The 62,534-nt window shown below is 39.3% G+C and overlaps 1 protein-coding gene and 4 long non-coding RNA genes across 5 annotated transcripts; all 5 read right to left on the bottom strand.

Annotated features, from left to right (window-relative positions):
• Positions 1–2,145: 2,145 nt before the first annotated feature.
• LOC127533744 (uncharacterized) lies at positions 2,146–8,567 on the bottom strand. Its single transcript, XR_007941489.1, has 3 exons — positions 7,942–8,567; positions 2,552–2,665; positions 2,146–2,252 (listed from the first exon to the last, which is right to left on the bottom strand). It is a non-coding gene; the product is annotated as an uncharacterized LOC127533744 (long non-coding RNA).
• Positions 8,568–11,768: 3,201 nt separating this feature from the next.
• On the bottom strand, positions 11,769–24,983 carry LOC110945597 (uncharacterized). Its single transcript, XM_051947612.1, has 10 exons — positions 24,803–24,983; positions 21,844–21,957; positions 21,408–21,545; positions 21,141–21,293; positions 20,454–20,609; positions 18,933–19,207; positions 18,773–18,833; positions 13,054–13,168; positions 12,911–12,948; positions 11,769–12,712 (listed from the first exon to the last, which is right to left on the bottom strand). Exons 1-10 carry the CDS (start codon positions 24,870–24,872, stop codon positions 12,663–12,665), a joined length of 1,170 nt encoding a protein of 389 aa, XP_051803572.1. The 5' UTR covers positions 24,873–24,983; the 3' UTR covers positions 11,769–12,662.
• Positions 24,984–34,995: 10,012 nt separating this feature from the next.
• LOC127533741 (uncharacterized) lies at positions 34,996–35,900 on the bottom strand. Its single transcript, XR_007941484.1, has 3 exons — positions 35,674–35,900; positions 35,531–35,568; positions 34,996–35,332 (listed from the first exon to the last, which is right to left on the bottom strand). It is a non-coding gene; the product is annotated as an uncharacterized LOC127533741 (long non-coding RNA).
• A 9,002-nt stretch (positions 35,901–44,902) lies between these two features.
• On the bottom strand, positions 44,903–45,806 carry LOC127533746 (uncharacterized). Its single transcript, XR_007941491.1, has 3 exons — positions 45,618–45,806; positions 45,475–45,512; positions 44,903–45,276 (listed from the first exon to the last, which is right to left on the bottom strand). It is a non-coding gene; the product is annotated as an uncharacterized LOC127533746 (long non-coding RNA).
• A 12,460-nt stretch (positions 45,807–58,266) lies between these two features.
• Positions 58,267–59,030, bottom strand: LOC127533749 (uncharacterized). Its single transcript, XR_007941494.1, has 3 exons — positions 58,922–59,030; positions 58,773–58,807; positions 58,267–58,582 (listed from the first exon to the last, which is right to left on the bottom strand). It is a non-coding gene; the product is annotated as an uncharacterized LOC127533749 (long non-coding RNA).
• Between the last annotated feature and the right edge of the window lie 3,504 nt (positions 59,031–62,534).

The following is a 62,534-nucleotide window of genomic DNA, read 5'->3' as shown; positions in this document are numbered from 1 at the left end:
ATACTTATTGCACAAGTTCACGTTCAGATTTGCACATATTCAAATTCTCACTTCAGTTTCACTTCGTACAATACAGGTGCACCAAATATGTTTTGCACTTAGTGTGCTGCAACAATAGGTGCAAAATGTGAGCGTGTCAGTGTTGAAATATGTGACTTGTAGAAAAGGATTTGTGCACCTGTGAATATGATTTGTGCACCTGTAATTACGATTTGTGAATGTGTATTTTTGTGTTGTATTTGTGGGAAGAAAAAAAATCGACACATACAAGAAATTATTTTACAAGTACACAACTCATAGAGTGTGGGAATTCAGATTTGCTGATACACATACAAATTCAATGTACACAAATACAAATTCAATGTTACAGGTGCTCAAACATTTTGCACCTGAAATACCTCCATTGGAAACTATCACCAGTTAAACTGGAACACCGGCACCAATAGATAACAACCCGTCATAAACTTTCGTCCATACGTCGGACCTGTCTATAAAACATACAAAAGTGAAACATAACATTCTACAGTTAATAAAGTATGGCACTGAAAATATCATATCTGGTTAACAGAACAAATTACAGCTCTCTCCAAATCAGCATTAGACACGACTGCGTGTTCTTAAATTGTTCTCCATGCAGAACCTCCTGACTCTCATTATGCACTCTTTAATATAATATAATATAATATAATATAATATAATATAAAGCAATGTGGAGCTCCATGATTTCTGCGTGGGTTTTGTCACTCTCAAAGAGAATGATATTGGAAAAGCGGTCCAGTACAGCCATTCTGGATGTGTTCACAAGCCAGACCAGCTCTAAAAAGTTTTTCCTCAGCGACTTCCGGTGTTGCAGCAAATTAAAACAACAGCCGTATTTTGTATTTCGGGTTAAAAAGCAAGAGCAAAATCCAACACTGTGTTTTTTTATTAGCAAAATAATACATTTCTACATTTAGGTTTTAAAACTGAAAAACAAAAAACGTGGTGTATTGGTTTTTTAGATTTTATTTTGAAATGGAAAAACGAATGAACGAACCATATACAGATTTTTTTCACACTGAAAAAATTGCGCGCCTTCTTTTTCTTCTTCTTCTTCTTCTCTCCTTCTTTCTTCTTCTTCTTCTTCTTCTTCTTCTTTTCTTCTTCGTGTCTGGTGCACTTCCGTTGTAGCCTAGCCATGCTACACCCATGTTTCTGACGGCACAAGGGTCAAGGGAAACTCGACAGGGAGGGAGGCGGGCTAAAAGGTTGTCTATCAAATCCCTCTGCAGCAATTGGGTAGGTATACAACCAATCAACGCAACGAATAGGCTGACGTAGTTCCGAGAGCACCGGCGGATTGTGGCTAAGTCCCATTAGCTTCCCAACCAGCGGAGCCAACTGGTATATTAAGGATTTGCCATATCCCGTCGGCATACGTCCAAATACGTCTTTCTTCTCAATGAAACACTTCAGTGCCGTCCTTTGTTTATCTTTCAAGTTGAATTTTAGCTTCAAATCTTTAAGGGCTGTGGCCAAAGCCCAGTCGAAAGATAACTGTTTATTGTGCGCCGGTTGTTTCTGTCAGAATCGTCACGCCTCTGTCGTCACTTAGTTACGCCCGCCTTCTGACTCTACACTTCATGGTGATTCGTCCGGCCAGTTTTAGGAGAATCCAGCCTCTGGCCTTATGGAGGGTAACGAGACCCACCCTGGCAGAGAATTAAATTCGTTGCCGTGGGTTGTCTAGCGCGGCTAGGCTACTTCCGTTGTGGACTGAATTTGCAGCGTTTTTCTCTTGCGGTTGTTCTGGGGTTTTATGTGTGTTTTTATATATTTGCAGCATTTTTCGTTTGCATTTGTTTAGTGATTTTGCAAGTCTGCTTCTGCGTCGTTTCTGTGATTGCAGCATGTTTCTCTTGCAGCATATTTTTCTTGCATGTGTTTGATGTGTTTGTGAGTTTTTGGTTTTGGATCATTCCTGTGTTTGCAGCGCTTTTGCCGTTTGCAGCGCGTTTGCACCTTTCGGCCACCATAGATGTCAGCAACGATAAATCTTCTACCTGTTACTGTGATTTACTCCTCTGAGAATACAAATGTTCACTCCACTGAGTTAAAGTAAATATCAAACTTACGACAGTCGATCCTGACGGGGATCGGTGGAGTTCTCTTATCTAAGGGGACGTTGTTGTCTTTAATCAGACCAGTACAGGTGTAGTCTGTGAAAGGCTCCAGCTCAGACAGTTTCTTGGAGTCATTGACTTTTCCATTTTCTGAGGAGACACAAGTATGACAGGATTTCTACAATAACTGGTGTTTGTATCTCAGTGTGGATGAGCAGTTATCTTCTAGGTTCAGATTCATCTTTGGACACTTTCGGAGAAACAATATTCAGAACAGATTGACAAAGAGCACAAAGCAGCAGCTCAGTCTTCTCTCACCAGAACACCTAAACTGATTTTCATAATCGTTTATTTTTTTAATGCTGTGTTAGTGTTTAAACTGCATCTATTTCCATGTAAATGTTCTGATAATGTTGCTGAAAGTCTCCACTTCTGGTCTTTCCACTTACCTGAACAGGTGTAATCAACAGAGAGACTTCTGCATTCTGAAGGGAACGTTGGTTCGATCGTTGCAGGAAGTCCAGTGGAAACAGTCTGTTTTATTTCACTTGGATCAAAGTCATCTGAGGATTTAGAAAGATCAGTTAAATATGCATCAATGCTGTTATATTTCCCTAAGATCTCATTTTAGTTGTCGCTGTAGTGGAGAGATGTTGTCGGGTTTTCAGTTCAGTTTGTCTGAGAGTCAGATTGCATGCTGGGAAAGTGGTTGTGGTTCATTTGAGGAGGAAAAGTAGCTGCAGTCTGGAAAGTGTGCTGCCCACATTTTCATCTGATATGATGCTAAACTAACATTTCATGCTACCTACATCTTTACAGACGCTCCATCGAGCTTTTATTCTGCATGATAAAAACAATTCATGGTAGTTTTGATATAAACAGGATGTTTCTATGTTTCTAAACCCGCCCTCATGAATGTTGATCTGATTAAAAAAAAAAAAAAAAAAGCTAGAATTTGTTTTTGAATTTGCTGTCTTGCAAAACTTGCTCTGGATAATCAGATACCAACCATGGACAGATGAAAAGATGCACAGTTGTTACAAATGTACCCTGTTTTTCAGGAGCTACTTATACATAATTTTAAAAAAAACTAATTTAAAATCATCTTCTTCATTATTATTTTAGGTTCTAAAACCCCCAGAAGTATGTTTTATAAAGTAAATGTTACACTGTAAGTAAAGGAATTAGAAAATGTACTTACATTTTTTGGAGATTTAAAAATAAACCTCAGAATTTGTAAAACCCCTGACAAATACGGCACATATTTCCCATATTACAGTAGTTTCAGTTGTTCTTTTTCTTCAGCCACTAACTGTTGAACAAAACATTACAATATCCAGAGAAGTGCGGCTGTTTACTGCACAAAGCGATGCATTAATGAAAAACCACTTTCTGAAACACAAATAGCTTCACACACTTATATGGTAGCATTTGGTGTTTTCTGAGGTTTTAGTTTCAGAGAAGGCGTTGTGGGTTTCATATCTTTTTCTAACTCAGGTCAAAATAAAAGTGTTGCTTTGAAGAGCATAAAATGTACATCTAGAGGAGGTGAGACATGGCAAGAAATCAATTTTACTGTTTGACTTTTTAGTTGTTTAATTTGCATTACCTTATCCTATTAATTGCAGCAAAGTTTGTTTTTCTTTCTTTTATCTTACTGTTAAAAACACTTTACTTGCACTAGGACATTTTTTTTCCAAAACACGTTATATAATTGACTTATATGAGTTAAAGTTAAAGTAGTAGTTACATTTTAAAGTAAAATACAGTTCCTCACAAGTAGTCATACAGTATTTTCATTTTATTTGTTTGAATATTAAGGTTTTAAAATGTTAAAATTGCACTATATACATACAGGGTGTCCCACAAAATGTATACACACTTTAAATAATTGTAAACTAGGTGTTTATTATGATTTGTTTAATTTTCAACGTGTAAAAGAATTTACAAACATCATTCTATTGTTTTGTCACCGCCTGTTCTCAAACTGATGTCCGTTCTGGTCCAGACACTGCCGACAACACAAAGCGATGGAATAGCACACATCATGAAACAGTTCCCTTGGTACACACGTGGACAAAATTGTTGGTACCCCTCAGTTGAAGAAGGAAAAACCCACAATTCTCACTGAAATCACTTGAAACTCACAAAAGTAACAATAAATAAAAATTTATTGAAAATTAAGTAATCAAAATCAGCCATCACTTTTGAATTGTTGATTAACATAATTATTTAAAAAAACAAACTAATGAAATAGGGCTGGACAAAAATGATGGTACCCATAACTTAATATTTTGTTGCACAACCTTTTGAGGCAATCACTGCAATTAAACGATTTCTGTATTTGTCAATGAGCGTTCTGCAGCTGTCAACAGGTATTTTGGCCCACTCCTCATGAGCAAACAGCTCCAGTTGTCTCAGGTTTGATGGGTGTCTTCTCCAAATGGCATGTTTCAGCTCCTTCCACATATGTTCAATGGGATTCAGATCTGGGCTCATAGAAGGCCACTTTAGAATAGTCCAGCGCTTTTCTCTCAGCCATTCTTGGGTGTTTTTGGCTGTGTGTTTTGGATGGTTGTCCTGTTGGAAGACCCATGACCTGCGACTGAGACCAAGCTTTCTGACACTAGGCAGCACATTTCTCTCCAGAATGCCTTGATAGTCTTCAGATTTCATCGTACCTTGCACACTTTCAAGACACCCTGTGCCAGATGCAGCAAAGCAGCCCCAAAACATTACTGAGCCTCCTCCATGTTTCACCGTAGGGACAGTGTTCTTTTCTTCGTATGCTTGGTTTTTGAGTCTATGAACATAGAGTTGATGTGCCTTACCAAAAAGCTCCAGTTTGGTCTCATCTGTCCAAAGGACATTCTCCCAGAAGCTTTGTGGCTTGTCAACATGCATTTTTGCAAATTCCAGTCTGGCTTTTTTATGAGTTTTTTTCAGCAGTGGTGTCCTCCTTGGTCGTCTCCCATGAAGTCCACTTTGGCTCAAACAACGACGAATGGTGCGATCTGACACTGATGTACCTTGGCCTTGGAGTTCACCTTTAATTTCTTTGGAGATTGCTCTGGGCTCTTTGGATACAATTCCAACGATCTGTCTCTTCAATTTGTCATCAATTTTCCTCTTGCGGCCACGTCCAGGGAGGTTGGCTACTGTCCCGTGGGTCTTGAACTTCTGAATAATATGAGCCACTGTTGTCACAGGAACTTCAAGCTGTTTAGAGATGGTCTTATAGCCTTTACCTTTAAGATGTTTGTCTATAATTTTTTTCGGATGTCCTGGGACAATTCTCTCCTTCGCTTTCTGTTGTCCATGTTCAGTGTGGTACACACCTTTTCACCAAACAGCAGGGTGACTACTTGTCTCCCTTTAAATAGGCAGACTGACTGATTATGAGTTTGGAAACACCTGTGATGTCAATTAAATGACACACCTGAGTTAATCATGTCACTCTGGTCAAATAGTTTTCAATCTTTTATAGAGGTACCATCATTTTTGTCCAGGCCTGTTTCATTAGTTTGTTTTTTTTAATAATTATGTTAATCAACAATTCAAAAGTAATGGCTGTTTTTGATTATTTAATTTTCAATAAATTTTTATTTATTGTTACTTTTGTGAGTTTCAAGTGATTTCAGTGTGAATTGTGGGTTTTTCCTTCTTTAACTGAGGGGTACCAACAATTTTGTCCACGTGTGTATTTGCGTGCATTCACGTTCAATGGTTGCTCTCAGTTCAGTGACTGTTGCAGGTCTCATTGTGTAGACTTTGTCTTTTAGGTATCCCCGTAAAAAGAAGTCTGGTGGTGTGAAGTCGAGACTGACATTTTTTCGGGATTCCCGCGGGATGGTAGTCAGCTTTACTATTGATCACGTGATTGGGATGCTGCAGGATAAAAAGTTAACGGGAGCAGACGGGAGCGGGAACCAATCAATAAGACAAAATATAATTTATGACATGCGCCGCCATTTTGTAGTTTTTTTTTTGCCAATAAGCCGACACTGTAATGGAAGTGAAAAGAACTACACGGCCCAGAAGCCAACAGTGCTTCCAGCCGCTGCTCTCCGCCGTAATTCAAAGAAGAAGAACAGCAATGGAGGGAGTTAACACTGGTGTAGAATCTGATGTGCTAAAAACTGATTTGCAACTCAAAGTAAGAAGTAAGGACCTATCTATTAAGCTGACAGAAATGGCAGGGAAGTCGGAAATATTGCTCAGCTTCGCGAGAGTCGAGTGTGACGGCGTTAACACGTCGTATGCCGCTTGCAAAACGTGTACCGCTCTTTCAAAACTTCTGTACCGCTCCGCGGTACCGCTGGTACTCCCACTTCTGTACCGCAAGTGGGAGTAATTCTGAACGGGAGTGGGAGCCATTTTACCAGGAGTGGGATGGGACAGGATTTTTTTTTTTTTTACTCTGGCCTGGGATTGGGACGGGACGAGATTTTTTTCTGTGGGAGTGGGATGGGACGGGAGTGAAAATCCACTCCTGTGTCACTCTCTAGTGTGACGTTAGTTATCAGCTGCTAAAAGGTGGATACATTTTTTGGGTAACCCTGTATATATATGCTTTTTTTTTTTGTAATGTGATGCTTATTAACACAAGTGTGGAGTTTTGAATTTGTCCTCTCAGCACACAACTTGGTCCTGACAGAGGCTCAGTTTTAGTTCTGTGTTAAATTAATTGTTGACTGTATATTTAGGTTTTTAAAAATTCTCCTTTTTCAAATGACTGAAAGTAGACCTCAGTACAGATGTTCCTGTAAGAATGGATAAAGTAACTTTTCATACAGACTGAGGTGTTCTATCAGTAATCTTGTGCTGACATGAAAATCCTGAATTATCAAAGTCTTAATCAAAATCCACATCTATGTGTTATTCTTTGTAATGAATGAGAATTTATTTTTTTTAAATGAGCAACTTCAAAGTTGTAACATAAAATTTCAGGAAAGGTGTTTTTTTGTGTGTTTTTACTTTTCAGATATAATCTCACTCATTTCACAGGTTTCATCGTCAAGGCGTGGTGGTTTCGGAAAAGCGATTTTAACCAGCAGTAAACAAGCAATATTCACCTGAAAAACAAACTGAATTTCATGATAATAAAATATAACAGTGACATTAATTTGAAAGTTTTCACACATTATTAAGTGCGTGGTAAAGTGCTTCTTTCAAAAACAGTGATTTAAATACATTATAAAAATCAGACGTTGAAGCCTTAAGCTGGCTATTATTTTATTGTTTCAGTTTTTTCTTCATATGTAAAACATAAAAAAATTTTTTACTCTTGACCCTCATCAGTACACGTGGCAAACCCTATTAATCCGTACACTTGGGGTGCAGCTGTACCCAGTAGTATTTCATTTGTTTCATATTTCTGTACCTGTCCATATCCTCTCAATGTATATTTTCCTAAAACGTGTGTCGTCTACAGATACAAATATGAAAGAAAAAATGAAATTATTATTGATGATTACTGAAGTGTATTGCTTACAATATTAGTGTAAGAACTCCTGAATTGAAATGAAACACAATGCAACTGAAGCAGTCATCACAAGAGCAACAAAACACAAACATAGATAAATAAAAGATGCACAGTCTGACTGGGGTCCACATGGAACCCAAATGATTTTTCAATCAAACAAGCTTTGGTGTACATGATGACAACTATGTAGATAACAATTACCTAAAAACAAAAAAATCCAACTTCCAAATAAAAAATTCTGGCAAGTTATATACCAATATATAGTATATAACTTGTTATATCCCAGGTGCACTGATGAGGGTTAAAGATGAGAAAAACAACGACCCAACTTCAAAAAACACTTTGGTTACTTACAACAAAATTCAGCCAAACCGATGAACGGAGCAAAGAGCAGCAGGACGGTGAGACCCCAGAGAGCTGCCATATCCAGGAGTCAGTTTGTGTCCAACCACATACATACAGTACATACAGTCCAACTGGAAAATACTGACACAAGAAGCTGTTTTAAAAGTTCTTTCTTCACTGCTCTGAGAAGGAGGACCGCTATCTTCTAGTTGGAGGAGGAAGCTTCATTTCTGTTTTGCTGCTGCTAACAGGAAACCACACATCTTTCTTTTAATATTTCTTTTAGTCAGTCTGTTAATATGTATGAACACGCAATGGTTTTGGATCCAGATTTCAGAACTTTGTTTGTGTACATGAACAAATGTGTGGTTTGACACACAGTCAGCTTTGCATTTACTGTCCTTGTCCTGTCATCCTCACACGCCTTGCATGAACTGACAGGCAGATAAACTTCATCTCCAATCACTAGACTTGGGGAAAAGGCTCCAAGTTGAATTTGTTTAATGTAGCTACTAGCAGTAAAACTGAAACACAAAAGCAGATAAGCATTATTATTATTGCTACAATGTATAAATATCGTTTCAGCAGGCCGGATCATGTGACTGACATGAATTTACCAGATATAAACAAAATATTTAGCATTTGCCAAAAATATACACATACAATAACAATGATAATTTAAACCTTGAGGCGCCACAGTTTTTCAATTAAATACTCAGTTTTGATATCACTTTTTCAAAAGGTTGTAATTGAAATGAGAAAAAACATCAGTATGACCCAAAGTTTGTGATGGGAGTAAATTTCTCATCTAATTTGCATATCATGATGTCACCAGGCAGCGGACGTATGGATTACATAACTTTCACAGATGTTTATCAATCAAGATGGGATTGCTTGGCTCAGAATTTGTCAGATCCCTGTCTCCACGACACCCAACAGGCTCATTAAAATGTCCGATCCACTTGTGATGCTCTTCCTCATCTCTCAAGCAAACCCAGCCATCATTATCGTCATTGCCATTGGTCAAATCTGTTCCGAGTGTCACAGCTCCCTTCTCCTCTGCCCTGTCTGTCTTGCCTGTCTCCCATCCACTCCTCTGCCCTGTGTCTTCCCCTGCAGCTCGGTGCCTGAGTGGAGTCTGGCTTCTCAGCTGACTCCACTCAGGCAATCAACCACCTCCACGGCTCCCGGACAGCTGATGATCATCTCACTAATGACTCACCTCAACAATAAGTACCGGCTCAGCCTTCCACTCCCTGTCAGAGTGTTAAACCAGAACCACACAGTTCAGTTTGCTCTCTCGCCTCTAGTACTACCAGTTTCAGTTCCTGCCTTGTTTCTCTTACTTTGTTTTCTCCTGCTTCCCCTCAGATTCAGCTGTCTGGGATCTCCGCCATCCTCCTTCCCCTCCGGCTCTCCCCAGACCTCTTATCACCGGTTCTTCCCTGCCTGGACTTCCCCCGTGCCTGGCCCAAACCCCCCGGTTCTGCCTGGACCCCCACTCCTGCCGGGACCCCCACTCCTGCCGGGACCCCCACTCCTGCCTGGAACCCCCCGCTCCTGTACCCTGGTTTTCCCCCACCTAGCCACCATTTCACCCCTAACAATTAAACACTTACATTTCAACCAGCCTTGGTAGTGTGGCTCTCTGCTCGGGTCCACCAGCTCAGTTCGTGACAGAACACTCTGGCCAAACAACGGACCCGGAGAGCCCACTACCAGGGTTTGGACCAACCCTCTCCCCTCACAGTCTTGCCTCCCCGATTCCCCCCCAGCCACCATGTCGGTTTATGACTCATCCTCTCCCTTCTGGGGAACCCGACTAGCCCTGAAGCCGCCATCTAAGAAGCAGCATGCCCCCCAGAAAAGAAACACCCAGTCCCCATCTTTTTCCATCACTTCCCATGCCTTGTGCGACCTATTGTTACAGAAAACCCTGGGTCTGGACCCCCCTAGTTTCCTGCCTGAACCGGTCCTCCCGCCAATCGTGGAGCCGGCCGTTGAGCGACCTGGCCGCCGAGGACGCCACACCAGGAGGCGCCGTGGCTCCCAGGATCCTGCCCCATCAAAGCCCCTCTTCGACCCTCCATCTGTTGTCCACTTGTCGTCCATTCTCCTGTCCCCTGTTCCCCAGGATCAGACCCACGACCAGAACCCTGCCCAGCCCTCCGGCCTCCAGAATCAGCCCACTGACCCTCAGAACTGAGCCCTGAACCAGACCTCTGTTCCCCAGAACCTGACCCCGATTCCACCAACAGAGGACCCGGGTGACACCCTGCCCTGGACCCAGGGCTCCTCCCTTGTAGTTCTCTTCTCCTGTTTGGAGAACAGCATATACTTTTATGCATTACGCGATCTACATGACGAGTGGAGGAGAGACCCCAGGGAGGAGACTGTGGTCCGGGGCCTTCGATTAGCGATTCAGCGACCTGGACTGATCAACTGTCTACCCGACTACATTCAGCAGTTCCTGGACACCCCCCTGATTGACTTGGACAGCCCTGTCACACTTTTCCCTAGTAGCCATCCGCCTCCAGTTTCCGCGGTGGTCGACGACGCCCCGCCTCCAGTTTCCGCGGTGGTCGACGACGCCCCGCCTCCAGTCCCCGGGACCTCAGCGGCCTTAGAAGGGCATAAGGCCTTCTCCGAGCCCCTGAGGAGGCTCTGCGCCTTCCCTCCAGCTCCGCCCCCGAGGGGCCCCTGGATCAGTGTTCTGTGCCGCCCCAGGAGGACCCACCGGACCCGGCTCCGCCCCCAGTCCAGCCTCCAACCCAGATGTCTGTCCGGCCCCCGGGCCGTCCGCCGGAGCGGCCCATCTGCCCTGTCCGGCCCCCGGGCCGTCCGCCGGAGCGGCCCCTCTGCCCTGTCCGGCCCCCGGGTCATTTTTGCATCAAATGAGCTGAAACTTTTAGGGGTGATTCAGGTGACCTTGGAGAACAACTGATTCGAAGCACAAGTCTCTAGGTTGTTCCTGGAGCTACTTCCGGTTTGGGAGGGGCTAGCAAAACATTTCCAGTGGATTTAGATTTTAGATGTTTCAGCTCTCTGAGTGTAACAGAAGTGAAATGAGAGCAAAAGAGAGACATTTATGAAAAAACATGTTTTTTTTGGCCCTCATTCCTTCTTCAGGAATGTTAGAGAAGCAGATAATGGCAGTAAAGTCAATTATTTTAATAATTTGAAGAGACAATATATGATTACGCTATATACACATATATAAACGAAATACTGACTAATGAACACATATTTTTATAGAAAACAATAGATAGAAGTGATATAAATCATAGATGGAGTATCAACATCATTCACATATATATATATAATAGATAAGTTGTATATCAGAGAAAATTATTATATAAATCACATATAGACTATCAATAAAATTCATACATATATATTAAAAAAGATATATGTCAGAAAATTATATCTATCTATCTATCCTATCTATTCTATCTATTCTATCTGCTGTTTGCATGTTGGACATTGTTTTACACAGACACCACCGAAGAAGAAAGGTGCCGAAGTGCTGCACGTTTTGTTAAACTGAAACAGGAGTCTGTCCGCATGAATGTCCAGTGGGTTAGGGCAGGGGTCGGCAAGTCGATGTGGCTTCGGTTTTTTCATATGTTTCAGTGATGAGAAGAATAGAGACATTTCTTTATGAAACATATTAAAATAGGTTTACATTTTAGAAATCTGCATTTGTGTATGAAAAATTTCCCTAATATTATAATAAAGCAGACAGGAATCGAACCCGCATCCGAGACCAGCTCCTGTACATGAGTCACCTGCTTAACTTGCTGAGCTATATCAGGATCAGGTATTAACTTAACAAAATTATTTAATAAATACCAGCGCACCGGTCCTTCGGTCAAACGGCCGAATAATGTTTACACAAATTTTGGCCCGAAACCACATCTAATTGCTGACCCCTGCGTTACATTATAAATATGGGACGATGTAATGCAAAATATAGCGTTGGATTCGCAACGCTTTTACATTAAAAATATTCGTTTGAAATACATTCTGAGTGGCATGAAAAGTCCTCCGCTTGAAATACATTGGTGTGAATTTAGTTGTGAGCAACACGAAAAACATTGGTTTGAATGTCGTTGTGAGCAACACGAAAAACATGAGAAACCGTGTTGGTGCGCACGAAACCATAGATTAATTTACGTGACAGTTTCACAAATCCTTGTGAGACCGGGTTGCACTGTGTCTCACACTGTACTTGATACTGTCACATGTTTCTCAACTTTACATGTTGATGAAGCTTTCCTGAGTCCACCATTGAACAATTCATTGCTGTAGCTATTCTATTCCACAGATTTTCAGCAAAGCTACACTGTTCTGACTTCTGGAGGTTTGTCTAATAATCAGCAACACGTCTGTACATCATTGTGATTAAGTTGATTTTATTTATTTAACCAGACTTGGTTCAAACATCAGCAAGAAAAGTGACACTTTCTAACATGGTAAAATATGCACACCAAAGCATCAAAATCATTTAAATTCCAAAATACAACAAATGGATGAAGATACCACAGAATTTACTTTGTTAAACAATATTTCAATAGAGTACAATATTGGAGCTCTTGGCTAATAACAGTAACACAAATTTAACAATAGCCTCTAAAATGTGATAAAAGATCTTCTGCAAGCTGAATAACTTGAAAACTTATAGAGAGTAAATGGTGATTTGATGTGAAGCTCCATCAGGCCTTCCTTCATCAGCGAGCTGCTTTATGACGCCGTCCAGGAGGTCGTGTATTCATGTAGACTATGACAACAAAGAGGAAACATGACACAAAGTACAACTGCAGCACAACATCACGCCTCAGTATGCTTCTAAAACTTCTCTTGACTCAGCTCTTTTACACATTTACAGCTACAAATTATTATAATATTCCACAGTTTTTGGAGAATAACATATCAGGTCAATACAGTGTTCAAATAATGATGTTAATATTTTACTCACTTGCTGTTGATTCAAGCATCATGTCGTCATTCACACCACTGTGGAGAAAATAATAGGGTGAATCAAAATGTGGCTTTGTATGTAAACTGAAACAAATCAGTGACAGTCAGACTTATTCAGGAGGTTTGATACGTGGTCTTTACCTTCTGGACTCTCTGCGCTTCTTCATGTAGTTCTCATAGATCACCATAAACACCACAACCAATATGTTGGCAATGGGGAGGCACAGAAAATTAATAATGGCAGCTTTGTAGTTGACTGTAAATGAGGATTACAACAGAAGAATATCAAAATGGTTACATTCAAGATACAATGAGGAGAAACTGAGTTAAACATCACAGGAAAATTATGTTTTGTGATTTCAATGAAAACAGCACATACACCCGGTGTAAATATATCTCGTCTCGGGTCTGCTCTCCAGCACTCCATTGAAAACAGTCACCTATAAAGACAGAACATCATTAAGAATTACAGCATTCAGCAATAAATGAGCAGTAAAATAGGAATATTCTGAAGAATTAAAAAACAGGATTATACATACCACCACTTCGTATTCCGTATCATAGCTCAGATCTCTGAATTCAAAGTCACACTTGTTGCTCTCACGTTGTTTCTCATCATAAAGACTTGTTCTGTCATCATCAACATTAAGATTTCTTCTGTAAGCATAAAAAATAATATGTGCTCTGTATATCGTCTCTGGTCCAAACGAACGACCGCGATAGTCACAGCTGACTTTATACACAGTATTCTCGAGATGAGTCCTGTGCAGATATTCAATATCTTCTGGTGCTGCAAGAGATTGAAAAAAGAGGAAATATTTTACTTTAGATACAACGCTTACACCTAAAGAGATGTTGTGGTATCTGTACTTTAGCATTACTGGTGCGTTTGTGTGTTGGTGTATTTGTTGCAAAAAATATCCATCCATCCTCTATACACCGCTTTGTCCTCATTAGGGTCACGGGGGGTGCTGGAGCCTATCCCAGCTGACTCGGGCGAAGGCAGGGGACACCCTGGACAGGTCGCCAGTCTGTCACAGGGCTACATACACAGACAAACACTCACACTCGCATTCACACCTACGGACAATTTAGAATACTCAATTAACCTCAGCATATTTTTGGACTGTGGGAGGAAGCCGGAGTACCCGGAGAAAACCCACACATGCTCAGGGAGAACATGCAAACTCCATGCAGAAAGATCCCAGGCCCACCCCGGGAGTCGAACCAGGGATCTTCTTGCTGCAAGGCGAAAGTGCTAACCACTACGCCACTGAGCAGCCCTTGCAAAAAATATTATTTTATTTATTTATTTTATTTATTGTTTGTATAATTTTTTTTTAAATCTTATGTTTCTTTGAATGATGAATTATGAGGCTTTTAAATTGTGGTTTTGTTTTCCTTTTACTGCTTTGTAGTTTGGACTTGATTTAAATATATTTCAATAAAATTAAAAACCATCAATAAAAAATTGTGAGATGAAAAATGACATGCAGACACATTTGAACTGAACTGACTGAAGCTGGTAAATTTCTACACGTTCACAGATCACAGAGAAAAACACTGAGAGTAAGAACTTCAATGAGAAAATATATGATTCTGGTACGTGTTGAACACTGATCTGTTTACTAATGATTAGAGAATATTTTAAATGTTGATTATAATGTTTTGTCACTATTGGTGTTAGGTTCAGGGCCTGCTGTGCTCTCTGAGTGTCAGGATTTACCTTCATCAACTTTCTATAACAGTGAATAGAAATATCTTGCATTTAGAATTATATTTCAAATAATTACCTTGGATAGTTATTAGTCCATTAATTAAAGCAAAGTACTGAGTTAATTCAACATAGTTTCTGTACCAGACAGAATGGAGTTGTATTTTTGTGAATCACATGATTTCAGTTTTCTCCTAAAATATTTGCACTGTTTCTACATTGAAAGGTTCCAGGTGTTTTAAAAAGATATAATTTTTTCATCAACAAACTGATCTTAACTAGATGGTAAACAACAGAAATGCAGCAAAACAGAGTTTAATTGTGATGAATGAATACTAGACATTTTGTTTTCTGTGTTTTGAGGACTGTGATCTGATACTTTCTTGCTCACTTACTTCCAACATCAGTTTTCAGGGAAATACTTTGCTGTTGACCAACGTTGATGTTTTTGTAGGTGGATTACATAACTTTTACAGATGTTTATCGATCAAGATGGCATTGCTTGGCTCAGAATTTGTCAGATCCCTGTCTCCATGATACCCAACAGGCTCATTAAAATGTCCGATCCACTTGTGATACTCTTCCTCATCTCTCAAGCAAACCCAGCCATCATTATCGTCATTGCCATTGGTCAAATCTGTTCCGAGTCATTTTGAGCCCTCTTTCTGAAGGGTGGATTTACACAGCTCTTACCCTTCTCACCTGTGCAGCTGATTTGGTGCCGAGTCACTTCACCAAGAGGCCCATCGTATCAGTGTCTGTAAGGTTTAAACCTCTTATGGTATTCAAGAATGACACTTTCCAAGCCCTGTAGCTTTCTGAATGATCACTAGACCGGAGAAGCCCCGAGGACGCAAGTTCACGTCTTGCGAAAAACCTGATGAAGTCTGACAAGATCTGATTAGCCTGTTGACCATCTGTCTTCAGCATGCGCTCCCTGACTTCCAACCCATGACATGTGTGAATGTGATACTGAACAGCAGCTTTTGGTGCACGTTGTACAGCAGTGGTAGGTTGATACTTCTCGATGTGTCTTCTCGACTTTTAAAGATGCTTCTAAGCACTTGCTCCATTTTGACTTCCTTTTCCCTTTCAGCAAATGCTGCCTCTGCTTTAGCAGCTTGGGCTTCAGCACAAGCTCAGACTGCAGCTGCACTAGTGGAGGAGCCACATGAGTGTTCGGATGAAGATGAGGCACAAGACCTTGTCCGTAATGACTTAGACCCGGATGATTTTTTTTGTCTAAAATAATAAAATGAAATAATAAAATAAGGCGGCACAGTCCTCCTGTTTACGTTACAGTTAAAAGATAAGAAATGAGGCATAATACATGGGGGCTTAGAAAAGTAAACGATAGAAGAAGGAATTTTGGGCTGATGTACAATAATATACAATTGTTTACATATATATTGTCGTCACATAAGTCTGCCAAGGAACGCTTTCAGTAAAATATTACTGACGAAAAATCAGTTGTGTATCAGTTCCATACTTAACACTTGGACAGTGAATAATATTTTGGAAAATGACTGATTTGAAAAGGAAAGATTTAAGAGTCCATATGATGCCTTTCAGGTTTTTGTCCTCACCTTCCATGTGCTATAAAGCTGTTATTCCGTGCATGTAAAAGATATACAAACCTAAAAAGTCCAAAGTCCACGGCAAAGGGAGTTTATTTCTCTCACAGGAAACGGTGCTCCTGACCTGCCTGAAACGAAGTCAAGGTGTTTCTTCCATAGCTTGTTTACATCACTATGTAACACCGTTGCATCATGCTGCCTACTGGCTAGAAGTCTTTAATGGTGAAAGCTGGTTTTGGCCACTGAGCCCGTCTGTCCGTCGAATCTGAAGGTACTGTCAAGGATTTTTCTTTGTTTTGCTTTTTTACAAAAGGTCGACTGTGTGATGCCAAATGGCCGCGAGTGTCGTGAGGGTCATCCAAAGAGCCTGCTAAACCAAAACCAGCAGCCAAAGAGGTCAAAATGAAGCCAATGGTTCAGGTTAAAAATGTCTACAATTAAAGTGAAAATTAATTTTTGTCCTGTAATATTTACTGTATTATTATTTAATTCGCAACAAAGTTCACTTTGAGACAATAGACCATTTTCCATTAATTTCCATATGGTAAGCAATTGAGGCAGAAAAGGAGGAAAGGAGTACAAGGAAGTGACCCTTTTTTCCACCCTGTTGAGGGCGTGAGTGAGTGAGTGGTTCAGTTTTATGACTGACTTACTTTTGAAGTCCGTCTCCAGTGGCTGTTTGAGGAACTGCAGTTTCTCATTGGTCTCGTTTCTCAGCCCCACAGGTTACTACAGGCTCTTCTTTTAAAGTAGGCCTTTTAAATCCATAATGAGTGACGTTTCAGCAACTGGACCATTTGGATGCCTTGCTAAGATAAAATAAGTGAGAGTTTACATTGCCTTCATAGGCCTCAGATCATGGGTCTGCAATTTGACCTTTTCTGTTTAGTCTTTGTTTTCGGGCATGCCAAACTATCCACTAGGCAAATGCTATGCAAATATATTACATGTGGTGATGTAGACAAGTAGCAGAACAACATTTGTAGACCTTTTACATGCACACAAAGCTGTAACACACTAAGGAAAGGGGACAATCTAAAAAGCACCATGTGGGCTCTTTAAGTCAACAGTGAAGGTTGTTGCTGATATTTGCCCAAACCAATGATCTGATCAAAGAGCAGCAGGTTTTTTGACTCGGCCTAGAAAGAGGACTGCTACCTTCGCTTTGGTAGAGGAAGCCTCATCTCTGCTGCTTCAAACAGGAAACCACACGTCTTTCTGCTCATATTTCTATTAGTCAGTCTGTCCATATGTATGCACAGGTATATTTGGATCCAGTTTTCGGTGCTTGTTTTGTGTTTATGTACAAATGTGTATCCAGGCTGTTAAGATATCTGTTTTCTAAACCTGGCAGTGTTTTTCTTCCTTGGTCTAGTTTGTGATGCTGCATCTTTACCAGTGAAAGAAAAGCATTTGAATGCAGTCACTGTGTCTCACACTGTACTTGATACTGCCACATGTTTCTCAACTTTACATGTTGATGAAGCTTTCTGAATCCACCATTGAACAATTCATTGCTGTAGCTATTCTATTCCACAGATTTTCAGCAAAGCTACACTGTTGACTTCTGGAGGTTTGTCTAATAATCAGCAACACGTCTGTACATCATTTTGATTAAGTTGATTTTATTTATTTAACCAGACTTGGTTCAAACATCAGCAAGAAAAGTGACACTTTCTAACATGGTAAAATATGCACACCAAAGCATCAGAATCATTTAAATTCCAAAATGCAACAAAGTGATGAAGATACCACAGAATTTACTTTGTTAAACAATATTTCAATGGAGTACAATATTGGAGCTCTTGGCTAATAGCAATAATAAAACTTTAAAAATAGCCTCTAAAATGTGATAAAATATCTACTGCAAGCTGAATAACTTGAAAACTTATAGAGAGTAAATGGTGATTTGATGTGAAGCTCCATCAGGCCTTCCTTCATCAGCGAGCTGCTTTATGACGCCGTCCAGGAGGTCGTGTATTCATGTAGACTATGACAACAAAGAGGAAACATGACACAAAGTACAACTGCAGCACAACATCACGCCTCAGTATGCTTCTAAAACTTCTCTTGACTCAGTTCTTTTACACATTTACAGCTACAAATTATTATAATATTCCACAGTTTTTGGAGAATAACATATCAGGTCAATACAGTGTTCAAATAATGATGTTAATATTTTACTCACTTGCTGTTGATTCAAGCATCATGTCGTCATTCACACCACTGTGGAGAAAATAATAGGGTAAATCAAAATGTGGCTTTGTATGTAAACTGAAACAAATCAGTGACAGTCAGACTTATTCAGGAGGTTTGATACGTGGTCTTTACCTTCTGGACTCTCTGCGCTTCTTCATGTAGTTCTCATAGATCACCATAAACACCACAACCAATATGTTGGCAATGGGGAGGCACAGAAAATTAATAATGACAGCTGTGGGGTTGTCTGTAAATGAGGATTACAACAGAAGAATATCAAAATGGTTACATTCAAGATACAATTAGGAGAAACTGAGTTAAACATCACAGGAAAATTATGTTTTGTGATTTCAATGAAAACAGCACGTACACCCGGTGAAAATGTAATCAGTCCTGGGATTGCTCTCCAGCACTCCATTGAAAACAGTCACCTATAAAGACAGAACATCATTAAGAATTACAGCATCCAGCAATAAATGAGCAGTAAGATAGGAATATTCTGAAGAATTACAAAACAGGATTATACATACCTCCACTTCGTATTCCGTACCGTAGCTCAGATCTCTGAATTCAAAGTCACACTTGTTGCTCTCACGTTTCTCATCATTAAGACTTGTTCTGTCATCATTAACATCAAGACTTGTTCTGTCATTACTAAAATTAAGACTTGGTCTGTAATCATAAACATTAATACGTGCTCTGAATATCGTCTCTGGTCCAAACGAACGACCGCGATATTCACACCTGACTTTACACACAGTATTCTCGAGATGAGTCCAGTACAGATATCCAATATCTTCTGGTGCTGCAAGAGATTGAAAAAAGATGAAATATTTTACTTTAGATACAACGCTTACAGCTAAAGAGATGTTGTGGTATCTGTACTTTAGCATTATTGGTGCATTTGTTCATTGGTGTATTCGTTGCAAAAAATATTATTTAATTTATTGTTTGTATAAATATTTTTTTAAATCTTATGTTTCTTTGAATGATGAATTATGAGGCTTTTAAATTGTGGTTTTGCTTTCCTTTTACTGTTTTGTAGTTTGGACTTGATTTAAATATATTTCAATAAAATTAAAAACTATCAATAAAAATTGTGAGATGAAAAATGAAATGCAGACACATTTGAACTGAACTGAATGAAGCTGGTAAATTTCTACACGTTCACAGATCACAGAGAAAAACACTAAGAGTAAGAACTTCAATGAGAAAATATATGATTCTGGTGCGTGTTGAACACTGATCTGTTTACTAATGATTAGAGAATATTTTAAATGTTGATTATAATGTTTTGTCACTATTGGTGTTCGGTTCAGGGCCTGCTGTGCTCTCTGAGTGTCAGGATTTACCTTCATCAACTTTCTATAACAGTGAATAGAAATATCTTGCATTTAGAATTATATTTTAAATAATTACCTTAGATAGTTATTAGTTCATTCATTAAAGCAAAGTACTGACTTAATTCAACATAGTTTCTGTTCCAGACAGAATGGAGTTGTATTTCTGTGAATCACATGATTTCAGTTTTCTCCTAAAATATTTGCACTGTTTCTACATTGAAAAGTTCCAGGTGTTTTAAAAAGATATAATTTTTACATCAATAAATTGATCTTAACAAGATGGTAAACAACAGAAATGCAGCAAAACAGAGTTTAATTGTGATGAATGAATACTAGACATTTTGTTTTCTGTGTTTTGAGGACTGTGATCTGATACTTTCTTGCTCACTTACTTCCAACATCAGTTTTCAGGGAAATACTTTGCTGTTGACCAACGTTGATGTTTTTGTAGGTGGATTACATAACTTTTACAGATGTTTATCGATCAAGATGGCATTGCTTGGCTCAGAATTTGTCAGATCCCTGTCTCCACGATACCCAACAGGCTCATTAAAATGTCCGATCCACTTGTGATACTCTTCCTCATCTCTCAAGCAAACCCAGCCATCATTATCGTCATTGCCATTGGTCAAATCTGTTCCGAGTCATTTAGACATTTTGTTTTCTGTGTTTTGAGTTCTGTGATCTGATATTTTCTTGCTCACTTACTTCCAACATCAGTTTTCAGGGGAACTCTTAGCCGTTGGTCATCTTTGTTGTCCTTTTTGTAGGTGGGAACTATGTCACAGGTGTGTTCAGTGTACGGTAAGAGTCCAGTAAAGTTACATTTTCCTCCATCAGGACGTGGAATCAAATTTCCTGAAACTGCAACAGAATCTTAATGAACTGTTTTAGTAACAGCAGGTCAATCTAAAGACACTTAAATAACTGAATCTCATGTTAAAGTTGTAGAAATATCCACAAACACTCTGGTCTGTTTGTCAGGTTACACATTAAGAATCTCCAGCTCTGATTGTGGTCCTGTGAGCTAAAACCTCAGTATTCACTGTTTACTCTATGAGCAGCAGACTGAGAAACTGCTTTTATCACTCTTTCTGCAGAAAACTGTTTCAGATCAGTTCATCTTCTGCACAGTAACATTTTTAACTGTGAACACGTCAATGTTTCTGTAGAAAACTGTCATCAAACTGTGACATTTCAATGCTTGTTCTGTATATTACTGTATGTGAGTATTTTAATAACAATGAAAACCACAACATGACACAACATCATTTACATTTACTTTAATGTTCTGAACCGTTGGAACAAAGAAACATCTGAATGCAAGAGACTCACTAAAGATTTAAACACATTTCATTTTTTAAAAATACAGTGACTCCAAACTATTTTACTTACTTTTACTTTCATTCGTCCTACAGCTGCAGTCATAAGACAGTGAAAGGTTCTGAAGTCTAGGAAGGTCATCTTGGCAGTTGTCACTGGTTGTTGTCCAGGTCAGCTCAATGGAAGTGTTGGTTGTCTCTCTCTTTGTGATGGTTATTCTGAAACCTGTTGGAACACAGTTGATGTCAGCAACGATAAATCTTCTACCTGTTACTGTGATTTACTCCTCTGAGGATACAAACTTTCACTCCACTGAGTTAAAGTAAATATCAAACTTACGACAGTCGATCCTGACGTGGATCGGTGTAGTTCTCTTATCTAAGGGGACGTTGTTGTCTTTAATCAGACCAGTACAGTTGTAGTCTGTGAAAGGCTCCAGCTCAGACAGTTTCTTGGAGTCATTGACTTTTCCATTTTCTGAGGAGACACAAGTATGACAGGATTTCTACAATAACTGGTGTTTGTATCTCAGTGTGGATGAGCAGTTATCTTCTCGGTTCAGATTCATCTTTGGACACTTTCAGAGAAACAATATTCAGAACAGATTGACAAAGAGCACAAAGCAGCAGCTCAGTCTTCTCTCACCAAAACACCTAAACTGATTTTCATAATCGTTTATTTTTTTAATGCTGTGTTAGTGTTTAAACTGCACATCTTCCATGTCAATGTTCTGATAATGTTGCTGAAAGTCACCACTTCTGGTCTTTCCACTTACCTGAACAGGTGTAATCAACAGAGAGACTTCTGCATTCTGAAGGGAACGTTGGTTCGATCGTTGCAGGAAGTCCAGTGGAAACAGTCTGTTTTATTTCACTTGGATCTAAGTCATCTGAGGATTTAAAAAGATCATTAAATATGCGTCAATGCTGTTATATTTTAGTTGTCGCTGTGGTGAAGAGATGTTGTCGGGTTTTCAGTTCAGTTTATCTGAGAGTTAGATTGCATGCTGGGTAAAGTGGTTGTGGTTCATTTGAGGAGGAAAAGTAGCTGCAGTCTGGAAAGTGTGCTGCCCACATTTTCATCTGATATGATGCTAAACTAACATTTCATGCTACCTACATCTTTACAGACGCTCCATCGAGCTTTTATTCTGCATGATAAAACCAATTCATGGTAGTTTTGTTACAAACAGGATGTTTCTATGTTTCTAAACCCGCCCTCATGAATGTTGATCTGATTAAAAAAAAAGCTAGAATTTGTTTTTGAATTTGCTGTCTTGCAAAACTTGCTCTGGATAATCAGATACCAACCACGGACAGATGAAAAGATGCACAGTTGTGAGGACAAATGTACCCCGTTCTTTTGGGAGCTTCTTATACATACTTTTTAAAAAAATTAAAATCATGTTATCTAAAACCCCCAGAAGTATGTTTTATAAAGTAAATGTTACACTGTAAGTAAAGGAACTAGAAAATGTAGTTACATTTTTTGGAGATTTAAAAACAAACCTCAGAATTTGTAAAACCCCTGACAAATACGGCACATATTTCCCATAATACAGTAGTTTCAGTTGTTCTTTTTCTTCAGCCACTAACTGTTGAACAAAATATTTTCTGTATCCAGATAAATGTGTCTGTTTACTGCACAAAGCGATGCATTAATGAAAAACCACTTTCTGAAACACAAATAGCTTCGCACACTTATATGGTAGCATTTGATGTTTTCTGAGGTTTTAGTTACAGAGAAGGTATTGTGAGGTCAAAATAAAAGTGTTGCTTTGAAGAGCATAAAATGTACATCTAGAGGAGGTGAGACACGACAAGAAATCAATTTTACTGTTAATCTATTTAGTTGTTTAATTTGCATTACCTTATTCTATTAATTGCAGCAAAGTTTGTTTTTCTTTCTTTTATCTTACTGTTAAAAACACTTTACTTGCACAAGGACATTTTTTTTCCAAAACACGTTATATAATTGACTTATATGAGTTAAAGTTAAAGTAGTAGTTACATTTTAAAGTAAAATACAGTTCCTCACAAGTACTCATACTGTATTTTTCATTTATTTGTTTGAATATTAAGGTTTTAAAATGTGAAAATTGCACTATATACATACAGGGTGTCCCACAAAAATGTATACACACTTTAAATAATTGTAAACTAGGTGTTTATTATGATTTGTTTAATTTTCAACGTGTAAAAGAATTTACAAACATCATTGTATTGTTTTGTCACCGCCTGTTCTCAAACTGATGTCCGTTCTGGTCCAGACACTGCCGACAACACAAAGCGATGGAATAGCACACATCATGAAACAGTTCCCTTGGTATTTGCGTGCATTCATGTTCAATGGTTGCTCTCAGTTCAGTGACTGTTGCAGGTCTCATTGTGTAGACTTTGTCTTTTAGGTATCCCCATAGAAAGAAGTCTGGTGGTCTGAAGTTAGTTATCAGCTGCTTAAAGGTGGATTTATTTTTTGGGACACCCTGTATATATATGTTTGCAATTTTTTTGTAATGTGATGCTTATTAACACAAGTGTGGAGTTTTGAATTTGTCCTCTCAGCGCACAACTTGGTCCTGGAAGAGGCTCAGCTTTAGTTCTGTGTTAAATTAATTGTTGACTCTATATTTAGGTTTTTAAAAATTCTCCTTTTTCAAATGACTGAGAGTAGACCTCAGTACAGATGTTCCTGTAAGAATGGATAAAGTAACTTTTCATACAGACTGAGGTGTTCTATCAGTAATCTTGTGCTGACATGAAAATCCTGAATTATCAAAGTCTTAATCAAAATCCACATCTATGTGTTATTCTTTGTAATGAATGAAAATTTATTTTTTTAAATGAGCAACTTCAAAGTTGTAACATAAAGTTTCAGGAAAGGTGTTTTTTTTGTGTTTTTATTTTTCAGATATAATCTCACTCATTTCACAGGTTTCATCATCAAGGCGTGGTGGTTTCGGAAAAGCGATTTTAACCAGCAGTAAACAAACAATATCCACCTGAAAAACAAACTGAATTTCATGATAATAAAATATAACAGTGACATTAATTTTAAAGTTTTCACACATTATTAAGTGCGTGGTAAAGTGCTTCTTTCAAAGACAGTGATTTAAATGGGTTATAAAAATCAGACGTTGAGGCCTTAAGATGGCTATTATTTTATTGTTTTAGTTTTTTCTTCATATGTAAAACATAAATAATATTTTACTCTTGACCCTCATCAGTACACGTGGCAAACCCTATTAATCCGTACACTTGGGGTGCAGCTGGACCCCAGTAGTATTTCATTTGTTTCATATTTCTGTACCTGTCCATATCCTCTCAATGTATATTTTCCTGAAACGTGTGTCGTCTACAGATACAAATATGAAAGAAAAAATGAAATTATTATTGATGATTACTGAAGTGTATTGCTTACAATATTAGTGTAAGAACTCCTGAATTGAAATGAAACACAATGCAACTGAAGCAGTCATCACAAGAGCAACAAAACACAAACATAGATAAATAAAAGATGCACAGTCTGACTGGGGTCCACATGGAACCCAAATGATTTTTCAATCAAACAAGCTTTGGTGTACGTGATGACAACTATGTAGATAACAATTATCTAAAAACAAAATCCAACTTTCAAATACAAAATTCTGACAAGTTATATACCAATATATATGATGAGGGTTAAGGATGAGAAAAACAACGACCCAACTTCAAAAAAACACTTTGGTTACTTACAACAAAATTCAGCCAAACCGATGAACGGAGCAAAGAGCAGCAGGACGGTGAGACCCCAGAGAGCTGCCATATCCAGGAGTCAGTTTGTGTCCAACCACATACATACAGTACATACAGTCCAACTGGAAAATACTGACACAAGAAGCTGTTTTAAAAGTTCTTTCTTCACTGCTCTGAGAAGGAGGACCGCTATCTTCTCGTTAGAGGAGGAAGCTTCATTTCTGTTTTGCTGCTGCTAACAGGAAACCACACATCTTTCTTTTAATATTTCTTTTAGTCAGTCTGTTAATATGTATGAACACACAATGGTATTTGGATCCAGATTATAGAACTTTGTTTGTGTACATGAACAAATGTGTGGTTTGACACACAGTCAGATTTGCATTTACTGTCCTTGTCCTGTCCTCCTCACACGCCTTGCATGAACTGACAGGCAGATAAACTTCATCTCCAATCACTACACTTGGGGAAAAGGCTCCAAGTTGAATTTGTTTAATGTAGCAACTAGCAGTAAAACTGAAACACAAAAGCGAATAAGCATTATTATTATTGCTACAATGTATAAATATCATTTCAGCAGGCCGGATCATGTATATATACACATCCAATAACAATGATAATTTAAACGTTGAGGCGCCACAGTTTTTCAATAAAATACTCAGTTTTGATATCACTTTTTCAAAAGGTTGTAACTTGAAAATGATTAGAGATAAAGATATTCTGTAAATGAGAAAAAACATCAGTATGACCCAAAGTTTGTGATGGGAGTAAATTTCTCATCTAATTTGCATATCATGATGTCACCAGGCGGCGGACGTATGGATTACATAACTTTCACAGATGTTTATCAATCAAGATGGGATTGCTTGGCTCAGAATTTGTCAGATCCCTGTCTCCACGACACCCAACAGGCTCATTAAAATGTCCGATCCACTTGTGATGCTCTTCCTCATCTCTCAAGCAAACCCAGCCATCATTATCGTCATTGCCATTGGTCAAATCTGTTCCGAGTGTCACAGCTCCCTTCTCCTCTGCCCTGTCTGTCTTGCCTGTCTCCCATCCACTCCTCTGCCCTGTGTCTTCCCCTGCAGCTCGGTGCCTGAGTGGAGTCTGGCTTCTCAGCTGACTCCACTCAGGCAATCAACCACCTCCACGGCTCCCGGACAGCTGATGATCATCTCACTAATGACTCACCTCAACAATAAGTACCGGCTCAGCCTTCCACTCCCTGCCAGAGTGTTAAACCAGAACCACACAGTTCAGTTTGCTCTCTCGCCTCTAGTACTACCAGTTTCAGTTCCTGCCTTGTTTCTCTTACTTTGTTTCCTCCTGCTTCCCCTCAGATTCAGCTGTCCGGGATCTCCGCCATCCTCCTTCCCCTCCGGCTCTCCCCAGACCTCTTATCACCGGTTCTTCCCTGCCTGGACTTCCCCCGTGCCTGGCCCAAACCCCCCGGTTCTGCCTGGACCCCCACTCCTGCCGGGACCCTCACTCCTGCCTGGAACCCCCACTCCTGCCTGGAACCCCCACTCCTGCCTGGAACCCCCACTCCTGCCTGGAACCCCCACTCCTGCCTGGAACCCCCCGCTCCTGTACCCTGGTTTTCCCCCACCTAGCCACCATTTCACCCCTAACAATTAAACACTTACATTTCAACCAGCCTTGGTAGTGTGGCTCTCTGCTCGGGTCCACCAGCTCAGTTCGTGACAGAACACTCTGGCCAAACAACGGACCCGGAGAGCCCACTACCAGGGTTTGGACCAACCCTCTCCCCTCACAGTCTTGCCTCCCCGATTCCCCCCAGCCACCATGTCGGTTTATGACTCATCCTCTCCCTTCTGGGGAACCCGACTAGCCCTGAAGCCGCCATCTAAGAAGCAGCATGCCCCCCAGAAAAGAAACACCCAGTCCCCATCTTTTTCCATCACTTCCCATGCCTTGTGCGACCTATTGTTACAGAAAACCCTGGGTCTGGACCCCCCTAGTTTCCTGCCTGAACCGGTCCTCCCGCCAATCGTGGAGCCGGCCGTTGAGCGACCTGGCCGCCGAGGACGCCACACCAGGAGGCGCCGTGGCTCCCAGGATCCTGCCCCATCAAAGCCCCTCTTTGACCCTCCATCTGTTGTCCACTTGTCGTCCATTCTCCTGTCCCCTGTTCCCCAGGATCAGACCCACGACCAGAACCCTGCCCAGCCCTCCGGCCTCCAGAATCAGCCCACTGACCCTCAGAACTGAGCCCTGAACCAGACCTCTGTTCCCCAGAACCTGACCCCGATTCCACCAACAGAGGACCCGGCTGACACCCTGCCCTGGACCCAGGGCTCCTCCCTTGTAGTTCTCTTCTCCTGTTTGGAGAACAGCATATACTTTTATGCATTATGCGATCTACATAACGAGTGGAGGAGAGACCCCAGGGAGGAGACTGTGGTCCGGGGCCTTCGATTAGCGATTCAGCGACCTGGACTGATCAACTGTCTACCCGACTACATTCAGCAGTTCCTGGACACCCCCCTGATTGACTTGGACAGCCCTGTCACACTTTTCCCAAGTAGCCATCCGCCTCCAGTCCCCGCGGTGGTCGACGACGCCCCGCCTCCAGTCCCCGCGGTGGTCGACGACGCCCCGCCTCCAGTTTCCGCAGAGGTCGACGACGCCCCGCCTCCAGTCCCCGGGACCTCAGCGGCCTTAGAAGGGCATAAGGCCTTCTCCGAGCCCCTGAGGAGGCTCTGCGCCTTCCCTCCAGCTCCGCCCCCGGAGGGGCCCCTGGATCTTGTGCCGCCCCCGGAGGGGCCCCTGGATCAGTGTTCTGTGCCGCCCCCGGAGGACCCACCGGACCCGGCTCCGCCCCCGGAGGACCCACCGGACCCGGCTCCGCCCCCGGAGGACCCACCGGACCCGGCTCCGCCCCCAGTCCAGCCTCCAACCCAGATGTCTGTCCGGCCCCCGGGCCGTCCGCCGGAGCGGCCCCTCTGCCCTGTCCGGCCCCCGGGTCATTTTTGCATCAAATGAGCTGAAACTTTTAGGGGTGATTCAGGTGACCTTGGTGAAAAACTGATTCGAAGCACAAGTCTCTAGGTTGTTCCTGGAGCTACATAAATAAATACCAGCGCACCGGTCCTTCGGTCAAACGGCCGAATAATGTTTACACAAATTTTGGCCCGAAACCACATCTATTTGCTGACCCCTGCGTTACATTATAAATATGGGACGATGTAATGCAAAATATAGCGTTGGATTCGCAACGCTTTTACATTAAAAATATTCGTTTGAAATACGTTCTGAGTGGCATGAAAAGTCCTCCGCTTGAAATACATTGGTGTGAATTTAGTTGTGAGCAACACGAAAAACATTGGTTTGAATGTCGTTGTGAGCAACACAAAAAACATGAGAAACCGTGTTGGTGCGCACGAAACCATAAGATTAATTTACGTGACAGTTTCACAAATCCTTGTGAGACCGGGTTGCACTGTGTCTCACACTGTACTTGATACTGTCACATGTTTCTCAACTTTACATGTTGATGAAGCTTTCCTGAATCCACCATTGAACAATTCATTGCTGTAGCTATTCTATTCCACAGATTTTCAGCAAAGCTACACTGTTCTGACTTCTGGAGGTTTGTCTAATAATCAGCAACACGTCTGTACATCATTGTGATTAAGTTGATTTTATTTATTTAACCAGACTTGGTTCAAACATCAGCAAGAAAAGTGATACTTTCTAACATGGTAAAATATGCACACCAAAGCATCAAAATCATTTAAATTCCAAAATACAACAAATGGATGAAGATACCACAGAATTTACTTTGTTAAACAATATTTCAATAGAGTACAATATTGGAGCTCTTGGCTAATAACAGTAACACAAATTTAAAAATAGCCTCTAAAATGTGATAAAAGATCTTCTGCAAGCTGAATAACTTTAAAACTTATCATAGAGAGTAAATGGTGATTTGATGTGAAGCTCCATCAGGCCTTCCTTCATCAGTGAGCTGCTTTATGACGCCGTCCAGGAGGTCGTGTATTCATGTAGACTATGACAACAAAGAGGAAACATGACACAAAGTACAACTGCAGCACAACATCATGCCTCAGTACGCTTCTAAAACTTCTCTTGACTCAGTTCTTTTACACATTTACAGCTACAAATTATTATAATATTCCACAGTTTTTGGAGAATAACATATCAGGTCAATACAGTGTTCAAATAATGATGTTAATATTTTACTCACTTGCTGTTGATTCAAGCATCATGTCGTCATTCACACCACTGTGGAGAAAATAATAGGGTAAATGAAAATGTGGCTTTGTATGTAAACTGAAACAAATCAGTGACAGTCAGACTTATTCAGGAGGTTTGATACGTGGTCTTTACCTTCTGGACTCTCTGCGCTTCTTCATGTAGTTCTCATAGATCACCATAAACACCACAACCAATATGTTGGCAATGGGGAGGCACAGAGAATTAATAATGGCAGCTTTGTAGTTGACTGTAAATGAGGATTACAACAGAAGAATATCAAAATGGTTACATTCAAGATACAATGAGGAGAAACTGAGTTAAACATCACAGGAAAATTATGTTTTGTGATTTCAATGAAAACAGCACGTACACCCGGTGAAAATGTAATCAGTCCTGGGATTGCTCTCCAGCACTCCATTGAAAACAGTCACCTATAAAGACAGAACATCATTAAGAATTACAGCATTCAGCAATAAATGAGCAGTAAAATAGGAATATTCTGAAGAATTAAAAAACAGGATTATACATACCACCACTTCGTATTCCGTATCATAGCTCAGATCTCTGAATTCAAAGTCACACTTGTTGCTCTCACGTTGTTTCTCATCATAAAGACTTGTTCTGTCATCATCAACATTAAGATTTCTTCTGTAAGCATAAAAAATAATATGTGCTCTGTATATCGTCTTTGGTCCAAACGAACGACCGCGATAGTCACAGCTGACTTTACGCACAGTATTCTCGAGATGAGTCCTGTGCAGATATTCGATATCTTCTGGTGCTGCAAGAGATTGAAAAAAGAGGAAATATTTTACTTTAGATACAACGCTTACAGCTAAAGAGATGTTGTGGTATCTGTACTTCAGCATTACTGGTGCGTTTGTGTGTTGGTGTATTTGTTGCAAAAAATATTATTTTATTTATTTATTTATTTTATTTATTGTTTGTATAAGTTTTTTTTAATCTTATGTTTCTTTGAATGATGAATTATGAGGCTTTTAAATTGTGGTTTTGTTCTCCTGGTACTGCTTTGTAGTTTGGACTTGATTTAAATATATTTCAAGAAAATTAAGAACCATCAATAAAAAATTGTGAGATGAAAAATGACATGCAGACACATTTGAACTGAACTGACTGAAGCTGGTAAATTTCTACACGTTCACAGATCACAGAGAAAAACACTGAGAGTAAGAACTTCAATGAGAAAATATATGATTCTGGTACGTGTTGAACACTGATCTGTTTACTAATGATTAGAGAATATTTTAAATGTTGATTATAATGTTTTGTCACTATTGGTGTTAGGTTCAGGGCCTGCTGTGCTCTCTGAGTGTCAGGATTTACCTTCATCAACTTTCTATAACAGTGAATAGAAATGTCTTGCATTTAGAATTATATTTCAAATAATTACCTTAGATAGTTATTAGTCCATTAATTAAAGCAAAGTACTGAGTTAATTCAACATAGTTTCTGTACCAGACAGAATGGAGTTGTATTTTTGTGAATCACATGATTTCAGTTTTCTCCTAAAATATTTGCACTGTTTCTACATTGAAAGGTTCCAGGTGTTTTAAAAAGATATAATTTTTTCATCAACAAATTGATCTTAACGAGATGGTAAACAACAGAAATGCAGCAAAACAGAGTTTAATTGTGATGAATGAATACTAGACATCTTGTGTTCTGTGTTTTGAGGACTGTGATCTGATACTTTCTTGCTCACTTACTTCCAACATCAGTTTTCAGGGAAATACTTTGCTGTTGACCAACGTTGATGTTTTTGTAGGTGGATTACATAACTTTTACAGATGTTTATCGATCAAGATGGCATTGCTTGGCTCAGAATTTGTCAGATCCCTGTCTCCACGATACCCAACAGGCTCATTAAAATGTCCGATCCACTTGTGATACTCTTCCTCATCTCTCAAGCAAACCCAGCCATCATTATCGTCATTGCCATTGGTCAAATCTGTTCCGAGTCATTTTGAGCCCTCTTTCTGGAGGGTGGATTTACACAGCTCTTACCCTTCTCACCTGTGCAGCTGATTTGGTGCCGAGTCACTTCACCAAGAGGCCCATCGTATCAGTGTCTGTAAGGATTAAACCTCTTATGGCATTCAAGAATGACACTTTCCAAGCCCTGTAGCTTTCTGAATGATCACTAGACTGGAGAAGCCCCGAGGACGCAAGTTCACGTCTTGCGAAAAACCTGATGAAGTCTGACAAGATCTGATTAGCCTGTTGACCATCTGTCTTCAGCATGCGCTCCCTGACTTCCAACCCATGACTAGGGCTGGGTATCAATCTAAAAGTTTCGATACCGGTACCAATTCCGATACCTTCACTTCGATACCGGTTCCTAAACGATACTTTTTTCGATACCAGTTTTACAATATATACTCTAACAGAATGAAAATTGCATTACACATTACTTTTCACATCTTGAGTTTAATTTTCCAGTGATTTCCAGTGCAAAAGAACATTTGCAAGCAATGTACAGTTCAGTACATTCTGAGCCACCTTCGGCCCCGGACCCTTCCTGGCCGACCCGGAGCCGGTCGCGGCGCACCGCCGCGGAGGAAATGCGCCAGGCGGGGGACGGCCCGCACCCGGTGAGAGGTCCCGCGAGGGGATCCTCCCGCACCGAGCGGCCGCCCCTGGCCCGCCGAGTTGAATCTCCCGGGCGGACTGCGCGGACCCCACCCGTTTACCTCTTAACGGTTTCACACCCTCTTGAACTCTCTCTTCAAAGTTCTTGTCAACTTTCCCTTAAGGTACTTGTCGACTATCGGTCTCGTGCCGGTATTTAGCCTTAGATGGAGTTTACCACCCGCTTTGGCATATACTGCACCGCGCACTATTGGCGTCTGTGGCGATGGGCGTGGGAGAGCTCAGCTGCAGAGGGGAGAGGTGTGGAGGAGAGTGTGTGGAACCAGCGTCAGGTTAATTAGCGCAGCTGGCACCAATTAGACTCACCTGATTCTCTCGGCAGTAACAGACTGAAGCAGAGGACAAAAGACAGACGGACAGAGAGGACGGGGGAACGGACGAGCGGAGGACAGCGGACAGGACGAGGTCCGGTGGAGCGGGCAGCTTATCGAACGAGATCCTGTGGAGATCCGGCTGACGCTGAGACTGTTTACCGGAGGAGAACCGGCGGAGAGCCGGCGGACGTTGAGACTGTTTACCGGACGAGGTCCGGTGTAGCGCCGGGCAAGGAAGAGAGACTGTTTTATTTACATTGAGACGGTGTGGTGAATAAAAGACTTTTGTCTGCATTGGCCGAACTGCCGTGGTTATTGTGCTGAGCAGAGCCGCAGACAGGTTCTCCTGTTACAGCGTCCATTTTACAAAAGTAGAGCCACGTTTTAGACCTCAGAGGCATCTTTTCCCACTTCGACGACATGCTAAACAACTGCAGTAAATTCAATGTACCTAACGTGAAACCTGTCTGTGAACGGGCAGCATGCTTTTTTCCGGCTTGCCGCAATCACGTGTAATGTTACAGCCAATCACAGGTTTGCTTTATCATAATCACGTGATAAGTACCGGAACATGGAACCGAAAGACGAGGCTTATTTCGATACTCATTAGTACCGAAACATTTCGGTCGGTGCCATTAAAGAACCGAAGTTCGGTACTCAGCCCTACCCATGACGTGTGAATGTGATACTGAACAGCAGCTTTTGGTGCACGTTGTACAGCAGTGGTCGGTTGATACTTCTCGATGTGTCTTCTCGACTTTTAAAGATGCTTCTAAGCACTTGCTCCATTTTGACTTCCTTTTCCCTTTCAGCAAATGCTGCCTCTGCTTTAGCAGCTTGGGCTTCAGCACAAGCTCAGACTGCAGCTGCACTAGTGGAGGAGCCACATGAGTGTTCGGATGAAGATGAGGCACAAGACCTTGTCCGTAATGACTTGGACCCGGATGATTTTTTTTGTCTAAAATAATAAAATGAAATAATAAAATAAGGCGGCACAGTCCTCCTGTTTACGTTACAGTTAAAAGATAAGAAATGAGGCATAATACATGGGGGCTTAGAAAAGTAAACGATAGAAGAAGGAATTTTGGGCTGATATACAATAATATACAATTGTTTACATATATATTGTCGTCACATAAGTCTGCCAAGGAACGCTTTCAGTAAAATATTACTGACGAAAAATCAGTTGTATATCAGTTCCTTACTTAACACTTGGACAGTGAATAATATTTTGGAAAATGACTGATTTGAAAAGAAAAGATTTAAGAGTCCATATGATGCCTTTCAGGTTTTTCCTCACCTTCCATGTGCTATAAAGCTGTTATTCCGTGCATGTAAAAGATATACAAACCTAAAAAGTCCAAAGTCCACGGCAAAGGGAGTTTATTTCTGTCACAGGAAACGGTGCTCCTGACCTGCCTGAAACGAAGTCAAGGCGTTTCTTCCATAGCTTGTTTACATCACTATGTAACACCGTTGCATCATGCTGCCTACTGGCTAGAAGTCTTTAATGGTGAAAGCTGGTTTTGGCCACTGAGCCCGTCTGTCCGTCGAATCTGAAGGTACTGTCAAGGATTTTTCTTTGTTTTGCTTTTTTACAAAAGGTCGACTGTGTGATGCCAAATGGCCGCGAGTGTCGTGAGGGTCATCCAAAGAGCCTGCTAAACCAAACCTAACAGCCAAAGAGCTCAAAATGAAGCCAATGGTTCAGGTTAAAAATGTCTACAATTAAAGTGAAAATTCATTTTTTTAGAAAAGATTATGTTCTTGTCCTGTAATATTTACTGTATTATTATTTAATTCGCAACAAAGTTCACTTTGAGACAATAGACCATTTTCCATTAATTTCCATATGGTAAGCAATTGAGGCAGAAAAGGAGGAAAGGAGTCCAAGGAAGTGACCCTTTTTTCCACCCTGTTGAGGGCGTGAGTGAGTGAGTGGTTCAGTTTTATGACTGACTCACTTTTGAAGTCCGTCTCCAGTGGCTGTTTGAGGAACTGCAGTTTCTCATTGGTCTCGTTTCTCAGCCCCACAGGTTACTACAGGCTCCTCTTTTAAAGTAGGCCTTTTAAATCCATAATGAGTGACGTTTCAGCAACTGGACCATTTGGATGCCTTGCTAAGATAAAATAAGTGAGAGTTTACATTGCCTACATAGGCCTCAGATCATGGGTCTGCAATTTGACCTTTTCTGTTTAGTCTTTGTTTTCGGGCATGCCAAACTATCCACTAGGCAAATGCTATGCAAATATATTACATGTGGTGATGTAGACAAGTAGCAGAACAACGTTTGCAGACCTTTTACATGCACACAAAGCTGTAACACACTAAGGAAAGGGGACAATCTAAAAGCACCATGTGGGCTCTTTAAGTCAACAGTGAAGGTTGTTGCTGATGTTTGCCCAAACCAATGATCTGATCAAAGAGCAGCAGGTTTTTTGACTCGGCCTAGAAAGAGGACTGCTACCTTCACTTTGGTAGAGGAAGCCTCATCTCTGCTGCTTCAAACAGGAAACCACACGTCTTTCTGCTCATATTTCTATTAGTCAGTCTGTCCATATGTATGCACAGGTATATTTGGATCCAGTTTTCAGTGCTTGTTTTGTGTTTATGTACAAATGTGTATCCAGGCTGTTAAGATATCTGTTTTCTAAACCTGGCAGTGTTTTTCTTCCTTGGTCTAGTTTGTGATGCTGCATCTTTACCAGTGAAAGAAAAGCATTTGAATGCAGTCACTGTGTCTCACACTGTACTTGATACTGCCACATGTTTCTCAACTTTACATGTTGATGAAGCTTTCTGAATCCACCATTGAACAATTCATTGCTGTAGCTATTCTATTCCACAGATTTTCAGCAAAGCTACACTGTTGACTTCTGGAGGTTTGTCTAATAATCAGCAACACGTCTGTACATCATTGTGATTAAGTTGATTTTATTTATTTAACCAGACTTGGTTCAAAACATCAGCAAGAAAAGTGACACTTTCTAACATGGTAAAATATGCACACCAAAGCATCAGAATCACTGAAATTCCAAAATACAACAAATGGATGAAGATACCACAGAATTTACTTTGTTAAACAATATTTCAATGGAGTACAATATTGGAGCTCTTGGCTAATAGCAATAATAAAACTTTAAAAATAGCCTCTAAAATGTGATAAAATATCTACTGCAAGCTGAATAACTTGAAAACTTATAGAGAGTAAATGGTGATTTGATGTGAAGCTCCATCAGGCCTTCCTTCATCAGCGAGCTGCTTTATGACGCCGTCCAGGAGGTCGTGTATTCATGTAGACTATGACAACAAAGAGGAAACATGACACAAAGTACAACTGCAGCACAACATCACGCCTCAGTATGCTTCTAAAACTTCTCTTGACTCAGCTCTTTTACACATTTACAGCTACAAATTATTATCATATTCCACAGGTTTTGGAGAATAACATATCAGGTCAATACAGTGTTCAAATAATGATGTTAATATTTTACTCACTTGCTGTTGATTCAAGCATCATGTCGTCATTCACACCACTGTAGAGAAAATAATAGGGTGAATCAAAATGTGGCTTTGTATGTAAACTGAAACAAATCAGTGACAGTCAGACTTATTCAGGAGGTTTGATACGTGGTCTTTACCTTCTGGACTCTCTGCGCTTCTTCATGTAGTTCTCATAGATCACCATAAACACCACAACCAATATGTTGGCAATGGGGAGGCACAGAGAATTAATAATGGCAGCTGTGGGGTTGTCTGTAAATGAGGATTACAACAGAAGAATATCAAAATGGTTACATTCAAGATACAATTAGGAGAAACTGAGTTAAACATCACAGGAAAATTATGTTTTGTGATTTCAATGAAAACAGCACGTACACCCGGTGAAAATGGATCTTATCCTGGGATTGCTCTCCAGCACTCCATTGAAAACAGTCACCTATAAAGACAGAACATCATTAAGAATTACAGCATTCAGCAATAAATGAGCAGTAAAATAGGAATATTCTGAAGAATTACAAAACAGGATTATACATACCTCCACTTCGTATTCCGTACCGCAGCTCAGATCTCTGAATTCAAAGTCACACTTGTTGCTCTCACGTTTCTCATCATTAAGACTTGTTCTGTCATCATTAACATTAAGACTTGTTCTGTCTCTGGTCCAAACGAACGACCGCGATATTCACACCTGACTTTACACACAGTATCCTCGAGATGAGTCCAGTACAGATATCCAATATCTTCTGGTGCTGCAAGAGATTGAAAAAAGATGAAATATTTTACTTTAGATACAACGCTTACAGCTAAAGAGATGTTGTGGTATCTGTACTTTAGCATTATTGGTGCATTTGTTCATTGGTGTATTCGTTGCAAAAAATATTATTTAATTTATTGTTTGTATAAATATTTTTTTTAAATCTTATGTTTCTTTGAATGATGAATTATGAGGCTTTTAAATTGTGGTTTTGCTTTCCTTTTACTGTTTTGTAGTTTGGACTTGATTTAAATATATTTCAATAAAATTAAAAACTATCAATAAAAAATTGTGAGATGAAAAATGAAATGCAGACACATTTGAACTGAACTGACTGAAGCTGGTAAATTTCTACACATTCACAGATCACAGAGAAAAACACTGAGAGTAAGAACTTCAATGAGAAAATATATGATTCTGGTGAGTGTTGAACACTGATCTGTTTACTAATGATTAGAGAATATTTTAAATGTTAATTATAATGTTTTGTCACTATTGGTGTTAGGTTCAGGGCCTGCTGTGCTCTCTGAGTGTCAGGATTTACCTTCATCAACTTTCTATAACAGTGAATAGAAATATCTTGCATTTAGAATTATATTTTAAATAATTACCTTAGATAGTTATTAGTTCATTCATTAAAGCAAAGTACTGACTTAATTCAACATAGTTTCTGTTCCAGACAGAATGGAGTTGTATTTTTGTGAATCACATGATTTCAGTTTTCTCCTAAAATATTTGCACTGTTTCTACATTGAAAAGTTCCAGGTGTTTTAAAAAGATATAATTTTTACATCAATAAATTGATCTTAACAAGATGGTAAACAACAGAAATGCAGCAAAACAGAGTTTAATTGTGATGAATGAATACTAGACATTTTGTTTTCTGTGTTTTGAGTTCTGTGATCTGATATTTTCTTGGTCACTTACTTCCAACATCAGTTTTCAGGGGAACTCTTAGCCGTTGGTCATCTTTGTTGTCCTTTTTGTAGGTGGGAACTATGCCACAGGTGTGTTCAGTGTACGGTAAGAGTCCAGTAAATTTACATTTTCCTCCATCAGGATGTGGAATCAAATTTCCTGAAACTGCAACAGAATCTTAATGAACTGTTTTAGTAACAGCAGGTCAATCTAAAGACACTGAAATGACTGAATCTCATGTTAAAGTTGTAGAAATATCCACAAACACACTGGTCTGTTTGTCAGGTTACACATTAAGAATCTCCAGCTCTGATTGTGGTCCTGTGAGCTAAAACCTCAGTATTCACTGTTTACTCTATGAGCAGCAGACTGAGAAACTGCTTTTATCACTCTTTCTGCAGAAAACTGTTTCAGATCAGTTCATCTTCTGCACAGTAACATTTTTAACTGTGAACACGTCAATGTTTCTGTAGAAAACTGTCATCAAACTGTGACATTTCAATGCTTGTTCTGTATATTACTGTATGTGAGTATTTTAAGAACAATGAAAACCACAACATGACACAACATCATTTACATTTACTTTAATGTTCTGAAACGTTGGAACAAAGAAACATCTGAATGCAAGAGACTCACTGAGGATTTAAACACATATTTCATTTTTTAAAAGTCCTAAAAAATACAATGACTCCAAACGATTTTACTTACTTTTACTTTTATTCATCTCACAGCTGCAGTCATAAGACAGTGAAAGGTTCTGAAGTCTAGGAAGGTCGTCTTGGCAGTTGTCACTGGTTGTTGTCCAGGTCAGCTCAATGGAAGTGTTGGTTGTCTCTCTCTTTGTGATGGTTATTCTGAAACCTGTTGGAACACAGTTGATGTCAGCAATAATAAATCTTCTTCCTGTTACTGTGATTTACTCCTCTGAGGATACAAACTTTCACTCCACTGAGTTAAAGTAAATATCAAACTTACTACAGTCGATCCTGACGGGGATCGGTGTAGTTCTCTTATCTAAGGGGACGTTGTTGTCTTTAATCAGACCAGTACAGGTGTAGTCTGTGAAAGGCTCCAGCTCAGACAGTTTCTTGGAGTCATTAACTTTTCCATTTTCTGAGGAGACACAAGTATGACAGGATTTCTACAATAACTGGTGTTTGTATCTCAGTGTGGATGAGCAGTTATCTTCTAGGTTCAGATTCATCTTTGGACACTTTCAGAGAAACAATATTCAGAACAGATTGACAAAGAGCACAAAGCAGCAGCTCAGTCTTCTCTCACCAAAACACCTAAACTGATTTTCATAATCGTTCATTGTTTTAATGCTGTGTTAGTGTTTAAACTGCATCTATTTCCATGTAAATGTTCTGATAATGTTGCTGAAAGTCTCCACTTCTGGTCTTTCCACTTACCTGAACAGGTGTAATCAACAGAGAGACTTCTGCATTCTGAAGGGAACGTCAGTTCGATCGTTGCAGGAAGTCCAGTGGAAACAGTCTGTTTTATTTCACTTGGATCTAAGTCATCTGAGGATTTAGAAAGATCATTTAAATATGCGTCAATGCTGTTATATTTCCCTAAGATCTCATTTTAGTTGTCGCTGTGGTGAAGAGATGTTGTCGGGTTTTCGGTTCAGTTTGTCTGAGAGTCAGATTGCATGCTGGGTAAAGTGGTTGTGGTTCATTTGAGGAGGAAAAGTAGCTGCAGTCTGGAAAGTGTGCTGCCCACATTTTCATCTGATATGATGCTAAACTAACATTTCATGCTACCTACATCTTTACAGACGATTCATCGAGCTTTTATTCTGCATGATAAAACCAATTCATGGTAGTTTTGTTACAAACAGGATGTTTCTATGTTTCTAAATCCTCCCTCATGAATGTTGATCTGATAAAAAAAAAAGCTAGAATTTGTTTTTGAATTTGCTGTCTTGCAAAACTTGCTCTGGATAATCAGATACCAACCACAGACAGATGAAAAGATGCATAGTTGTGAGGACAAATGTACCCTGTTCTTTTGGGAGCTACTTATGCGTAATTTAAAAAAAACTAATTTAAAATCATCTTCTTCATTATTATTTTAGGTTCTAAAACCCCCAAAAGTATGTTTTAAAAAGTAAATGTTACACTGTAAGTGAAGGAACTAGAAAATGTACTTACATTTTTTGGAGATTTAAAAATAAACCTCAGAATTTGTAAAACCCCTGACAAATACGGCACATATTTCCCATAATACAGTAGTTTCAGTTGTTCTTTTTCTTCAGCCACTAACTGTTGAACAAAATATTTTCTGTATCCAGATAAATGTGTCTGTTTACTGCACAAAGCGATGCAATAATGAAAAACCACTTTCTGAAACACAAATAGCTTCACACACTTATATGGTAGCATTTGATGTTTTCTGAGGTTTTAGTTACAGAGAAGGTATTGTGAGTTTATCTTTTTCTATCTCAGGTCAAAATAAAAGTGTTGCTTTGAAGAGCATAAAATGTACATCTGGAGGAGGTGAGACACGGCAAGAAATCAATTTTACTGTTAGACTTTTTAGCTGTTTAATGTGCATTGCCTTATTCTATTAATTGCAGTAAAAAAAATTCTTTATTTTATCTTATTGTTAAACACACTTTACTTGCACAAGGACATTTTTTCCCCAAAACACGTTATATAATTGACTTATATGAATTAAAGTTAAAGTAGTAGTTACATTTTAAAGTAAAATACAGTTCCTCACAAGTACTCATACAGTATTTTTCATTTTATTTGTTTGAATATTAAGGTTTTAAAATGTTAAAATTGCACTATATACATACAGGGTGTCCCACAAAAATGTATACACACTTTAAATAATTGTAAACTAGGTGTTTATTATGATTTGTTTAATTTTCAACGTGTAAAAGAATTTGCAAACATCATTCTATTGTTTTGTCACCACCTGTTCTCAAACTGATGTCCGTTCTGGTCCAGACACTGCCGACAACACAAAGCGATGGAATAGCACACATCATGAAACAGTTCCTTTGGTATTTGCGTGTATTCACGTTCAATGATTGCTCTCAGTTCAGTGACTGTTGCAGGTCTCATTGTGTAGACTTTGTCTTTTAGGTATCCCCATAAAAAGAAGTCTGGTGGTGTGAAGTGAGTTATCAGCTGCTTAAAGGTGGATTCATTTTTTGGGTAACCCTGTATATATATGCTTTTTTTTTTGTAATGTGATGCTTATTAACACAAGTGTGGAGTTTTGAATTTGTCCTCTCAGCACACAACTTGGTCCTGACAGAGGCTCAGTTTTAGTTCTGTGTTAAATTAATTGTTGACTCTATATTTAGGTTTTCAAAAATTCTCCTTTTTCAAATGACTGAGAGTAGACCTCAGTACAGATGTTCCTGTAAGAATGGATAAAGTAACTTTTCATACAGACTGAGGTGTTCTATCAGCAATCTTGTGCTGACATGAAAATCCTGAATTATCAAAGTCTTAATCAAAATCCACATCTATGTGTTATTCTTTGTAATGAATGAGAATTTATTTTTTTTAAATGAGCAACTTCAAAGTTGTAACATAAAGTTTCAGGAAAGGTGTTTTTTTTTGTGTGTTTTTATTTTTCAAATATAATCTCACTCATTTCACAGGTTTCATCGTCAAGGCGTGGTGGTTTCGGAAAAGCGATTTTAACCAGCAGTAAACAAACAATATTCACCTGAAAAACAAACTGAATTTCATGATAATAAAATATAACAGTGACATTAATTTTAAAGTTTTCACACATTATTAAGTGCGTGGTAAAGTGCTTCTTTCAAAGACAGTGATTTTAATCGGTTATAAAAATCAGACGTTGAGGCCTTAAGATGGCTATTATTTTATTGTTTTAGTTTTTTCTTCATATGTAAAACATAAATAATATTTTTCTCTTGACCCTCATCAGTACACGTGACAAACCCTATTAATCCGTACACTTGGGGTGCAGCTGGACCCAGTAGTATTTCATTTGTTTCATATTCCTGTACCTGTCCATATCCTCTCAATGTATATTTTCCTGAAACGTGTGTCGTCTACAGATACAAATATGAAAGAAACAATGAAATTATTATTGATGATTACTGAAGTGTATTGCTTACAATATTAGTGTAAGAACTCCTGAATTGAAATGAAACACAATGCAACTGAAGCAGTCATCACAAGAGCAACAAAACACAAACATAGATAAATAAAAGATGCACAGTCTGACTGGGGTCCACATGGGCCCCAAATGATTTTTCAATCAAACAAGCTTTGGTGTACGTGATGACAACTATGTAGATAACAATTATCTAAAAAAAAAAAATCCAACTTCCAAATAAAAAATCTGGCAAGTTATATACCAATATATAGTATATAACTTGTTATATTCCAGGTGCACTGATGAGGGTTAAGGATGAGAAAAACAACGACCCAACTTCAAAAAAACACTTTGGTTACTTACAACAAAATTCAGCCAAACCGATGAACGGAGCAAAGAGCAGCAGGACGGTGAGACCCCAGAGAGCTGCCATATCCAGGAGTCACTTTGTGTCCAACCACATACATACAGTAAATACAGTCCAACTGGAAAATACTGACACAAGAAGCTGTTTTAAAAGTTCTTTCGTCACTGTTCTGAGAAGGAGGACCGCTATCTTCTAGTTGGAGGAGGAAGCTTCATTTCTGTTTTGCTGCTGCTAACAGGAAACCACACATCTTTCTTTTAATATTTCTTTTAGTCAGTCTGTTAATATGTATGAACACACAATGGTATTTGGATCCAGATTTCAGAACTTTGTTTGTGTACATGAACAAATGTGTGGTTTGACACACAGTCAGCTTTGCATTTACTGTCCTTGTCCTGTCCTCCTCACACGCCTTGCATGAACTGACAGGCAGATAAACTTCATCTCCAATCACTACACTTGGGGAAAAGGCTCCAAGTTGAATTTGTTTAATGTAGCTACTAGCAGTAAAACTGAAACACAAAAGCAGATAAGCATTATTATTATTGCTACAATGTATAAATATCGTTTCAGCAGGCCGGATCATGTGACTGACATGAATTTACCAGATATAAACAAAATATTTATCATTTACCAAAAATATACACATACAATAACAATGATAATTTAAACCTTGAGGCGCCACAGTTTTTCAATAAAATACTCAGTTTTGATATCACTTTTTCAAAAGGTTGTAACTTGAAAATGATTAGAGATAAAGATATTCTGTAAATGAGAAAAAACATCAGTATGACCCAAAGTTTGTGATGGGAGTAAATTTCTCATCTAATTTGCATATTATGATGTCACCAGGCGGCGGGCGTATGGATTACATAACTTTCACAGATGTTTATCAATCAAGATGGCATTGCTTGGCTCAGAATTTGTCAGATCCCTGTCTCCACGACACCCAACAGGCTCATTAAAATGTCCGATCCACTTGTGATACTCTTCCTCATCTCTCAAGCAAACCCAGCCATCATTATCGTCATTGCCATTGGTCAAATCTGTTCCGAGTCATTTTGAGCCCTCTTTCTGGAGGGTGGATTTACACAGCTCTTACCCTTCTCACCTGTGCAGCTGATTTGGTGCCGAGTCACTTCACCAAGAGGCCCATCGTATCAGTGTCTGTAAGGATTAAACCTCTTATGGCATTCAAGAATGACACTTTCCAAGCCCTGTAGCTTTCTGAATGATCACTAGACCGGAGAAGCCCCGAGGACGCAAGTTCACGTCTTGTGAAACACCTGATGAAGTCTGACAAGATCTGATTAGCCTGTTGAGCATCTGTGCACTGGTGAGCTTGAGGAGGATTAAATACCTCGGTGTGACTCGTGATGCATTTCTCCTTTTGAATGCCACACTTTCTGGGGCGCTCTACCTGTAAAGTGTAATGTGAGCATCAGCATGCGCTCCCTGACTTCCAACCCATGACGTGTGAATGTGATACTGAACAGCAGCTTTTGGTGCACGTTGCACAGCAGTGGTTGGTTGACTAACAGTATCAGTAGTGGTTCCCTGTAATGCAGGTGTTGACTGACTGATAGTATGCCTTGCCTGGTCTTCCACATATTCTTTTGTGCGCTCTGTTGGATCTTGAATCTGGAGATTAATTTTGGAGCTGAGGTCTTCATTTTCCTCTTCCATGGCTGCCTCTGAAGCTTCAGCCTTAGCTAGCGCAGCTGCAGCTTTTTTCTCTAGCTGAAGAGTATCCAGAGGTACTTCTCGATGTGTCTTCTCGACCTTTAAAGATGCTTCTAAGCGTTTGCTCCATTTTGACTTCCTTTTCCCTTTCAGCAAATGCTGCCTCTGCTTTAGCAGCTTGGGCTTCAGCACAAGCTCAGACTGCAGCTGCACTAATGGAGGAGCCACATGAGTGTTCGGATGAAGATGAGGCACAAGACCTTGTCTGTAATGATTTAGACCCTGATGATTTTTTTGTCTAAAATAATAAAATGAAATAATAAAATAAGGCGGCACAGTCCTCCTGTTTACGTTACAGTTAAAAGATAAGAAATGAGGCATAATACATGGGGGCTTAGAAAAGTAAACGATAGAAGAAGGAATTTTGGGCTGATATACAATAATATACAATTGTTTACATATCTGTTGTCGTCACATAAGTCTGCCAAGGAACGCTTTCAGTAAAATATTACTGACGAAAAATCAGTTGTGTATCAGTTCCATACTTAACACTTGGACAGTGAATAATATTTTGGAAAATGACTGATTTGAAAAGAAAAGATTTAAGAGTCCATATGATGCCTTTCAGGTTTTTGTCCTCACCTTCCATGTGCTATAAAGCTGTTATTCCGTGCATGTAAAAGATATACAAACCTAAAAAGTCCAAAGTCCACGGCAAAGGGAGTTTATTTCTGTCACAGGAAACGGTGCTCCTGACCTGCCTGAAACGAAGTCGAGGCGTTTCTTCCATAACTTGTTTACATCACTATGTAACACCGTTGCATCATGCTGCCTACTGGCTAGAAGTCTTTAATGGTGAAAGCTGGTTTTGGCCACTGAGCCCGTCTGTCCGTCGAATCTGAAGGTACTGTCAAGGATTTTTCTTTCTTTTGTTTTTTGACAAAAGGTCGACTGTGTGACGCCAAATGGGCGCGAGTATCGTGAGGGTCATCCAAAGAGCCTGCTAAACCAAACCTAACAGCCAAAGAGGTCAAAATGAAGCCAATGGTACAGGTTAAAAATGTCTACAATTAAAGTGAAAATTCATTTTTTAGAGTAAAGATTAAGTACTTGTCCTGTAATATTTACTGTATTATTATTTAATTCGCAACAAAGTTCACTTTGCGACAATAGACCATTTTCCATTAATTTCCATATGGTAAGCAAAAACATGTCATATAAACATACATATGACATCTCAAAACACACTGTTGAAAAAAATCTGTTTTCTAAACCTGCCAGTGTTTTTCTTCCTTGGTCTAGTTTGTGATGCTGCATCTTTACCAGTGAAAGAAAAGCATTTGAATGCAGTCACTGTGTCTCACACTGTACTTGATACTGCCACATGTTTCTCAACTTTACATGTTGATGAAGCTTTCTGAATCCACCATTGAACAATTCATTGCTGTAGCTATTCTATTCCACAGATTTTCAGCAAAGCTACACTGTTCTGACTTCTGGAGGTTTGTCTAATAATCAGCAACACGTCTGTACATCATTGTGATTAAGTTGATTTTATTTATTTAACCAGACTTGGTTCAAAACATCAGCAAGAAAAGTGACACTTTCTAACATGGTAAAATATGCACACCAAAGCATCAGAATCATTTAAATTCCAAAATACAACAAAGTGATGAACATACCACAGAATTTACTTTGTTAAACAATATTTCAATAGAGTACAATATTGGAGCTCTTGGCTAATTACAATAATACAAATTTAAAAATAGCCTCTAAAATGTGATAAAATATCTACTGCAAGCTGAATAACTTGAAAACTTATCATAAAGAGTAAATGGTGATTTGATGTGAAGCTCCATCAGGCCTTCCTTCATCAGTGAGCTGCTTTATGACGCCGTCCAGGAGGTCGTGTATTCATGTAGACTATGACAACAAAGAGAAAACATGACACAAAGTACAACTGCAGCACAACATCACGCCTCAGTACGCTTCTGAAACTTCCCTTGCCTCAGCTCTTTTACACATTTACAGCTACAAATTATTAGAATGTTCCACAGTTTTTGGAGAATAACATATCAGGTCAATACAGTGTTCAAATAATGATGTTAATATTTTACTCACTTGCTGTTGATTCAAGCATCATGTCGTCATTCACACCACTGTGGAGAAAATAATAGGGTAAATCAAAATGTGGCTTTGTATGTAAACTGAAACAAATCAGTGACAGTCAGACTTATTCAGGAGGTTTGATACGTGGTCTTTACCTTCTGGACTCTCTGCGCTTCTTCATGTAGTTCTCATAGATCACCATAAACACCACAACCAATATGTTGGCAATGGGGAGGCACAGAAAATTAATAATGGCAGCTTTGTAGTTGTCTGTAAATGAGGATTACAACAGAAGAATATCAAAATGGTTACATTCAAGATACAATGAGGAGAAACTGAGTTAAACATCACAGAAAAATTATGTTTTGTGATTTCAATGAAAACAGCACATACACCCAGTGTAAATATATCTCGTCTTGGGTCTGCTCTCCAGCACTCCATTGAAAACAGTCACCTATAAAGACAGAACGTCATTAAGAATTACAGCATTCAGCAATAAATGAGCAGTAAAATAGGAATATTCTGAAGAATTAAAAAACAGGATTATACATACCTTCACTCTGTATTCCGTACCGTAGCTCAGATCTCTGAATTCAAAGTCACACTTGTTGCTCTCACGTGGTTTCTCATCATAAAGACTTGTTCTGTCATCATCAACATCAAGATTTCTTCTGTAATCGTCAAAAATAATATGTGCTCTGTATATTGTCTCTGGTCCAAACGAACGACCGCGATGCTCACAGATTACTTGAATCACATTATTCTCGAGATAAGTCCAGTCCAGATATTCAATATCTTCTGGTGCTGCAAGAGATTGAAAAAAGAGGAAATATTTTACTTTAGATACAACGCTTACAGCTAAAGAGATGTTGTGGTATCTGTACTTTAGCATTACTGGTGCGTTTGTGCGTTGGTGTATTTGTTGAAAAAATAGATTTAATTTATTTTTTGTATAAAGATTTTTTTTAAATCTTACGTTTCTTTGAATGATGAATTATGAGGCTTTTAAATTGATTGGGTTTTTGTTTTCCTTTTACTGCTTTGTAGTTGCGACTTGGATTTAAATATATTTCAATAAAATTAAAAACGATCAATAAATAATTGTGAGATGAAAAATGACATGCAGACACTGTTCAGTTCAGGGCTGCTGTGCTCTCTGAGTGTCAGGATTTACCTTCATCAACTTTCTATAACAGAGAATAGAAATGTCTTGCATTTAGAATTATATTTTATAATTATATAATTATATTTTGATGAACGAGGACAATGAGAGAGAATGAAGAGTAGAAGAGGTGACTGCTGTGGACCAGGAAGTAGCAAAGATTAGTAAGGATGAAGTGAGGAGGGCATTGAAGAGGATGAAGAGTGGAAAAGCACTTGGTCCTGATGATATACCTGTGGAGGTATGGAAGTGTCTCAGAGAGGTAGCAGTAGAGTTTCTGACTGGGTTGTTCAACAGGATCTTAGATAGTGAGAAGATGCCCAAGGAATGGAGGAGAAGTGTGCTGGTGCCCATCTTTAAGAACAAGGGAGATGTGCAGAGTTGTGGCAACTACAGAGGAATAAAGCTGATGAGCCACACGATGAAGCTATGGGAAAGAGTAGTTGAAGCTAGGCTAAGGGCAGAGGTGAACATCTGTGAGCAGCAGTATGGTTTCATGCCAAGAAAGAGTACAACAGATGCAATATTTGCTTTGAGGATGTTGATAGAGAAGTACAGAGAAGGCCAGAAGGAGCTGCATTGTGTCTTTGTAGATCTGGAGAAAGCTTATGACAGGGTGCCCAGAGAGGAACTGTGGTTTTGTATGAGGAAGTCTGGAGTGGCAGAGAAGTATGTTAGAGTGGTGCAGGACATGTATGAGGAATGTAAGACAGTGGTGAGGTGTGCTGTAGGAGTAACAGAGGAGTTCAAGGTGGAGGCGGGACTACATCAGGGATCAGCTCTGAGCCCCTTCTTGTTTGCTATGGTGATGGACCGGATGACAGGCGAGGTTAGACAGGAGTCTCCATGGACTATGATGTTTGCAGATGACATTGTGATCTGTAGTGAGAGCAGGGAACAGGTGGAGGAGAAGCTAGAGGTATGGAGGTTTGCCCTGGAAAGGAGAGGAATGAAGGTTAGCCGCAGCAAGATGGAATGTCTGTGTGTGAATGAGAGGGACCCAAGTGGAAGAGTGAGGTTACAGGGAGAAGAGATCAAGAAGGTGGAGGATTTTAAGTACTTAGGGTCAAAAGTACAGAGCAATGGAGAGCGTGGAAAAGAGGTGAAGAAGCGTGTACAGGCAGGCTGGAACGGCTGGAGAAAAGTGTCAGGTGTGATGTGTGACAGAAGAGTTTCAGCTAAAATGAAAGGAAAGATTTACAAAACTGTGGTGAGACCAGCCATGTTGTTTGGTCTGGAGACAGTGTCCCTGAGGAAAAGACAGGAGGCAGAGCTGGAGGTAGCAGAACGGAAGATGCTGAGGTTCTCTTTGGGAGTGACCAGGATGGATAGGATCAGGAATGAGTACATCAGAGGGACAGCACATGTTAGAGGCTTTGGAGATAAAGTCAGAGAGGCCAGACTGAGATGGTTCAGACATGTCCAGAGGAGAGAGAGTGTGAATATATTGGTAGAAGGATGCTGAGTTTCCCACTGCCAGGCAGGAGGCCTAGAGGAAGACCAAAGAGGAGGTTTATGGATGTGGTTAAAGAGGACATGAAGGTAGTTGATGTGAGAGAAGAGGATGCAGAAGACAGGGTTAGATGGAGGCAATTGATTCGCTGTGGCGACCCCTGAAGGGAAAAGCCGAAAGGAAAAGAAGAAGAAGAATTATATTTTATATAATTACCTTAGATAGGTATTAATCCATTCATTAAAGCAAAGTACTGAGTTAATTCAACATAGTTTCTGTTCCAGACAGAATGGAGTTGTATTTCTGTGAATCACATGATTTCAGTTTTCTCCTAAAATATTTGCACTGTTTCTACATTGAATGGTTCCAGGTGTTTTAAAAAGATATAATTTTTACATCAACAAATTGATCTTAACTCAATGATAAGCAACAGAAATGCAGCAAAACAGAGATTAATTGTGATGAATGAATACGAGACATTTTGTTTTCTGTGTTTTGAGTTCTGTGATCTGATAGTTTCTTGGTCACTTACTTCCAACATCAGTTTTCAGGGGAACTCTTAGCCGTTGTTCATCTTTGTTGTCCTTTTTGTAGGTGGGAACTATGTCACAGGTGTGTTCAGTGTACGGTAAGAGTCCAGTAAATTTACATTTTCCTCCATCAGGACGTGGAATCAATTTGCCTGAAACTGTAACAGAATCTTAATGAACTGTTTTAGTAACAGCAGGTCAATCTAAAGACACTTAAATGACTGAATCTCATGTTAAAGTTGTAGAAATATCCACAAACACTGGTCTGTTTGTCAGGTTACACATTAAGAATCTCCAGCTCTGATTGTGGTCCTGTGAGCTAAAACCTCAGTATTCACTGTTTACTCTATGAGCAGCAGACTGAGAAACTGCTTTTATCACTCTTTCTGCAGAAAACTGTTTCAGATCAGTTCATCTTCTGCACAGTAACATTTTTAACTGTGAACACGTCAATGTTTCTGTAGAAAACTGTCATCAAACTGTGACATTTCAATGCTTGTTCTGTATATTACTGTATGTGAGTATTTTAATAACAATGTAAACCACAACATGACACAACATCATTTACATTTACTTTAATGTTCTGAAACGTTGGAACAAAGAAACATCTGAATGCAAGAGACTCACTGAGGATTTAAACACATATTTCATTTTTTAAAAGTCCTAAAAAATACAGTGACTCCAAACTATTTTACTTACTTTTACTTTTATTCGTCTCACAGCTGCAGTCATAAGACAGTGAAAGGTTCTGAAGTCTAGGAAGGTCGTCTTGGCAGTTGTCACTGGTTGTTGTCCAGGTCAGCTCAATGGAAGTGTTGGTTGTCTCTCTCTTTGTGATGGTTATTCTGAAACCTGTTGGAACACAGTTGATGTCAGCAACGATAAATCTTCTACCTGTTACTGTGATTTACTCCTCTGAGGATACAAACTTTCACTCCACTGAGTTAAAGTAAATATCAAACTTACGACAGTCGATCCTGACGGGGATCGGTGTAGTTCTCTTATCTAAGGGGACGTTGTTGTCTTTAATCAGACCAGTACAGGTGTAGTCTGTGAAAGGCTCCAGCTCAGACAGTTTCTTGGAGTCATTGACTTTTCCATTTTCTGAGGAGACACAAGTATGACAGGATTTCTACAATAACTGGTGTTTGTATCTCAGTGTGGATGAGCAGTTATCTTCTAGGTTCAGATTCATCTTTGGACACTTTCGGAGAAACAATATTCAGAACAGATTGACAAAGAGCACAAAGCAGCAGCTCAGTCTTCTCTCACCAAAACATCTAAACTGATTTTCATAATCGTTTATTTTTTTAATGCTGTGTTAGTGTTTAAGCTGCATCTATTTCCATGTAAATGTTCTGATAATGTTGCTGAAAGTCTCCACTTCTGGTCTTTCCACTTACCTGAACAGGTGTAATCAACAGAGAGACTTCTGCATTCTGAAGGGAACGTTGGTTCGATCGTTGCAGGAAGTCCAGTGGAAACAGTCTGTTTTATTTCACTTGGATCAAAGTCATCTGAGGATTTAAAAAGATCATTTAAATATGCATCAATGCTGTAATATTTCCCAAAGATCTCATTTTAGTTGTCGCTGTGGTGAAGAGATGTTGTCTGAGAGTCAGATTGCATGCTGGGTAAAGTGGTTGTGGTTCATTTGAGGAGGAAAAGTAGCTGCAGTCTGGAAAGTGTGCTGCCCACATTTTCATCTGATATGATGCTAAACTAACATTTCATGCTACCTACATCTTTACAGACGCTTCATCGAGCTTTTATTCTGCATGATAAAATCAATTCATGGTAGTTTTGATATAAACAGGATGTTCTAAATCCTCCCTCATGAATGTTGATCTGATTTAAAAAAAAAGCTGGAATTTGGTTTTGAATTTGCTGTCTTGCAAAACTTGCTCTGGATAATCAGATACCAACCACGGACAGATGAAAAGATGCACAGTTGTGAGGACAAATGTACCCCGTTCTTTCGAGAGCTTGTTATACATAGTTTAAAAAAAAACAAAAAACAAATTTAAAATCATCTTCTTCATTATTATTTTAGGTTCTAAACCCCCAAAAGTATGTTTTAAAAAGTAAATGTTACACTGTAAGTAAAGGAACTAGAAAATGTACTTACATTTTTTAGAGATTTAAAAATAAGCGTTAGAATTTGTAAAACCACTGACAAATACGGCACATATTTCCCATATTACAGTAGTTTCAGTTGTTCTTTTTCTTCAGCCGTTAACTGTTGAACAAAACATTACAATATTACATCTAGAGGAGGTGAGACACGACAAGAAATCAATTTTACTGTTCGACTTTTTAGTTGTTTAATGTGCATTGCCTTATTCCATTAATTGCAGTAAAAAAAAATTCTTTATTTTATCTTATTGTTAAACACACTTTACTTGCACAAGGACATTTTTTCCCCAAAACACGTTATATAATTGACTTATATGAATTAAAGTTAAATTAGTAGTTACATTTTAAAGTAAAATACAGTTCCTCACAAGTACTCATACAGTATTTTTCATTTTATTTGTTTGAATATTAAGGTTTTAAAATGTTAAAATTGCACTATATACATACAGGGTGTCCCACAAAAATGTATACACACTTTAAATAATTGTAAACTAGGTGTTTATTATAATTTGTTTAATTTTCAACGTGTAAAAGAATTTGCAAACATCATTCTATTGTTTTGTCACCGCCTGTTCTCAAACTGATGTCCGTTCTGGTCCAGACACTGCCGACAACACAAAGCGATGGAATAGCACACATCATGAAACAGTTCCTTTGGTATTTGCGTGCATTCACGTTCAATGGTTGCTCTCAGTTCAGTGACTGTTGCAGGTCTCATTGTGTAGACTTTGTCTTTTAGGTATCCCCATAAAAAGAAGTCTGGTGGTGTGAAGTGAGTTATCAGCTGCTTAAAGGTGGATTCATTTTTTGGGACACTCTGTATATATATATGCTTTGTTTTTTTTGTAATGTGATGCTTATTAACACAAGTGTGGAGTTTTGAATTTGTCCTCTCAGCACACAACTTGGTCCTGACAGAGGCTCAGTTTTAGTTCTGTGTTAAATTAATTGTTGACTCTATATTTAGGTTTTTAAAAATTCTCCTTTTTCAAATGACTGAGAGTAGACCTCAGTACAGATGTTCCTGTAAGAATGGATAAAGTAACTTTTCATACAGACTGAGGTGTTCTATCAGTAATCTTGTGCTGACATGAAAATCCTGAATTATCAAAGTCTTAATCAAAATCCACATCGATGTGTTATTCTTTGTAATAAATGAAAATTTATTTTTTTTCAAATGAGCAACTTCAAAGTTGTAACATAAAGTTTCAGGAAAGGTGTTTTTTTTGTGTGTTTTTATTTTTCAGATATAATCTCACTCATTTCACAGGTTTCATCATCAAGGCGTGGTGGTTTCGGAAAAGCGATTTTAACCAGCAGTAAACAAGCAATATTCACCTGAAAAACAAACTGAATTTCATGATAATAAAATATAACAGTGACATTAATTTTAAAGTTTTCACACATTATTAAGTGCGTGGTAAAGTGCTTCTTTCAAAGACAGTGATTTAAATGGATTATAAAAATCAGACGTTGAAGCCTTAAGCTGGCTATTATTTTATTGTTTCAGTTTTTTCTTCATATGTAAAACATAAATAATATTTTACTCTTGACCCTCATCAGTACACGTGACAAACCCTATTAATCCGTACACTTGGGGTGCAGCTGGACCCAGTAGTATTTCATTTGTTTCATATTCCTGTACCTGTCCATATCCTCTCAATGTATATTTTCCTGAAACGTGTGTCGTCTACAGATACAAATATGAAAGAAACAATGAAATTATTATTGATGATTACTGAAGTGTATTGCTTACAATATTAGTGTAAGAACTCCTGAATTGAAATGAAACACAATGCAACTGAAGCAGTCATCACAAGAGCAACAAAACACAAACATAGATAAATTAAAGATGCACAGTCTGACTGGGATCCACATGGAACCCAAATGATTTTTCAATCAAACAAGCTTTGGTGTACGTGATGACAACTATGTAGGGAACAATTACCTAAAAACAAAATCCAACTTTCAAATACAAAATTCTGACAAGTTATATACCAATATATATGATGAGGGTTAAGGATGAGAAAAACAAAGACCCAACTTCAAAAAAACACTTTGGTTACTTACAACAAAATTCAGCCAAACCGATGAACGGAGCAAAGAGCAGCAGGACGGTGAGACCCCAGAGAGCTGCCATATCCAGGAGTCAGTTTGTGTCCAATCACATACATACAGTAAATACAGTCCAACTGGAAAATACTGACACAAGAAGCTGTTTTAAAAGTTCTTTCTTCACTGCTCTGAGAAGGAGGACCGCTATCTTCTAGTTAGAGGAGGAAGCTTCATTTCTGTTTTGCTGCTGCTAACAGGAAACCACACATCTTTCTTTGAATATTTCTTTTAGTCAGTCTGTTAATATGTATGAACACGCAATGGTTTTGGATCCAGCTTTCAGAACTTTGTTTGTGTACGTGAACAAATGTGTGGTTTGACACACAGTCAGATTTGCATTTACTGTCCTTGTCCTGTCATCCTCACACACCTTGCATGAACTGACAGGCAGATAAACTTCATCTCCAATCACTAGACTTGGCAAAAGACTCCAAGTTGGATTTGTTTAATGTAGCAACTGGCAGTCGTCGTTTGCAATCCCTCGGTATTCGAGTATGATGTCTGCTTGCGTTTCAAGAAACACAAAAGCGAATAAGCATCATTATTATTGCTACAATGTATCAATATCATTTCAGCAGGCCGGATCATGTATATATACACATACAATAACAATGATAATTTAAACCTTGAGGCGCCACAGTTTTCAATAAAATACTCAGTTTTGATATCACTTTTTCAAAAGGTTGTAACTTGAAAATGATTAGAGATAAAGATATACTGTAAATGAGAAAAAACATCAGTATGACCCAAAGTTTGTGATGGGAGTAAATTTCTCATCTAATTTGCATATTATGATGTCACCAGGCGGCGGGCATATGGATTACATAACGTTTACAGATGTTTATCAATCAAGATGGCATTGCTTGGCTCAGAATTTGTCAGATCCCTGTCTCCACGAAACCCAACAGGCTCATTAAAATGCCTGATCCACTTGTGATACTCTTCCTCATCTCTCAAGCAAACCCAGCCATCATTATCGTCATTTATGACAGGGCCGTGAATGCCACTGCTGCCTCCACCGCTATTAGCAGTGTATTTTCTCCTGTGGCTTCTCCCGCGCCTGCCGCCATTTCTGCGGTTTTTTGCATCCCCACTGCCAGCTCACCATTAGCAGTGTTTTGACCACCCCTGCTGCACCCAACATGTCCCCTCCTGCCACCCCGGAAACGGTGAAGCAATGCATCGACTCCAGTATGTGCTGCTTGTGGACTGTCTTGGCCCACTGACTTCCTGCTGTTACACACAGATGCAGCGTCACTTTCTGTCTCACTGGACGACTGAACATCTTTATCAGAGGGTGAATATTCAGAATCTGAGTCAGCCATTACGTGACGAAGTACTTTGTCAACGGTGAACAGACCTCTCTGCATGACAAGTTTTCTCTGACTAAAATTCGCTCACTGCTACACTCTGACTACAACCACTGCTTCCTTGTCTCCTCGACCAGGGTGGCAGATTTCAAACTCTATAAACTCCAAAACTTTCAAAGAAAACACGCCCGATTGCTCTGATCATTCAATATCGCATAAACCCGAACTGCATTTTCCTGCTGCCCAGCTGGGTAAACCTTCCCAAGACAAATGCTTGAGCATGATTTTTCAGCGAGGTCTCCCCCACAGACCTATGTGCACCTTGAGGAAACGGTAGCTTCTTCCACATTGTTATCCCCCTCCCTGCCATGCTCATGTGCAGGGTTGTGTGCCTCTATGGACCAAGCAGCAGGACTGAAGTGTGACTCTTGGTTCCACATTCAGCACATTTTATACTGCTGACAGTTCTGACTAGATGGGCTGATGATGCCATGTTGCTTTAAAATTATTTCCTGTTCTCAATGAGCGTTTCCCTAAATCGTTGGGGTTTGATGTGTACGGAGTATTGTTTTGCAGGATCCACTTAACCCTCGGGCTTTGTCTCAGCTGAAGAGGAAGTATAACACAGTCTTGTGGACTGAGACTGGTGGCCTCTTACTGCTGTTTTTAGGAGCTGACTTGCTTATCACTGAAGGTTCAGTGCTGCTTGGAACGAGGGAGAATCTAGGATCATTCCCCACAAAGTAGTCAAATGATGGAAATGGGACCTTGTACTCTTCCTTAAACTTAGAACTGTGGGAGAGCCATCTCTCCTGCAAGTTGTATGGCAGTTTCTGCACAGTTGGGTTGATATCACAGGCTGTGTCTAAGTACTTGAGTCCCAGCAGGTCCCCATCAGATTTAGTGCTTTCAAGCTCCATTAACAAGTCACCTAGCTCTCTTAACTTCCTGTGGTCTTTGGTAGATATCTTAGGGAGGCTATTCAATCTGTTGAACAGCAAGTTCTCAATGACCTCTGGAGATCCATAACATTTGTCAAATCTGTGCCGAGTCATTTTGAGCCCTCTTTCTGGAGGGTGGATTTACACAGCTCTTACCCTTCTCACCTGTGCAGCCTATTTGGTGCCGAGCCACTTCACCAAGAATCCTATCGTATCAGTGTCTGTAAGGTTTAAACCTCTTATGGTATTCAAGAATGACACTTTCCAAGCCCTGTAGCTTTCTGAATGATCACTCGACTGGAGAAGCCCCGAGGACACAAGTTCACGTCTTGCGAAAAACCTGATGAAGTCTGACAAGATCTGATTAGCCTGTTGACCATCTGTGCACTGGTGAGCTTGAGGAGGATTAAATACCTCGGTGTGACTCATGCGATGCATTTCTCCTTTTGAATGCCACACTTTCTGGGGCGCTCTACCTGTAAAGTGTAATGTGAGCATCAGCATGCGCTCCCTGACTTCCAACCCATGACATGTGTGAATGTGATACTGAGCAGCAGCCTTTTGGTGCACGTTGCACAGCAGTGGTAGGTTGTCTAACAGTATCAGTAGTGGTTCCCTGTAATGCAGGTGTTGACTGACTGATAGTATGCCTTGCCTGGTCTTCCACATATTCTTTTGTGCGCTCTGTTGGATCTTGAATCTGGAGATTAATTTTGAAGTTGAGGTCTTCATTTTCCTCTTCCATGGCTGCCTCTGAAGCTTCAGCCTTAGCTAGCGCAGCTGCAGCTTTTTCTCTAGCTGAAGAGTATCCAGAGATACTTCTCGATGTGTCTTCTCGACCTTTAAAGATGCTTCTAAGCACTTGCTCCATTTTGACTTCCTTTTCCCTTTCAGCAAATGCTGCCTCTGCTTTAGCAGCTTGGGCTTCAGCACAAGCTCAGACTGCAGCTGCACTAATGGAGGAGCCACATGAGTGTTCGGATGAAGATGAGGCACAAGACCTTGTCCGTAATGACTTAGACCCTGATGATTTTTTTGTCTAAAATAATAAAATAAGGCGGCACAGTCCTCCTGTTTACGTTACAGTTAAAAGATAAGAAATGAGGCATAATACATGGGGCTTAGAAAAGTAAACGATAGAAGAAGGAATTTTGGGCTGATGTACAATAATATACAATGTTTACATATCTGTTGTCGTCACATAAGTCTGCCAAGGAACGCTTTCAGTAAAATATTACTGACAAAAAATCAGTTGTGTATCAGTTCCATACTTAACACTTGGACAGTGAATAATATTTTGGAAAATGACTGATTTGAAAAGGAAAGATTTAAGAGTCCATATGATGCCTTTCAGTTTTTGTCCTCACCTTCCATGTGCTATAAAGCTTTATTCTGTCATTGTAAAAGATATACAAACCTTAAAAAGTCCAAAGTCCACGGCAAAGGGAGTTTATTTCTCTCACAGGAACGCTGCTCTGACCTGCCTGAACGAAGTCGAGGCATTTCTTCCATAACTTGTTTACATCACTATGTAACCCGTTGCATCATGCTGCCTACTGCTAGAAGTCTTTAATGGTGAAAGCTGGTTTTGGCCACTGAGCCCGTCTGTCCGTCGAATCTGAGGTACTGTCAAGGATTTTTCTTTGTTTTGCTTTTTTTACAAAAAGGTCGACTGTGTGATGCAAATGGCCGCGAGTGTCGTGAGGGTCATCCAAAGAGCTGCTAAACCAAACCTAACAGCCAAAGAGCTCAAAATGAAGCCAATTTCAAAAACACTTTGTTTCCTAGATGTGATTGTTGTTACAGAAGCAGGTCTTGTAGACTGCCACAGCCAAGGCCAACAGTGTGGTGATAATGAAGACCTGAACCCAATGAGAGCTTAGTCAGTGTCCGTAAATGACCGTTTTAACAGAAAAAATACATCCGTTTATCAGGAGTTGTGGCACTCTGTGAAACATTATGCCATCCTCCACTGTGTAGTGAAGCCTGACTGAACTGAGACTGACCATGCTAACGTCTCTGGGCTATATGGTTTCTGTCACAGTACCCGCCTTTTGTCCACATCCTTCATGATGTGCAACTTTGGGCCTTAATATGTTTTAATCGTGAAATTATATGTAGAATTTGCACAAATCCTTAAACTTAAAAAAACATTGTACAAACATTTTTTTCTCTGTTAAAGAAATCACAATAACAAAAGCAAAAAACATAAAACCAAAAACCACAGGGCTGAGGGAAGGAGTCCAAGGAAGTGACCTTTTTCTGCTAAAAGGAGGGCGTGAGTTTATGGATGTTCGATTTTATGACTGACTCACTTCTTAAAGTTCGCCTCCAGTGGCTGTTTGATGAACTGCAGTTTCTCAGCTCCACCTGCACAAGCTCCTCTTTTAAATTGGCCTTTTAGATCCAGTATGAGTGACGATTCAGCAACTGGACTTGGTTTTGCTCAAAACATTTTGGTGGCCTGTTAAGGTAAAATAAGTGAGTTTACATAGCCTAGATAGGCCTCGGATCATGGGTCTCCAATTTGACCTTTTGTGTTTATTCTTTGTTTTAGTTCCAGCCAAACTATCCACTAGGCAAGTGCTATTCAAATATGTTACACGGTGATGTAGACAAGTAGCAGAACAACGTTTGCAGACCTTTTACATGCACACAAAGCTGTAACACTAAGGAAAGGGGAAATTCCAAAAGGCACCATGTGACCTCTTTAAGTCAACAGTGAAGATTGTTGCTGATTGTTGCTTTCTAAACGTGGCAGTGTTTTCTTCCTTGGTCTAGTTTGTGATGCTGCACTCTTACCAGTGAAAGAAAAGCATTTGAATGCAGTCACTGTGTCTCACACTGTACTTGATACTGTCACATGTTTCTCAACTTTACATGTTGATGAAGCTTTCCTGAATCCACCATTGAACAATTCATTGCTGTAGCTATTCTATTCCACAGATTTTCAGCAAAGCTACACTGTTGACTTCTGGAGGTTTTATTTTATTTTTGTACTATTCAACCTTTATTTTTGCAGAAGTCCATTGAGATTAAAAGCCTGTTTTTCCAAGGGAGACCTGGCCGGTTTGTCTAATATTCAGCCTCACCTCTGTGCACCATTAGGATTGAGTTGATTTTATTTATTTAACCAGACTTGGTTCAAAACATCAGAATGAAAACTGACACTTTCTAACATGGTAAAATATGCACACCGAAGCATCAAAATCACTGAAATTCCAAAATGCAACAAAGGGATGAAGATACCACAGAATTTACTTTGTTAAACAATATTTCAATAGAGTACAATACTGGAGCTCTTGGCTAATACAAATAGTCTCTAAAATGTTATAAAATATCTACTGCAAGCTGAATAACTTCAAAACTTATCATAGAGAGTAAATGGTGATTTGATGTGAAGCTCCATCAGGCCTTCCTTCATCAGTGAGCTGCTTTATGACGCCGTCCAGGAGGTCGTGTATTCATGTAGACTATGACAACAAAGAGGAAACATGACACAAAGTACAACTGCAGCACAACATCACGCCTCAGTACACTTCTAAAACTTCCCTTGACTCAGTTCTTTTTTAGCTACAAATTATTATAATGTTTCACAGTTTTTGGAGAATAACATACCATGTCGATACAGTGTTCAAATAATGATGTTAATATTTTACTCACTTGCTGATTCAAGCATCATGTCGTCATTCACACCACTGTGGAGAAAATATTACAGTAAATCAAAATTAATTTCTGTCGTATGGCTTTGTATGTAAACTGAAGCAACTCAGTGACACACTTATTCAGGAGGTTTGATACGTGGTCCTTACCCTCTGGACTCTCTGCGCTTCTTCATGTAGATCTTATAGATCACCACAAACACCACAACAAATGTGATGATAATGAGGAAGCACATAAAACCAATAATGACAGCTTTGTTGTTGTCTGTAAATGAGGATTACAACAGAAGAATATCAAAATGGTTACATTCAAGATACAATTAAGAGAAACTGAGTTAAACATTACAGTAAAATTATTCATGTTTTGCGGTATCAATGAAAACAGCACATACACTTGGTGGAAACGTCTATAATCTTGGGATTGCTCTCCAGCACTCCATTATAAACAGTCACCTATAAAGAAGGAACGTCATTAAGAATTACAGCATCCAACAATAAATGAACAGTAAAATAGAAATATTCTGAAGAGTTAAAAAACAGAAATATACAAACCACCACTGTGTAGCTCGTAGAGTAGCTCAGATCTCTGAATTCAAACCCACAATGCCAGTTCTCACGTGGTTTGTCATCAACATTAATAAGACGTGCTCTGTATGTCGCTTTAGGTCCAAACAAACGGCTTCTTGGATGAGTACAGTTTACTATAATCAAATTATTGTCTGAAAGACTCCAAATCACATTTGTAATATCTGCTGGTTCTGTAATAGAATGAAAAAAGATGAAATATTTGACTTTAGATGCAACGCTTACTCACAGTCAAAGAGATGTTGTGGTATCTGTACTTTAGCATTATTGGTGCATTGGTGTATTGGTTGGAATAATATTATTTAATTTATTTTTTGTTTAAAGAATCAGGTAATTTTTTCTTATGTTTCTTTGAATGATGAATTGTGCTTTTGTTTTCCTGGAACTGTTTTGTAGTTTGGACTTGATTTAAATATATTTCAATAAAATTAAAAACTATCAGTCAAAAATTGTGAGATGAAAAATGACAAGCAGACACATTTGAACTGAACTGACTGAAGCTGGTAAATTTCTACACGTTCACAGATCACAGAGAAAAACACTGTAGAAATTTCCCTGGAATTCCAGACATGACAAACTCAGATAAGCTCTCCCTCTCCAGCGCTGACCAACACTCATTACTGGAGACATGGGGATACACATGCATTTCTGTATGTTTTCATTCACAGGCACTAGACAGAGACCTTTCCCTTGAGATGAAGTCCCTGCTGAACAACACCTGGAATAACTTTCTCTTTTTGAAAGACAATGACTTTCACCTTTATGCTATGGATGTTTGGTTTAATGAACTTTCATGCTAAAATCCCTTCCCAGCTTTAAGAGACCCTCAGCTGGAGACGTCTCCACATTCCACCGGGATCAGATAACAGCCATAAAATTTATGACTGCTGCTGAAGCACACAGACACAGAGAGGGACTCTCTCCAACTGAAGGAACTGAACCTCTTCAAAATTAATATTTCTGATATGTATTATTAAGTTTCAGGTTCACCAAAGTTACTGAAAGTCCTTTGTTTGTCGCATATCCAAATTTGACAGTTCTATCTATTACAGAAGTCTAGATCTTAAAATATGATGTTAATCATTTCTTCCCCAGGATACTATGATTTGGAATGAATTCTCTTATTAACCTCTGAATTTACTTTCTATTTAGGTTGAAAGGATGACAATTGTGTTATTCATCACCAAATGTCTGACTTGTTGTTATATTTTCACTGTGATATGTATTTTTAATGTCATAAACATATAGTTATGAGTGAAATAATTCACATAATATGAACATATGTAATAATCTGCACATTTAGGAACATGCGTTTATCTTTCACACAACTGAAATATGGTGAGCGATAGACCGATCGTTTACCCGTTTTAATGTCACATACTCTTTATCCATTTTGGACCATCTCCTTTCTGTGAGACAAAGAGAATCAAATTTCAGTGGAGGTTCGCGCTGAAACTCTATCTCTCTGCCCATGGCCCGCCTTGGCCTAATAAGACCCCAAGCAGGTCCCAGCTCGCCCTCTTCCTGTTTCCACTCTCTAGAGGCTTCACATCAGCCTCTCTCCTTATTTTCTTCTAAAAGTGCATTTTTCCCTATCTTCTGAAGTTTTTCGCTTCAAAGTTTAACTATTTTATCCTTTTTACTTTTTGTAACTTAAAGCTAGACATTATGCTCATTTTAAGCCGAATTTTATTCGTTTTAATCCCAAGAACTAATTAAGAACCAATATTTACTTTTCTTCATTTGGCGGTTCCCATCAGACATCCTTTCTTTGACCTGGTTAAAGCTTGAGAACCCGCCTCATTTTTAAATCAAGTGAATGTTATCACCGGACACCGGCTTCTTCAGCTGTGACCACTGGAGATCTGCTGGATCAGACCTCCTATCAACGGACCGATCTCTTTATGCAGGACGCCCCCGGCTGCCACCGTGACACACAGCGTCTGAGAAGCAAGGCCTTCCCGGCTCGTTGCGAGATCTCCCGGCTCCTCTGCGTCCCAGCAAAACGACGGTTCACTTCAGTTAAATCCGGCTGAGTTTGCTCTATTTGATCTGGTTGATGTACTAACCGCTTGATTAATTAATTCATTTAATCCGTTTATTCCTTTACAAATCATTGACTTTAATCCAAATTACCGTTTACCTCGTCAGGTTAGTTATCTGGCTTTTCTCTCACCATATTTCCGGTTTCAATATGCTAATTTGAACACACGCACACACACCCACATCTCTCATACACACGCACGCACGCACGCACGCACGCACGCACGCACGCACGCACACACACACACACACACACACACACACACACACACATCACAGGTCACTGTAAATAGGATCTCACTTGTTTATTCAATAGAATAGCAAATAAATGCTTTCATTTAGACCAAATTACAGCTTTGTGTGTTTCTTTGTGCAAGAATGTGGTCAATTTAACCGAGGATTCAAGTCTTTAAGATACAAGACTGAAATAAAATAAAATAAATAAATAAATTTTTAATGTTAATTAATTATTTCCCTAGGAATCTAGGGTGGTGCCCAAAATGAGTGCAATTATATATGTAGGTCTCCTACAACACTAAGAGTAAGAAATTCAATGAGAAAATATGATTCTGGTACGTGTTGAATACTGATCTGTTTACTAATGATTAGAAAACATTTTAAATATAAATTATCATGTTTTGTCACTATTGGTGTTAGGTTCAGGGCCTGCTGTGCTCTCTGAGTGTCAGGATTTACCTTCATCAACTTTCTATAACAGTGAATAGAAATGTCTTGCATTTAGAATTATATTTCAAACAATTACCTTAGATAGTTAACCACGCCTGACCTACGTCAGTGGGGTTACTGCATTCACTTTGGTATCTGGCTGGGTAAGTATGTATGAGGGTATGTATGTGTGTGTGTGTGTGTGTGTGTGTGTGTGTGTGTGTGTGTGTGTGTGTGTGTGTGTGTATGTATGTCCAGTCAGATATCTCTGCAAGTGCTGAAGTCAGGATAATCAAACTTGGCACTGAAGATCGGTCTAAGGTCCCCTGCTCAGTTGTGGAGTTAGAGGTCAGCAGGTCAAGGTCAAGGTCACAGGGGTCACTCAGCACATTTCTTGCATATCCCATTTCTTGCATATCCTATTTGTATAGGAAGGGATATATGGGATGATCAAAACTGATACAGAGTA

This window comes from Acanthochromis polyacanthus, chromosome 4 (genome assembly GCF_021347895.1).
Source record: "Acanthochromis polyacanthus isolate Apoly-LR-REF ecotype Palm Island chromosome 4, KAUST_Apoly_ChrSc, whole genome shotgun sequence".
Lineage (NCBI taxonomy): Eukaryota > Metazoa > Chordata > Actinopteri > Pomacentridae > Acanthochromis > Acanthochromis polyacanthus.
This window is presented reverse-complemented; position numbering and strand designations above follow the sequence as displayed.

What these genes read in the sequence shown, in the direction of transcription:
- LOC110945597 (XM_051947612.1), bottom strand. Translation starts at nt 24,872, where the DNA reads ATGGCAGCTCTCTGGGGTCTCACCGTCCTGCTGCTCTTTGCTCCGTTC. An exon ending in TGTTGATTACACCTGTTCAG is followed by an intron (nt 21,546 to 21,843) that starts GTAAGTGGAAAG and finishes GTGTCTCCTCAG; the next exon opens with AAAATGGAAAAGTCAATGAC. An exon ending in CCACGTCAGGATCGACTGTC is followed by an intron (nt 21,294 to 21,407) that starts GTAAGTTTGATA and finishes GTGTTCCAACAG; the next exon opens with GTTTCAGAATAACCATCACA.